We start from the raw sequence: 72,089 nt of genomic DNA on the forward strand, positions 1-72,089 counted from the left end.
CGCTGTGTCTGCAGCGCGCCTCAGGCTTCATGTACCCGGGACCGAGGGGTCATCAGCGTGCGCGGTTCGTGGCACCAGCCACGCCGACTAGTTTCCGCTGGCCTTCACGCGTTCAGATGGACCTGGTGATCCCGGGAGCTGCAAAGTGGTGAGTGAATTACCCAGCCCCCGCCTCCCTCCACTTTAGGTCCCTTGGAGACGGAGTTAAGGCCCTAGCCTGGCCACTGGGTTGGGAGAGGGGGTTAGGACAGCTCTCGGGGCACATGGCAGCATCCGTCTCCCAGGTTGTGGCCAGCGCTCTGCCACGCGCTCAGCGCTGGCCAGGACCAAGCTCCGCCGTGGCCCTGTGGGTGTCGGTAGGTCTTGGGGGGGGCGCAGGAGTGATTCCCAATTGTTGCTTGGGAAGAGAATACAGCGAGCTTAGGAATAGGGGCTCTGGGGATATGGTGCCCTCTGCCAGGCTCGTGACCCGCTCCTGCCCTTGGTCTGTGCTCTCCCAGTGCAGGGGGGGGATGATCATGCACGGCCTCTGGTGGCTCGATAGGCAGACACGCCATCTGGTAGAGTTGTCCGTCTTGTGGTCGCACCGTCACCTGACACGCCGTTTCGCCATCGTGGGCATCGTCGGTTGAGGTTAATGCAACGGGTCTTGAGTGTATTCGATGCTTGTTCTGGGACGTGCGTGAGGTATTCAAATGCCAATGGGCATTGTATGGCATTGCTTGGAGGGCACCCATACACAATCTATAACTTTATGACCCCTCTGTGTAATATGATCGGTATTACATAGGATACCTCGGATACTACAGACAACGGGGGCAAGCAATAACCCAGTACATCATCATGCACAGCGCTGTGGGTTTTGTCACATTGCAAAAAAAACAAAACTATTTTCATCATTATAGCACAAGCATAACGCTATTTGTAATGGGTGCACCTTTTCCTAGTGACGTACAACACGCTTGTATGCCCATTGCAATTATCTCTCAAAGGGTGCATGCAAGCACGGCATAATGTCAGTCACCATGAGCGATGTTACACAAAGTGTCAGAACCCTGGTATGCATGGGCAATATCTGTTATCAAACAAGACATCAATAATTCGAAGTGTGACATACATCATGTAACATGCCAGGAGCACGTCTGGCAAACCAACTGCAATGTCGCTTAATAACGCAGTGATGCTTTTGGTGCGTGCATGGATGGCTCTCCAAAGCAAGTGCGTAGAAATATTGTGCTTTGTGACAATGATGTGGTAGGTCAACGGCTGCATGGCAGAATCTGAGCGCGCAGTGAATTTATTTAATGCATTTTTATAAAGCGCGGACTTTACCCAAAGGTGTCAGAGTGCTGTACAATCCAGAATTGCCATACCACGCGACAATCGCCGCAGATGCATCCATTGGAAATATTCCACAGCCAGAAGTATAGATACAGACATCCATTCTTGCCGGTAGAGCTTTGTGGTGTGTGATGTCCAATGTCACTAAATATGTAAGTGCGACCCTCAGCGTCTGTCAGTGTCTATGCGTCTTGCACGGACAGGTTGACCACACACCTCTTCTGTATCTCGTCTGTCCGTCAAAATAGGGATGGCAGCCATTTTGTGGCCACTCCAGAAAGGTCAACTTAAGCAAGGAGACACAAAACGTAATTAATACATTGAAATAACTATTAAAATGTTATTCCCTCACTAAACCCTCTATGTGTGTGTATTTATCTAGCAAAAGCAACACGCATTGCGGTTTATACTCACAATTTAAAGCACGATTTACAAATCACATCATAAAAGCAACATATAACATGCAAATTCTAAATATCTGACATTAGTATGCGTACGAAATTAGTTTACGTATCAATCAGGCCATGCAAATGCGATTCCCATGTGTATTTTCTAATTAGTAATGGCGATTAATTAAACACACAGCAAACCATTAATACTATTAATATTACTCAGTTATTTATTTTAATTCTAAATGATAAAATGGAGGAGGTATACAATTCTTAGGGAAAACCTCGCTCCAGCAAAGTCACCATGCGAAAGTAAACACGCGGCTGCCCACCACCGCCGTGGTCTCCGGGTTCGTTTTTGGCACCTTCGCATTGCAGCATTTCAACTCCAGAAGCGACACAGTAACAAAGTGATGCTGTTGTCAGTCGTTCGTTTTATAAACTAATGAATGATCTTCCTTCCCTCATAATTAATAGTTGACTTCTATCTGCAGGTCAGAACATTAGCTTTGATTTCTGCTGTCTGAAGTCAGTCGTTGCCTCTTTTATAATATGTTTCTAAAGTAGCTCGTCGTGTGTGTTAGGGGTACATAGTTGGTTGCTAAATCTAATAAAAAGCACTGCATTACTGACCTTATGGACTCAAACACGGACATCGAGGTAGGACGGATACCTGCCTCTACCTTCCTTATTTTTTTAATCAAAGGCATCACACAATATTATGACAAAAGACAAGGAGACATGCGAGCCCGTTTTGTGATGTTGTTTGTTTAATGGTATACCTAGTTTGCTCGGCCTCCTAGATCTTATGAAGGAGGGATTGCAGGAGACGATCGCACACAAAAACTTTGCGTCATGTATCGTTGCCCTAATTTTAGTTAATGTGACCCCAGCTGTTTGGGAGTCCCTGCCCTAGGAGATAATTCACCAGAATGGCTGCCCTTCGACACTCCCAGTGCTGTGTAAGGCTGCCCGGGGGGGGGGGTTGCGCAGCGGCCCGCCCCTTGGAGGGCGGCCGCCTTAGTGCCACAGGAAGGCACAGGGGTGGGAGGTCGAGTCCCTGGGCTAGTCCGGGGGAGACCCCAACAGATAGCTGTTTCCGGCGAGGGCGGGGAGGAGACAGGGGTACATATACTGTCTCCGCCCCCTCCTCGTCCTCTTGTCCGCTCGTTCGCCTTGCCAGCAGTTCGTCGTGGTCCGTCGTGTCGCTCTTCTTTTCTCGGTGAGTCTGCCGGTTACTTCCCTCTCGCCCCGGCCTTGTCCCTGGGCAGTACCAGGAGACGGGGCCCTGTGGTCGGCGTACCACGGGCGAGGGGGGCGCCGTGTTCGGGGATCGAGGTTGTGGCGGGGCACCGGACTTGTATAGCGTGGTGTGGGGAAGGGCGCCGCTTGTATGAACTCGAGGCGACAGCAAGGGGGCAATGCCATGGGTAGGTGCCTACTTGTGGGTGCGTGAGCGGGTCAACACAACTGTTCACGGCGTTTAGGCGCGTACTGTAAGGCCGCTCGTGCTCATCCGCCTTCCCCCCCCCCTCTCTCACCTCTATCTGTAGGGGATGCGGAGGATCGCGGCGCTGGGGGTGGTATTATTACGCACTACACACTGTTGGTGTGCGTCGGTAGGTTGTGGTTGCTTACGATGTTTACCCCCTCACCCCCTCTCGGATTGCTTTGTCCACTCCCGGCCCGTTGGGGGCCTCGGGCGTGCTATTGCGATCGTCCGGGTGACCGCGGGGGGGGGGAGGGAAGGTGCGTCGCTGGGTCGGCCCCCATCAGGCCACAGTTGGTGTTCCCGGGGTTTCTAAAGCGCCGCCTTGGGGCTCTCGTGTATTTGGGGGCTCAGTTTCGATTATCACCGTTGAACTAAGGCCCTAATGTAACGTGTTCGAATTCACTCGTTGCGAGGGAGGGCGGCTGCAGCTGCGGGCGACGTAGAAAAGGGGTCGTCCGATACCTGGCCTGCTCCCAGTACCCGGGCTGTTTCCTGCAGCAATATTTCTTAATCTAATTTAACCCGTCTAAACTAAAGCGGACAGTAAAGTACCTCCCGGAGTCTCTTTTGCCGGTTCCGTTTCAAACTGGGAAAACACATTTGGCTTCCGGAGACGCGGGCTCGGATCTTACTCCGGTGGAGGCCTGGCATCTCCGACGGGAAAAATCTATGGCATTTGGTTTCGATTCAGTTTATTTGCATTTGCGCAGTAGCTTAAGGGTGAAGAATGCTGGCCTTTGAGTCTGCTGTCCTCCCGGTACGATTCCTCCCGGCGGCGGCAGCAACTATGAAGGGGTGCGTGCCTCGGTTTGCAAGTCCATGGGGGCTTCGTTTATTCTCCCGGTGCCTGCTCTCTCAGTGGGCGCCCACACGCCCGTTTCCCCTGGCTTGTCCCCCCCCCTCCCATGCCAACGGGCGAGGCAGCACTAACCGCGATGATTCGGGCTCGCGTCGTGTGGTTTCTTTGTTAATCACCCGGTCGCCCCGGGCGGGAATGTGTAATGCTGAGTCGGGGCTCCAAATTTAATAAAAAAAAAAAAAAAAAGGGAATTTCACGCTCCGTCCCTAGTGCGCGTCTCTGCACCCGGAGCGCACGTTGGCGCGAGTTGGCCTGCGCGTGGCTGCGAGCTGCGCTAGCCCCGTTGCGCACGGTGATCTTCCTGGGGATATGCCTCTCAGCCAGTCCCCCCCCCCCCCGCCCTGCATTTGGCTTGGTGGTTGTCGCGTTCGGGGCGGCGGCCCCGGCCCACCGAGGCGGGTTCACGCAACGCGGGGGCCTACATGCGGCGCGCGCGCCCTCCCCGCAGACCCTACTGTGGCTCACCATCAGCGAGGGAGCGGATGTGGCTAAACGACGAGAGCACCCGAGCTTGAAGCTGGGGAACGAGTTTCGAGTCTGGCAGAAGGCTCAAACATCCTGTGATTCTGGGCAAATCACTTAATTTCCCCATGCGAAAAAATGAATGTGTCTGTCTGTAATGCCACTGGGGCTCAAGTAAAGTACGGTTATCAAGGCTCTCACAGGACAAGGGTTCGAGTCTCGCAAACGCTGTCAAAGTGTCATAAGTTGGCAAAATTTCAAACTCTTCTTTCTCTCACCCCAGGCGTGGCACTCCTGGGACGCTTCACCACTATGGTCGGGAGCAGGGGGAGGTGTCACTTTGCATCCAGCACCTAGGCTAAGCAAAGAGTTACGCCTAAGGTTGAGTGGGTGTTAATGTAACCTGGTCGTTCATTGAGGCTCCTTAGGGTAGGATGACCTAGCGGCAAGGAACAGCCAGGGTGGTTTACGTGTGCTTCAGCGATCATGAAGAAAGTATGCATCGCGGGCCCTGGCTCACACGGAAGTGGGCAAAGATCACACACACTACAGATGCCGAGGCCTGCTCTGATGCCTGGCATTGGGGTCCCAGGTTACTTCTGAAATGGCTAGGCCTTCAGATGCTGAAAGTATGTCCGTTGTTATTTACTCGATTGTTAAACGATTGGTTATTTCCTGGGGTCATCCGCGGGTGGAGAGCGTTAGGCTCTTGTTGTCTTTCCATCGGGTCAGTTTGATGCGGGATGGTGGTTTTTGGGCACAGCCACGTGGTGGGTTTTTCTGTGTCTGACTGGGGAAAGCCTTCCTTTAATCTCCCGGTTTGTCCACACGGTGGTAAGACGGGGGGGGGCCCAACTAGCCCTGTGCTGATTGAGTTGTTACTACGGTTATTAGTATTAAACACATCAGGTACTTGCGGTACTGTCATTTGCTCCCAAACAATAGGTACTCTAGGGCGCATGTCCTCCATTACACACATCGCCAGACAGGACTGCCCCTCCTCCCCCCCCCCCTCCAATTCTTGGAGCAATAGGGGTCCAAATTCTTGTGGGTTGGCAGGCTTGGTCAGAACCCTGGTATGCATGGGCAATATCTGTTATCAAACAAGACATCAATAATTCGAAGTGTGACATACATCATGTAACATGCCAGGAGCACGTCTGGCAAACCAACTGCAATGTCGCTTAATAACGCAGTGATGCTTTTGGTGCGTGCATGGATGGCTCTCCAAAGCAAGTGCGTAGAAATATTGTGCTTTGTGACAATGATGTGGTAGGTCAACGGCTGCATGGCAGAATCTGAGCGCGCAGTGAATTTATTTAATGCATTTTTATAAAGCGCGGACTTTACCCAAAGGTGTCAGAGTGCTGTACAATCCAGAATTGCCATACCACGCGACAATCGCCGCAGATGCATCCATTGGAAATATTCCACAGCCAGAAGTATAGATACAGACATCCATTCTTGCCGGTAGAGCTTTGTGGTGTGTGATGTCCAATGTCACTAAATATGTAAGTGCGACCCTCAGCGTCTGTCAGTGTCTATGCGTCTTGCACGGACAGGTTGACCACACACCTCTTCTGTATCTCGTCTGTCCGTCAAAATAGGGATGGCAGCCATTTTGTGGCCACTCCAGAAAGGTCAACTTAAGCAAGGAGACACAAAACGTAATTAATACATTGAAATAACTATTAAAATGTTATTCCCTCACTAAACCCTCTATGTGTGTGTATTTATCTAGCAAAAGCAACACGCATTGCGGTTTATACTCACAATTTAAAGCACGATTTACAAATCACATCATAAAAGCAACATATAACATGCAAATTCTAAATATCTGACATTAGTATGCGTACGAAATTAGTTTACGTATCAATCAGGCCATGCAAATGCGATTCCCATGTGTATTTTCTAATTAGTAATGGCGATTAATTAAACACACAGCAAACCATTAATACTATTAATATTACTCAGTTATTTATTTTAATTCTAAATGATAAAATGGAGGAGGTATACAATTCTTAGGGAAAACCTCGCTCCAGCAAAGTCACCATGCGAAAGTAAACACGCGGCTGCCCACCACCGCCGTGGTCTCCGGGTTCGTTTTTGGCACCTTCGCATTGCAGCATTTCAACTCCAGAAGCGACACAGTAACAAAGTGATGCTGTTGTCAGTCGTTCGTTTTATAAACTAATGAATGATCTTCCTTCCCTCATAATTAATAGTTGACTTCTATCTGCAGGTCAGAACATTAGCTTTGATTTCTGCTGTCTGAAGTCAGTCGTTGCCTCTTTTATAATATGTTTCTAAAGTAGCTCGTCGTGTGTGTTAGGGGTACATAGTTGGTTGCTAAATCTAATAAAAAGCACTGCATTACTGACCTTATGGACTCAAACACGGACATCGAGGTAGGACGGATACCTGCCTCTACCTTCCTTATTTTTTTAATCAAAGGCATCACACAATATTATGACAAAAGACAAGGAGACATGCGAGCCCGTTTTGTGATGTTGTTTGTTTAATGGTATACCTAGTTTGCTCGGCCTCCTAGATCTTATGAAGGAGGGATTGCAGGAGACGATCGCACACAAAAACTTTGCGTCATGTATCGTTGCCCTAATTTTAGTTAATGTGACCCCAGCTGTTTGGGAGTCCCTGCCCTAGGAGATAATTCACCAGAATGGCTGCCCTTCGACACTCCCAGTGCTGTGTAAGGCTGCCCGGGGGGGGGGTTGCGCAGCGGCCCGCCCCTTGGAGGGCGGCCGCCTTAGTGCCACAGGAAGGCACAGGGGTGGGAGGTCGAGTCCCTGGGCTAGTCCGGGGGAGACCCCAACAGATAGCTGTTTCCGGCGAGGGCGGGGAGGAGACAGGGGTACATATACTGTCTCCGCCCCCTCCTCGTCCTCTTGTCCGCTCGTTCGCCTTGCCAGCAGTTCGTCGTGGTCCGTCGTGTCGCTCTTCTTTTCTCGGTGAGTCTGCCGGTTACTTCCCTCTCGCCCCGGCCTTGTCCCTGGGCAGTACCAGGAGACGGGGCCCTGTGGTCGGCGTACCACGGGCGAGGGGGGCGCCGTGTTCGGGGATCGAGGTTGTGGCGGGGCACCGGACTTGTATAGCGTGGTGTGGGGAAGGGCGCCGCTTGTATGAACTCGAGGCGACAGCAAGGGGGCAATGCCATGGGTAGGTGCCTACTTGTGGGTGCGTGAGCGGGTCAACACAACTGTTCACGGCGTTTAGGCGCGTACTGTAAGGCCGCTCGTGCTCATCCGCCTTCCCCCCCCCTCTCTCACCTCTATCTGTAGGGGATGCGGAGGATCGCGGCGCTGGGGGTGGTATTATTACGCACTACACACTGTTGGTGTGCGTCGGTAGGTTGTGGTTGCTTACGATGTTTACCCCCTCACCCCCTCTCGGATTGCTTTGTCCACTCCCGGCCCGTTGGGGGCCTCGGGCGTGCTATTGCGATCGTCCGGGTGACCGCGGGGGGGGGGAGGGAAGGTGCGTCGCTGGGTCGGCCCCCATCAGGCCACAGTTGGTGTTCCCGGGGTTTCTAAAGCGCCGCCTTGGGGCTCTCGTGTATTTGGGGGCTCAGTTTCGATTATCACCGTTGAACTAAGGCCCTAATGTAACGTGTTCGAATTCACTCGTTGCGAGGGAGGGCGGCTGCAGCTGCGGGCGACGTAGAAAAGGGGTCGTCCGATACCTGGCCTGCTCCCAGTACCCGGGCTGTTTCCTGCAGCAATATTTCTTAATCTAATTTAACCCGTCTAAACTAAAGCGGACAGTAAAGTACCTCCCGGAGTCTCTTTTGCCGGTTCCGTTTCAAACTGGGAAAACACATTTGGCTTCCGGAGACGCGGGCTCGGATCTTACTCCGGTGGAGGCCTGGCATCTCCGACGGGAAAAATCTATGGCATTTGGTTTCGATTCAGTTTATTTGCATTTGCGCAGTAGCTTAAGGGTGAAGAATGCTGGCCTTTGAGTCTGCTGTCCTCCCGGTACGATTCCTCCCGGCGGCGGCAGCAACTATGAAGGGGTGCGTGCCTCGGTTTGCAAGTCCATGGGGGCTTCGTTTATTCTCCCGGTGCCTGCTCTCTCAGTGGGCGCCCACACGCCCGTTTCCCCTGGCTTGTCCCCCCCCCTCCCATGCCAACGGGCGAGGCAGCACTAACCGCGATGATTCGGGCTCGCGTCGTGTGGTTTCTTTGTTAATCACCCGGTCGCCCCGGGCGGGAATGTGTAATGCTGAGTCGGGGCTCCAAATTCAAAAAAAAAAAAAAAAAGGGAATTTCACGCTCCGTCCCTAGTGCGCGTCTCTGCACCCGGAGCGCACGTTGGCGCGAGTTGGCCTGCGCGTGGCTGCGAGCTGCGCTAGCCCCGTTGCGCACGGTGATCTTCCTGGGGATATGCCTCTCAGCCAGTCCCCCCCCCCCCCGCCCTGCATTTGGCTTGGTGGTTGTCGCGTTCGGGGCGGCGGCCCCGGCCCACCGAGGCGGGTTCACGCAACGCGGGGGCCTACATGCGGCGCGCGCGCCCTCCCCGCAGACCCTACTGTGGCTCACCATCAGCGAGGGAGCGGATGTGGCTAAACGACGAGAGCACCCGAGCTTGAAGCTGGGGAACGAGTTTCGAGTCTGGCAGAAGGCTCAAACATCCTGTGATTCTGGGCAAATCACTTAATTTCCCCATGCGAAAAAATGAATGTGTCTGTCTGTAATGCCACTGGGGCTCAAGTAAAGTACGGTTATCAAGGCTCTCACAGGACAAGGGTTCGAGTCTCGCAAACGCTGTCAAAGTGTCATAAGTTGGCAAAATTTCAAACTCTTCTTTCTCTCACCCCAGGCGTGGCACTCCTGGGACGCTTCACCACTATGGTCGGGAGCAGGGGGAGGTGTCACTTTGCATCCAGCACCTAGGCTAAGCAAAGAGTTACGCCTAAGGTTGAGTGGGTGTTAATGTAACCTGGTCGTTCATTGAGGCTCCTTAGGGTAGGATGACCTAGCGGCAAGGAACAGCCAGGGTGGTTTACGTGTGCTTCAGCGATCATGAAGAAAGTATGCATCGCGGGCCCTGGCTCACACGGAAGTGGGCAAAGATCACACACACTACAGATGCCGAGGCCTGCTCTGATGCCTGGCATTGGGGTCCCAGGTTACTTCTGAAATGGCTAGGCCTTCAGATGCTGAAAGTATGTCCGTTGTTATTTACTCGATTGTTAAACGATTGGTTATTTCCTGGGGTCATCCGCGGGTGGAGAGCGTTAGGCTCTTGTTGTCTTTCCATCGGGTCAGTTTGATGCGGGATGGTGGTTTTTGGGCACAGCCACGTGGTGGGTTTTTCTGTGTCTGACTGGGGAAAGCCTTCCTTTAATCTCCCGGTTTGTCCACACGGTGGTAAGACGGGGGGGGCCCAACTAGCCCTGTGCTGATTGAGTTGTTACTACGGTTATTAGTATTAAACACATCAGGTACTTGCGGTACTGTCATTTGCTCCCAAACAATAGGTACTCTAGGGCGCATGTCCTCCATTACACACATCGCCAGACAGGACTGCCCCTCCTCCCCCCCCCCCTCCAATTCTTGGAGCAATAGGGGTCCAAATTCTTGTGGGTTGGCAGGCTTGGACAGAGGTTGGTGGCGAGCCCCCACATCATTCGGTAGGAGGATTTCATAGAGTCTTGGGGCAAGTCACAGGCCGCTTCCTCTCGCTGTGTTTGTCTTCTAGGTGTGGTCGGGTCAAGTGACGGAGGAGAGCAATAATCGCATGGTATATCTGGGCACGAAGGAACGCCAGGCAAGATTGTAGCGTAGGCAGATAGTGGTACTTATCGTGGACTGGATGTTGGTCTCAATGGCATGCCGCCATGCAAGGGGACCATGTACCTAGGTCACGTACATCAGGCAGTGACAGGTGAACTGGGACCATGTGTACTAGAATATACAGGAGTGGTTCCCACCAGGGTTGGTCAGATGGGAAGCTGTCATCTTTATTCTCACTGGATACCCATACTCCATCACTCCTATTGTAAGCCGAGGATGCCTGTTGACGCTATTAGACCTGCTATTAGTTATTACACTCACTTGTGTGCCTTGGCATGGTTTGTCTCGCATCAGGGCCAGTTTGGGGTTACTGGCGAATTGTTTGCTCCAGGGCTGAAGCGGGCGCTTCTAGAACAGGGCAAGATTGATTAGGCCAGGCAGCATGACCAGGTTTTTTCGGCACTGGCAGAATGGTGCAGGCTGCTAAGTAGTCCCAGTGCAGAACATAGATTTGTCAACATTCTGCTAGGAAATGATTAGTAGCAGGAAGGTATTGAACAATGGTGAGCAATTGGTTGTGGGTTCGTGCTCAACAGGAGCAAGGGAATTGCATTCTTTTCCATCAGGCTTCGGGCACCGTCTATAGCACCAGATACTGTAAAGCTGCTATTTTCGCCCGGGTCTGGGCTTCCAATGTCATCCAACTTTGCAGCCAGACACTGAGTAGGCAAAGGCATACTTGCGATGGTGCAACGGGCACTCAGCAGTAGAGTTAGATGTGTGCAATCATACACCGATATAACGTCAGTGTTAAAACGCAGGTTGTGGCTTCTCACAACCAGGCACTCTAGGGCAGCTGGGGCGGGAGTGTGCCAGTGCCAAGAGGGTGCGGGTTGCCTGGGTAGGGCTGCTGGTTTGGAGGGAGCACTAATGCGGATCCCCACAAGAGCACGTTTTGTTTCATAGAAGGCTGAATTGTTACTTTTGTGGCATGGTGCCAGTTGCTTTAGTTATGCGCAGGTTTCTTGGCAGTGTCAGGAACATTCAGAACGCAATGCTGGTGGTTAGCCGGTTGTCATGCTGTTCAGAGGTATTTTAGCTCAGGCATGGCCAAGCATGGGTTATAGGCCGGTGGTCTGCCCTGGGATTCGTGTTAACAGGCAGGTGAAGCAGCAGAACTTGGAAGGGCTTGGGTTTGACCTCTGGATACTAGGGCGGACCCTGGTTGCTCACTTAGTAGCCCGCCCTTGAGTTCGACGAAACAGGTACCTTTGATGCGAGCATCGGTACCGGGTAACTTTTCCCGCCCTCCAGCACTGCCTGGCATCTATGCAGGTTGTGGAAGTGGCCTTCCAACGGGGGCTTATGGTCCATTGATTAAGGGAAACACCGGGGTAACCCTTTTGGGCTACAAATCAGCAGGTGAACAATTGGCTTTCCCAGTATTCAAATAGAGAAGAATTTTACACGTTGTTTTCTGTGGTCACTCTGTCCTGTCTCTCCCTGGTATACTAGCAGAATTTTGGGAGGGCAAGGTTTCACATTTGGTGGTGACTGATGGAATATGATGGGCGTACTCCAACGGAGTGAAAGAGGAAGTAAGGCGGGCTTGCCAACTCTTACCTCCTCCCGCATGGGCACTGCCAGGCAGGAGTGTCTTGTCAAAGGGATTGTTCTTTAGCCATGGAAAGGCAACTTTGGACCATCGCCTATTTTAGGTTTATGGTCATTTCAGTCAAATCCACGGGGGAGTTTAGAAAGGATGGGGGAACCTGTCCTGATGGTGCACGCTGGCCGCCGGTCCGGTTGGGCGTAGACTTTTTTAGCTGGACCTGGGAGAAGCCCGGTATCAGCATGCTGTAGGTAAAAAGGCCTACCGGGAGCCATGCGCAGTTGCGCAGACCAAAGAGGTCTTGGCTTCATCAGGCATGGTCTTATACACGCCGAGTCCACAGGGTTCCTGGAGGGAGATGGGGTGCACCTCTCCAGTTTAGGCATGGACCTTTTCCTACTGGACCTAGGGGAAGCTTGGGCTGCAGCAGGTTGTAAGTAAACAGGTCTACCTTGGTGGGGGGCCCTGGTAGTGACGGTGGCCACTCCCAAGGCTGTGGAGGAGTTACAGGGCGATCCAGGGTCTGCACATACCAAGGGGTACATCATGCAGCAGCACCGCGGGGTGATAAGCCAGGATACCCAGGGATGTTTTAGCGTGTCCCCTGGAAGAACGACGGCGCCCCGTTAACCGAAAGGCAGTTGTGGGTCTGAGCAACCGGGGGCTGCCATGTATGCTCCGCCCACCCATCACGGGGGGGCGTGTGAAGCAAGTGGACTGGTGGTCCACGGATGGGAGGGGTGGACCCTCCCAATATTTGGTATACACCAGTTGGCGTTGCCATGGTGACTCTAGGCTTATCAGACGGGCAGGCGGCATAGGGCTGGCCTGCCCTGGGATCGCCCGTAAGATAACCCACCTTGTTTGCATATTGGTTATGCTAATAAACCTGCAGCAATATTTCGCCACTTACATTACAGTGTTGTGTGTTTTATTTATGTACTTATGTACTTATGTGCTTTGTGATAACTGTTGCCGATATTGGCACTATATCAACACTCCCCCCTTCCTGGCCCCGGGACACTGGTCTGTGTTTGAAGGGGCTGCATGGCTTCCTTAAGAACGGAGTCAGCAATCTTTGGGAGGGTGGATCTGAGGGAGGGGCTGCGAAGCGCGGGGGGAGAGAGGTAGTCCTGCCTGCTTGACCTCTGGGGGCTTCTCTTTGCTGTGGTAGTAAACTGTGTGTAAAAGCGTACTGCCTCAGTGCCCCATGCCGTCCTTTTATCTGGCTTCAAGATGATTCGTGTGTAAAAAGGTAAGTGTTTTTCTCCGTTTGTTCTCCTTCCGTCCAAAACCATGTTACATTAAACAAAGGGCAGAAACGGTAAAGGAAGACCATAACATGGCTATGCATGAAATGTTTATTCTGGTACAAAATGCGAGTATATTAAAATAAAAGTGTGCTAGTGTCGCCTGGACATTCCAAACCCCTGACGTGTAAGCAGCCTTTCCAAACACAGAGCCCACACACCTCTTGAGAAGCTTGCCATGTAAATAAATGCCGAGAGCATTGTCTTAGCTCACATTTCCTGGAACAAAGAGCGCCCTCCAGGTAACCTTTCCGTGCACTTCTTCGACGATCTGTTTTGTTTTAGTTTCGTAATTTTTAAACAACTCTCTGTAGTTTTCATTGGCAATTTTTTTCCGTGTGTGCCCTGGTTATTGTTATATAAAATAGCATTTCATTTAAATAAGTAATGTTGGTGGAGTGCAAGATCGAAAATGTACTGTGCAAATCAAATCCAAACAGCTTTATTCGACAAAAGTCATAAAAGCGATACAAAACAGCACAGGTGCACAATATACAATAGAACAGTCTAAAAATGTTACTATTAAAATATGTACATATTTTTTAAAAAGCAATTAATATACACAGAAATCATTAAGGGTAACATCCAAAAGTGTCTAACGCTACTAGCTAAAGCGCTTAAATCTGATTACCCATGCCCACCCCAGAAATTTGGCCAGGGCCACAACAATGACCGGGTCTGTGCAGGTGCGAAGGAGTTTTAAAGCTTCTACACTCCGTCTTGTGCCCAATAGTTTACAAACGGGTCTCAACCATACACGCCTCGGGCCGCATAAGCAGGGCAGGCAAAAAACATATGTGCAAGGGTTTCTACCTGAGATTCACAGTAAGAACATAGATTGGTACTTATAGGCTTCCATCTATCTAAAAAAAGCATTTTAAAGGCAACACTCCCACCCGCATCTGGAAAAATAATTTCCTATCGAGCACTTTGGTGACAAGATCCCAAAAGTGTTCTAACCTTGGAACTGGTTTAATACTCAAAAATTCATTAATAAGGGTTGAAGCTAATTAGTACATACAGGAATGAGAGCAAAGATTACCACTGTCACACACAGCACTTATCCCAATCATCGCCATCTCAAAGTTTACCTCATAGTTTCAGCACAGACATTTTGTGGGCAGCCAGGGATAGAAGCTACAGTTCCTGGCCTGCCCTTTGGAACCCTTGCCACTCCCCCAGCTACCATTGGCTTCAAGGAGTATAATTATCCTGCCCCAAGATGATATTGATGTACAGGTGGCAATGTGCTTTATATGCAGATAAATGTCACTGATGACAGCACAGCACTAGATGACTCACCACCAGTGTTAGCCCATTTAAAAGCACAGATTCAACATTGCATTTCGCTATCTCATAGTGGGCACACATATTGGAGGGCCGGAGTGCGCGTGGGTGTGCTCGCTGGCAAAGGAGTGACGCCTCAATCTGGTGTGGGCGCTGGTGTTCCCTTCTGTTGCTGCTTTTGCTGCGTCAGCGCCCATAGGTAGAAAGTGAGATCACAGGGGAGCCCATATATCTTTAGGTTCCGAATTGGGCAGCATGAGGTTCTAGTATAAATCTAACTGTTCCCTGCAAAAGGACATGTCACACACCCAGTTGGAAGTCCCAAGTGGGAATGATCAAGCGCTTTAACTTTAATTTACAGACCCTCGTAGCACGTGAGCTAAGCTTTAAACGATGATTTACAGATATTGTCACGGTTAACAGATCAACATTCGTTTTTACCAATGCCTGTTTTTATTTTGTTAACCGAGCACACAGATTTCCAGTTCTGACTTTTGATATACTTTAGAGGTTAACTTTATGTGAGCCTCTTGCAATATTATGGTGATTATTTCTCTGACAGAGTAACCATGTTTTTTGTCTTCTGTAATTATTTTACATCTTTAATATAGCCTTATCGCTTATTGTAGCACCAAAGGGAAGGGCCTTTAACACAAGAGCCGTCCTCTTATGGCTGGTATAGCCAGCTACAATTAAAGAATGAACGAATAACAGCATCTGTAGAGCGCGCAGCTACTCAGGAAGAGTTTCCAGGCGCTAAAATGACCCTGTCAAACCAGCTGCAGCCACTAACAGCAGAAGATCAGGATTAAATTGCAGCTAGAGAAGATGAGAGCGCAATTAATTGCGAAATAGCCGGATCTTAAGCATTTTCCTAAAAACGGCTAAGTCGGTCACAGATCTGAGGGGCAGGGGAAAAAGGTTCCCTGAAACCCAAGTGAACGACCGCCTGATCGAGCGCGGCGAATCCTGGGGATGGATGTTGGAGGACCTCAAAATTCTAGACAGCACATAATGCAAGACTCTCCTTCTGAGGTACTCCGCACCACTTCCATGGAGGGACTTAAAAAATAGCACCAGAGTTTTAAAGCTAATCCTCTTTTTTTACTGGGAACCAGTTCAATGCCTTAAGGTGTGAGGTAATACGAGTCCTGGGCTTAAGCAGGAGAACAGCTCTGACTGCTGCATTCTGGACTACCTGTAAACGGGCGAGCAGATACTCAGGGAGACCCAGGGATAGGACATTGACATAGTCCAGTCTGGAGGTAACCAGTGCCTGGACTACAGTTTTCCTGTGCTCAAATGGCAGAAGGGGAAGAAATTTCCTGAGCATCCGCAGCAGCCCAAAGCAAGTGCCCGCTACCGACTGGACCTGGCATCTCATCGAGAGAGTACCATCAGTCAAGATGCCCAGTTTTTTTAACATGGATTTGCACCGTGAGAGTAGGTGACATATCCGCAGGCCACCAGCGTTTCCACTCATCAACGGGAGGGGAACTAAAGAAGATTACTTCAGATTTCTCTGGATTAAATTTAAGCTGGTTCCTCCTAAACCCTGAAAAAACCTTCGAGAGGCAGGTGTTGATCTGCTCACCCTCAAAACCAGCTCCCTTGTCACAGGTGAAAAGGAGCGGAGTATCATCAGCGTAAGCGATTATTGTTGCGCCACAGGCCTCCGCCAGTGGTCTCATAGGGGACATATATAAGTTGAAGAGGGTAGGGCTCAGTATCGAGCCCTGAGGAACTCCAACTCTCAGACAGGGAATAGATTACGCGAAACGAGGAGTCCAAACTTCCTGGCCTCTATCCTCAAGAAAGGAGGAAAACCATTTCAGAATGGGGCTGCCTAATCCACAGTCCCGTAGTCTTTCTAAGAGTCTGCAGTGCGGAACAGTGTCAAATGCCGCAGACAAGTCTAATAAAATCAGAATGGCTTTGCCCCTCTGATCCAGCTTCTCCTTAATAAGTTCCGAGACTTCCAGCAGAGCGATCTCTGTACTATAGTTGGCTCTGAAACCCGACTGGCTCGGGTGGAGAAGATTCTTTTTTTCGGTGTAGTCTGAAATCACTGTATTGACATACTTCTCCAAAGCTTTGGGGAAAAACGGCAACAGTGAGATGGGTCTGTAGTTTGCCGACACTGTGGGGTCAGCAGAAGGCTTCTTTAGCAGCGGGAGAATTTTGGCACGTTTTCAAATTGCCGGCACAAGGCCGGTGGTTAGAGAGGAGTTAAGTACTTTATTAGCCACAGGATTTAATGTCGTGGCCACCGCAGCCAACAGATTTGCTGGGCAAGAGTCCGCAGGGGACCTTGACTTCAGACTCTTGATGATATCAAGGGATACTTCAGATTGTAGCACAGGAAACGCATAAGAGCCAGACATCCTTTTGAGGAGAGATCCGCAGCCGTGGCTGAACAGTCAGCAGACTCAAAGTCTTCAAGAGAACCCCCCCCCCCACGAGAAGGAATCCTAAATAATCACGATTTTTTTATTAAAAAAAAACTTGCTAGTTGGTTAGTCCATTCAGGAGAGAGAGGTAAAACCCTAGCAATGGATGACAGAGGACTATAGGGCTATTACAACATTGGCTCCTTGAGGGCTGAATGTGTTAATTAATTAAACAAAGGCGTCCCCAAGACCGAGGGAGTTGAAACACCCCTCCTTCCCTCAGCACCAAAACCTTTGCTTCACAGCTGTTGCTAGGAATGTTCAATAGTTAACAGCTGCATGCGGGACCACAGTGGTTAATGGTTGAAGAATCACAGCTATGAAAAGGAGACTGAAGTCAGCCCTGGGTTCTCACTGGGCTCAGCTAAACTGCTTCTCATCGTTCAGGTGAGCCAGGGAGATGCAGGAGCTGAGCGGAACACCTCCCTCTTCCTTCCGAGATGCCAGTGACACTGCGAGCTACGGGAGGAAGAGGGTGGGAAGGCTCCTCTGTGCCCTGCTACAGGCTCTATACTTTTCTTTCCCCTGCCCAATTTATATATTTTGGAGAGGGGGGGGGGGGAAAAGAGAGACAGAGGCTGTGTATTTGGACATTTAATGTTGATAGCAGCAGGCCTAGATCAGTTTTTATATGCTGCTGCCGCTCCGTTGTCTTGAATGGAGATCTCAACACTCCAGTGCTCTAAGCTTTGTCTTGCAAAGGTTTGATTCCACATTTTAGTTCTTGGGTCGCCACCCTGTGGGACTAACAAGACTCTCATCCTGTGCATCATACCTTCAGATAATTAAAAAATAAAAAGTACCAACACATTGATGCCTTGTTGCTTCCCTTACTCAGCATTTGCACACTGCATCAGCTTGAACTTGAAATGCTGTTGCTCAGAGAGCATGGTTTCTATACATCTAAGAGTGTTGTTGACTGATTTATGAAGGGTGGGCAGAATGATGTACAAGGACTTTAACATGCTGTTAGTGAACCAGATTGTTTTGACTCACAAGTTTCATGAGCTGTAAATGGAAAGATGGAGGTCATGAAGAAGTAGACTGGTTTGTTAGGGTCTGTTCTCTGACACTGAGTGCACTCCATATTCACAGATCCCTTTTCCAGCCACAGGGCATGGTTGTTGGTGTGTTCTTGTGGTATAATGTTTGGATTTGAAGGAACATGTGTTTTGTGAGTTTGATCATAGATAGATAGAGAATAAAGTGTTTTTTTAAACCCTATGTGCTTTACAATCATTTCTAGAGAACAAGAGTTCCTTTTGTTTTGTAAGTTCAGGACAGTTATTTGGAAGATGGGATGAAGTGTGATTGTCGTCTGCTGAAAATAAGCTCTGGTTGAAGCATCTCTATACTTCCTTTCAAGGTATTCTGGGTTAAACTGGTGGTGTGGTGTGGCTGCCACCCTGAAGGAACAAAATAAATAACTGTCAGGTAGGGTTTACTATAACCATAAGTTTCCTTTTCCCTTGTTTCTTCTTTCTCTCTTCTCACTCTCGATCGCTGCTTTTTTTTATGTCTCTTCAACTTTCACATTAGATTCCCTTTCTACAATATTCTTATTTTATTCAAACGTCTGATAATAACAAAGGATTTGCTTTTATGCAATTCGCTTTCTCATATTTCCTTATAAAAGTTAGTACTCAAGCACCCAGCTAATTATCTCCAATTTCATAAATTGTGCTATGCTCATGTCTTTCTGTCGCGTACTTTAGGGTTGTTATGAATAGTAAGGTTTCTCCGACAAAGTGCATCACTGCTCAAGGTTTTGTAATGGTGTGCTGCCTCCCTGTGTTCCATCAAATGTCCTTGTTGTAAATGATGACAGTTCTCCAACGTAGATGTTAGTATTTATTGGGCAGCACAGCATCAAAGGACCTTTCGCAGCTCCTGGAACTCTCCCATACCAACATTCTGCACTCCCGATGGTTACAAGAACCACAGTTACAGTACATTCAAAAGATAATAAGAAAAACAATTAAACAATAACATCCTTGCTACATATAAATACATATTTACAATCAAGAAAGCATATAAAAGAAGATCTAACAGTCCTCCTAAGATTGTTGCTTTGCTGCTAATTTGGCTGACCACCTGTGTACCCTGGCACCCTCCTGATGGAGCCACATTCCTCCTGGAACATGTTGGAAGCCTAGTGCTAGTGCAGTTTTCAAGTTAGGAGGTACTGGGAAATGAGTACTTGCATTACGTGTTGCTCAGCAGTTCCTTGACTATCAGCGCATTCATCTCCTCCTCTGCACCACGTGATACTATCCTCCCTTGGTCTGTCCTTTCTGCATCTTTTCTCTCTGCATCGCACTTCCACCTCTTTACATCTTCCCATCCTGCCCTTCTCTGTCCTGCCTGCCACTTCAGGGGCCATGCTGAGTCCCTGTCATGAGACTGGAAGATAGTCTTTTTTTCTTTTTAATCTGTTTGTTTTGTTGGTCCTTTCTTATATGTTTTTGGTTTCCTTTACTGTTGTGATGTTTTGTCCCCCCCTTTTCAGGTGTTGCAGTGTTCGGGTCCTGTCGGAGGAATGTGATAAGTTCTGGGCCACCAAGTAAGTCTTTATCTTCCCCACAATTTGAAATAGTGACTTCCACAGATCTAACTGGACACAGCCTCCGTCTCAGTTAGCATTTAAAACAGTGATTACAACAAGGCCAGTTCCTTTGGTCAATAAAACGTCCCTTCCTAGATCATTGGCAAAAGAAATAGATGAAAAGTCTAAGTGGGCATGGGACTAAATAACATCTGATAATTCATTAAAAGTATTACAACTATCTCACTATTATGCCAGTTGTTGCTACAGAAAGTGTAAGTTGATGGTGTCGGTTGCTTTTGAGAATCTGTGTAACAATATATGTATAACTTGTGTTTCATTCTTAAATACTTACTTTTGTTCTCACAGCCTTGATTTCCAGTGGTTCCAAGCTCCGTATCAACACAGTGTCCCAGAGCTCTTTCAACACTGTCAGAAATGCAATTCAGACTGATTTCCTATCTTGTTTCTGTAAATGCTTTCTTTCTGCAAAGTATAAGGTCATAAATATTTTTTCTTTGTGTTTATTTACAATCTCTAACTTTATTTTACAGGTGACTGAAGCTTGAACAATTTTTTTTTTTAATTCAATGAAACACAATGAAAAGGATTGTTTTAAGGAAAGTTAAAACATCCTTGAGTTCTAATGAAGAAACACATTCCATGTGGCAGGAATGGAGAGGAACTTCGTGTGCAAGTTACTGATGAATGTGAAAGCTGTCAAATCCTTCAAGTAAAATGGCCATAAATGTTTACCAAGTATCAGTTTCCGAGATTGAGTAGCCTCTGAAATATGAATGGAACCGAAGAGTAGACTAAAAGTCTGCACCTACTAATTGTAAGAATAGTTTCACTTAAAGGAAACAGTTCAAGATTGGTAGAACAAACAACATTGGCAACAATTGATACCCACACAGGGAACTTGAGAATACTCAATGTTGTAAATTCTGCCCGATGGTTTATGAGAAATGCTTTGGAGACCCACACCCCTCCCCAACAAATCAATATCCGTACACATGATGTCTCAGTCTCTTGGGTTTATCCAAGTCGTTTTAAAGTGTCCCGGACCTCCAAAGTCGATCATGTGCCTGCCTTAGCCATTGAGTAAAAAAATCATACACTGGCACAGAAAGCTTAAAAGGGACCAGTGCTTTGCTATTGATAATTCATAAAACCACCCTGGCATGCCCTAATCTCCTGTCATTACTTGTATGAACAAATATACTTTAACAGGCAAAGACTAAACTTCAAAGACCTTATCAGTGTTTTTAAAACTCCAAAATCAAATGTGATGAACTGGAGTCACAAAATTAGTCTAATTCAACTTGAGAGAACTTAGATCCATGAGGGGCATCCTGATAAATGCAAGCGGCTCCTCAGTGAAAGTTAATAAGACACATTATATAGGCTGCCTTTAAAGGTAAGAAGATGATCTCCAGATACAAATTATGACTAGTTAAATACAACTTTTAAGAAGAGCATCTGCAGTGTAATTTAGAAGTTAATGCTGAGTGTAACACAAACAAGCACAGACTCTGAAATCAGTTTCAGACTTAAGATGGCATGTATCCAGGAACAAACCCCTATTGGAGAAACACACAACTTAAATAAGAGCAATGAATGTGAGAACCGCTTTAGTTATCAATCCCACCTCACTAAACAAGAGAGAACTCACTCTGGACGGAAACCATATCAGTGCCCTGAATGCCAGGAAACCTTCACTCACAAATCCTCTATCATTCAACATGTGAAAATCCACACCGGGGAAAAACCTTATCAGTGCAATGAATGCCAGACAAGCTTCAGTCAGAGAGCGCATTTAATTCAACATAAGAGAATCCATACTGGGCACAAACCTTATCACTGTTCTGAATGTCAAAAAAGATTCAGCCACAAAACCTGTCTCACTGCACATGAGAGAATACACACTGGGCAAAAGCCTTATCAGTGCTCTGAATGCCATAGAAGCTTTAGTCAGAAAAACAATCTCACTCAACATGAGAGAATACACACTGGGCTAAAACCTTATCAGTGCACTGAATGCCAGAAAAGCTTTAGTCAGAAAGAGCATCTCACTCAACATGAAAGAACACACACTGGGCTAAAACCATATCAGTGTACCGAATGCCAGAAAAGCTTCAGTCGGAAAGGTTCTCTTGCTCAACATAAGCGGACACACACTGGGTACAAACCTTATCAGTGTTCAGAGTGCCAACAAAGCTTTGGTTATAAGTCCAATCTTATTCACCATGAGAGAATCCATACTGGCCAAAAACCTTATCAATGCTCTGAATGCCAAAAAGGCTTTAGTCACAAATCTAGTCTCATTCGACATGAGCGCATACACACTGGTCAAAAACCTTATTGGTGCACTGAGTGCCAGAAAGGCTTTAGTCAGAAACACAATCTCACTCAACATGAGAGAACACACACTGAGCTAAAACCTTATCAGTGCACTGAATGCCAGAAAAGCTTTAGTCAGAAACCCAATCTCACTCAACATGAGAGGACACACACCGGGTACAAACCTTATCAGTGCACTGAATGTCAGAAAAGCTTTAGTCAGAAAGAGCATCTCACTGAACATGAGAGAACACACACTGGGCTAAAACCATATCAGTGTACTAATTGCCAGAAAAGCTTCAGTCGGAAAGGTAATCTTGCTCAACATAAGCAAACACACACTGGGTACAAACCTTATCAGTGTTCAGAATGCCAACAAAGCTTTGGTCGCAAGTTCAGTCTTATTCACCATGAGACAATCCACACTGGCCAAAAACCTTATCAGTGCTCTGAATGCCAAAAAAGCTTTAGTCAACAATCTCGTCTCATTCGACATGAGAGAACACACACTGGTCAAAAACCTTATCAGTGCATTGAATGTCAGAAAAGCTTTAGTCAGAAAATCAATCTCATTCGACATGAGAGAACACACACTGGTCAAAAACCTTATCAGTGCACTGAATGCCAGAAAAGCTTTAGTCAGAAAGACCATCTGATTCAACATGAGAGGATGCACACTGGGTACAAACCTTATCAGTGTTCAGAGTGCTTACAAAGCTTTGGTTGTAAGTTCAGTCTTATTCACCATGAGAGAATCCACACTGGCCAACAACCTTATCTTTGCTCTAAATGCCAGAAAAGCTTTAGTCACAAATCTAGTCTTATTCGACATGAGAGAACACACACTGGTCAAAAACCTTAACAGTGCACTGAACACCAGAAAAGCTTTAGTCAGAAAGACCATCTGATTCAACATAAGAGAACACACACTGGGTACAAACCTGATCACTGCTCAGAGCGCCAACAAAGCTTCGGTTATAAGGCCAATCTCTTTCAACACAAGAGAATCCACACTGGGGAAAAACCTTATCAGTGCTTTGAATGCTGGAAAAGCTTCAGCCAAAAATCTGGTCTTGCTCAACATGAGAGAACTCACACTAGACAAAACCTTGACATTGTTCTAAATTCCAGGGAAGGGAGTGGTAGACAGTTTGCAGACAGCCACGGGATGGAAAATACCACTTAATATTAGGACCGTGATTTTGGGACTCCTCCTCAAGCCAAAGAACAAAACATTTAGCAGGAGATTTCTTCAGTTGGGGTTGGTGTTAGCAAAATGAAGAATAGCAATGAAATGGCTCAGCCCGGACCCCCCAGCGGTTAAGAGCTGGGTTAAAAATACATATGAGTGGGCCACGGCGGCGCTTCACCGAATGAGAAAAGTTAAAAGAGATGAAAAACTTTAGGAAGATGTGAAGGCCTGGTATCTCATGATAGCTGATATGTCTGAAGAGAATGACTCTTTGGGAGAAGAGAAAGACACAGTCCAGTCACGAATAGGGGAGACAATAGTTGTGCCAACACTACAAGACCGTAGGTCCGTGGTTGAGGACTCCATAGAAATGTGAACCACACAGAATGATCTCATCCATTTTTCCCAAAATGACACACAAGAACACAACCTTGGGGGAAGAGAGGGCGGGGGGATAAGCTACCAGTTACATGTTGTAATAATATAACAGTTGACAATTGGTATATATAGAATTATGCTATAATTTGTATCGTAAGCACATTGAGAATCAAAATATGTGAATTATAGCGGTTGTAACACCACACGCAGCAGATCTGATTGTGAATATTACTGTAATGTATTTTACTGCAAATGTACTGATGTAATGAGAAATAAAAACTATTTTTTTTTAAATGCCAGGGAAGCTTCAGCTGGAGATTCAGTTTGATTCAACAACAGATAATCCACAACGAGAAAGAAAATTATCGGTGCTCACAATGTGTCAAAAACCTCTGTTTAAATTTAGGCTCTCTATATGAGAGAGACAATGTGGGGTACTTACTGTCAACCCTGGGAGGAGGTTTCAGCATCAAAAAACCCTCAGATGAAGCAGCCACAAAGACATCAATCCATTAATTGTCCAACAACTTGTCTACCACGAAATGTTCTCAGTGAGGGATGGAAATGTTTGAATTAACCTCATTGCTTAGTAACTATTTGTGGCCTCATTCCATTCAATTTATTTTGCTCTCTGAGTGTTAATAAGTCATGGCTCTGACCCACAAGTTCGAGTCGATCCTGAACTTTGAAGCCACATTCCGTCTGATCAGGAATGCAAGTAATCCTAAATTGTTTCCAGCCTTAATGAGCCTCACCAGGGAGCTGCAGCAGGAGTTCCTTTGTCATAGGACTCTATGGGACCAACATCTGTGCATACCTGTGGCACTTCAGTTTGATCATTGAGAAAAGCTAACGGTGATGGAAGGACTGTAGTTAATCTGAGCAACATCCCAATACATCATTCTCTTCTCTAGTCTTTGTACCACTACAGGCAAGGTCAACCATATGCAACCATTCTTGGCCCCACCCTAGATAGTCCTAAACACTTCTTTCAAGAGGGGACACAGCCTAGTATTACAAATATATACTTTATTGGCATCTTCCCATTTCCTTTTTGCTACAAATGGAACCTGCTTACCATCTGCTGAAGACAGTTTCACAAGCTTTAGAATCACATCACTAACATCGTAGAGAGTCTCACAGATAATCAGACCCCTATTCACAAACTGGGCTTTGTTGTACATTTATAGCACTAAAATAGGAAGACTAAAGTACTACAAAATGCCATTCACAAACCTACTTACGGACGTTCCACCAAGCGTATCACTTTCTGTGCATAGGTCTCCACACCGACTGCGGAGTCTCTGCACACTTGAGTATTCGTCTTAGTAGTGAATACGGGAGGTACAGAGGGGAGTGACTGAAAATGGGGAATACTTTAGTGGTTAGGCCAGAGGCCAGGACCCCTGGCCTAACCACCACAAAAAGGTGAGCTACTCTGCCAATATGCCTCTTGAACTTAGGCCAAAGTCCCCGGTTTTAACATGCCCAGTTCTAGGTCTTGAAAGGGGGGTACAAGAATGCTCCAGTGTGCCTTTACTTGACACATGTAAAGGAGACTAGGACCACTAACTCAAAGGTTAATACATGGCACTGTGGGGAAGATCGTTATCTATATATGTACAATGCTAGGTTAGCACAACCGCGTTAGATGTTAGAAAGCCATCTTGCCGCTTTTGCTGCTTTTGCACACGACACTGTAGTCACATGTTATGACATTGAGAAATGCTTGCTCGACTTTGCTTCACATGAGAACTGTATGTTGTTCACATCCCAAACAGTGAGCTGCGACCTTGGTCTGTACACAGTGTAATGAAACAGTCTGGGTCGCTAGACGGTGAATGTTGTTGAGTTCAGGTTTATCGGCCCACTAGTTTAGCCATAACACGCACGCAGCTGCAAATACCTGAAAGTCGAGTGCTTTTAATATTGCAGTGTTACATGTTTTCATTACATTCGGAAGAAGAGCTTTCCCAGGAGCAGAGCATAGCTGATCTTGTGATGTGAACTCACTGAGCTGATCTTTACAGTATGGGGTTCCCCATTCAAGCCTAGAGACCTTTTACTAGTCTAATAATAATACTATTAGTATACTAGAGAAAGGAAGGTGGCTTAGATCCACTGTCATTTTAGTATGATTACTCCTTTCATTTTCTATGGTATTGTAACTATGCTGATGGTTTTGATTTTAATCGTTTGTCTGCTAATGTTAGCCAAACTGCTGCATCTTAGGACACGAGGTTTATAAAATAAACTCTTTAAACTTTTACTGTGTCTCTGTTTATTCTGCTGTGGACTGGTATGAGAATAATTACGAAAAGGTATTTCTGATTCCCACCATTCCTGAGAAATATACTAAGTCGCTTGTTCTGGGTTGTCTATACATTGGGACCGCCGAGCTAAACCTCGGATAACGAAAAGGACACTGATGCTGGCCAGATAAGGGGTTCTGGGTTCTGAGATGAGTTTTTGGTACACCACATTTCACTGAGGGCCTGGGTTCCTGCGCATAGTTCTGTGCATAAGCAGAATCCCTGCAACATGGCGCACCTAACGTTTGGTCTATTGATTTGAGACGCCTTAGTAGTGCTTGTATTAGTCCACAACACCCTCACTCTGGTTTCCGGATAACGGGAGTGACGGTTTAACCTACCTGAGTTTCGACTAATAGGTTCCTTCAAGCTTGATCATTAAAAAAGTTATTTTTTTCTGAACCCCAGTGCTACAGTTGATATCGTTGATACTCTTTAGTGTGTCCTAATGGCGGTTGACATAGCCGCGCATAGCCGTGCACCTCTGCGCAATCATTTTACGACGTATGGGGTGCCGGATGATGGGATGGCTGTAATTTTTGTGGTCAGCGCAGATGCGTCATACCCGTATGAGTTGTTTTACTCATGGGTGACTTTTCCGGCGGTGGATGACGATAATACGTTTCACACCTACACTGCCACACAGCTGCCTGCGGTCTATACCCCATATAGGACACAGGAAATTCCAATTTCTGCCTGGCAGCATACTATTTGGTTTAATGGCGCCCTTCCCCATGCGGTTGCACCGGCGAGAATGGGCCCGTTGTCTATTGCAGGGGCCACAAGGCCGGTGCTGGCCGGCTTTACGCCTCATCCCCGCTATCTGACGCTGGGGGTGGCTGAGTTGCGTGTACTACACAAAGCCCTGATTACGGTCCATAGGTCTTTGGTGCAGTACGTGTCGCGCAACATGCAGGTGGGGGCACCTGCTGTTGCGGGACAACCTACGGACCACCACGCGGTGGTCATTAGTCCTGTTATGGTCAATTCGGTGGTCGGCAAGCGCCCCCAAAGTAAGGATGAATTTCCTTATTGGCTTGCTGAGAAGTTTGATCAATTGGAAGCGGTTTTTCCAAATACATCTCCTGTGGAAAAACACAGGATCCTCACCATTACTTTGCCTAAAGACCTGGTCCCGGATATGGCCGATTGTGACAACTGGGGTAAGGTCTTTGCCGCGACCTATTCGAAGTGCTATGGCACTCCGTCTATGTCTGTGCTACCATCCGTCATCAAAAAGGTTCAGGAGAATCATGGTGCGGAGGCTGCTATTGAATTGGGAATGAGGCTTGTCGACAGCTTCGATGTGGTATGCTCCATGGTAATGGGCAACCTCAAAGGAGATGCCATGCAGTTCCAAGTTGCAAATATGATGGACCGCGTGGATGACCTCGACGAGCCCAAAGAGTTCGCTAAATTAATTGCGAAGGCATATAGGACCGTGGGTCGTAGTGCCTTGGGTGTAAAACCGACTGTGATCATTCCTGATATAGTACAGCAAACGAAGGTGAGCTCGTCTATGAAAGACGAACGCCCCAACTTTCCTAAACAAAGTTGGAGAGCTAAGAAACAGGGGAAACAGCAACAGAAACAGGGGTCACGTCCTGCCTCACCGGTACAGTCGTCTACCGAACGCACATATGGTCTGCGCGATCGATCTCGTATTAAGTCACCTGATAAATTTCAGGTTTCTGAACAACGCTCTCCTCGTTCTTCACAGGAAACATCGGCTTCACAATCCGGTGGCGGAGACCGTAGGAAAGGAAGGGGTGCTCCGAGTCGTGAGCAGCCCCACCAGTCGGACGGCAAAGGCAAGCAGGACAAATCTGCACGTCAAAGACCCCCGTTTCAGAAGAAGAAAGTTGCTGCACTGACAGCGAGGTATGCCTCAGATGGTACGGACGCAGCTTCAGAAACTGACATGGGCGCTAACGCTGCTAGACAGCGCGGCGGAAGTTACAGTAGTGCGACAAGCACTGCGTCCATATCTGGTGGCGACAGCAACTGATATATTCGTGAATATTGAAACTGCTGACACTCGGGTGTCTCCCCCTGATAGACTGTATAATATAGTCATTCAAATTGAAGGTGACATACAACGTACAATTCAAGGGTTTTTTGGGGATAATCTGACCACTTCCTATGATATTCTATTGGCGGAGGCAGATTGACCCCCGGCTTTTGTTTTAGATGCTCCTAGAGGGGAGGAGGTAATCCTCCCGTCCTTTGCGCACACAGTGCCGAAGGTCCAAGCTAAAATGTACGCCGCGGAATGAGCTCAGGTGCAAGCGTCTGCGTTATATCGAAATCAGGTTGCCTGGGATAAATTGTCTCCCGGCCATGAGATTCCGTTGCGAACTACGCCCCAACCTCAACCCCAATACCCCATGCGTCGCGAAGCTAGACCTCACGTCGCGTCGATCCTTGAACAATTGGAATATCAAGGAGTAATCGAAACATGTGTGTCACCTATGAATAATCCTTTGTTCACTGTGACGAAGCCTGATGGGTCGTACCGCCTAGTTTTGGATTACCGGCACCTAAACTCTCATTGCCGGACATGTGCAGTACAAAACACCCATAGTTCGGCTCTCGTCGATAGTCTCGTGAGAAAAAGGTTTAAAACCACACTTGACATTTCCAATGGCTTTTACAGCCATAACCTGTCCTCTCTTAGTAGTGAGTGGACGGCGTTCACCTCGGGTGGCAAAAACAATTCAAAAGATTACCAATGGGCTATAAGAACAGCCCTGGAGTCTTTGCCGCTCGCGTGGTCTCTCTCTTAGAGATTGTAGACCCTGATGCGTACTCGTATGTGGATGACATTTATCTCACAGATGACGAGTTGTACCTGCATCTCCGTCGCGTTGATCGCATTATTGTTTTGTTTGCAGACTTCGGTTACAAATTCAACTTTGCGAAGTCTCACATTGCGGAATATACAGTGTTGTTCTTGGGGTACGAACTCAACAATGAAGGTCGAGGATTGGCTCCGCACTTTCTAGAGAAGTGCGCATGCCTCCGTGCTCCTACGTTACTGAAGAAATTACAATCTCTGCTGGGTTTTCTGAATTTCGGTCGAACTTACATCCCGGATTATGCCCAGCGTATCAAGCCGCTTTATGCCTTGGTACAACCTACTTTTTCCAAATCTTGTTGGCTGCCAGAGCATTCAGCTATATTGCAGTCATTGCAAGCTGATCTTCTTGCTTCTAAATACTTACTGACGCTTGATAACCACACTAACCTGGTCATAAGAATTGTGCCTGGCGCAGTGGGTTTCACGTACTTAACGTTCAATGAGGGCGACACCGTCCCCATTGCTTACAAATCTCACTTGTACACTTCGGCTGAAAGTTCTGATGGCAGTGCAGATGGCGATTCTGAAAGAACGAGCGCTGTCACAGGGTAAACGCATGTTGGTGGTAACACCGTATCCTGCCCTTGAGGCGGTGACAAAAGCAAGTGTACCGAATTCTAAAGCTTTGCATCCAAGGTGGATACAATGGGCCACTTCCTTGACATCGCCGGATGTCACATATATCTTTGACGCGGCACTTCAGACTCAGGAGTTTTTACAATATGAATTCGTTCATCCGGCTCCTCTGTCCTTGCGCCCGCTCGAGGATTACCATTGTGTCATATACACTGACGGTTCTGCGCAACCGGCAACTGGATCAAAGCACGCCTATTCAGCGGCTTGCGCAATTGTGGTCGGTACTTTCGTAAATGGAGAATTCCAGTCCGATGTCGTGCACACGCAGTCATTGAGTGATTGTACCGTGCAGTTGGCGGAGCTTCGTGCTCTGGTGCTAGCGCTAGAGTTTGCTGATCCCCGAGTCGCTACCCTTATAGTGAGTGACTCCTTTTATTGTGTTCAATCTTACAACGACAATCTACATTTTTGGTCTCAGAATGACTACCATGATTCCAAAGGTAGCACGATTAAGCATAAACTGCTTTGGGTTCGAGTGGCAGATCTTAAAGAACGTCTGCCTCTCGTGAATGTAATTCACACTCTTGGTCACCAACGAGTTGGTGTCCATGCTGTCGGCAACAGCCTAGCTGACGAGGCAGCAAAAACAGCAGTGGCGACATACTTAGTAGCAGCAGTTACAAGATCCAAAAGTAAGATCGATGATGACATCTTGGCAGCTATTGCTGCTACAGAGCAGGGAACGAAGCCACTGAGAGGTTTCCCTGCTCGTTACCATTATCGCTTAGGTCCTGATAAAGTCCCTTTAGTGAGGATTAATGACGTTGGTGACAGATTGATTCCCAACGCGGACTGCAGACCTTCTTTGATATTAGCGGCTCACGAGGGCATGGCGTCCGCGCATGCCTGCGTTGCAGCTACTGTATCCCTGTTACAACAACGTTACTGGTGGTGCGGTTTATATAAACAAGCCAGAGCTTATGTTCTCAATTGTGACATTTGCCAGCAGATTAAACCTTCAACTGCGGCGCGCCCACCACAAACTCAGTTGTACATATCCAATAAACCAATGGGTTGTGTTTATTTAGATCATTGCGGTCCTTTTACCTCTGATACTGCGTACAAATACATCTTGGTTGCAGTGGATTCGTGCACACGTTTTCTGTGCGTGTGGCCACAAAGGAGTGCTGATTCTCGCACTGTCATAAAAGATTTGCGTGTCTTTGTTGGGAGTTTTGCGTGTGGTACCTTTCATTCTGATCAGGGCCCTGCGTTCGCCTCTAAGGCGTACAAAGAAGCCATGAGAAATTTGGGGGTCCAAGTCAAATTTTCATCTCCATATCGGCCTGAGGGTAATAGTGTAGTGGAGCGAATGAACCGTGACTTAAAGCAATCTTTGACAGCCAGAGTTTTGGGTACTGGCCGGAACTGGCTAGCCCACTTGTATGACGTACAACGTGCACTTAATATTCTCCCTAGAAGGTCTCTGGGTGGGCGGACCCCATACATGATGCTCTTTGGTGTACGAATGTTTGTCCCAGATCTTGATGGTCTAGACATGGCGGCGTCAGCTGCACCCTTTGACATAGATGAACACTGTGCTGTATTGCAGAATCTTCAAGAAGTCAGAGACAGTCTAGCGAAATAACACGTACCCTCCTCATCTGATGCTGAACTTCAGGTTCCGGTATTCAGCTGGCTACCTCGAGTTGGTGATCTGGTCCGTGAAAAGGTGGAGAACAAGAAGGAGTTTGGCCCCTCTTATCGTGCACCGGTTCCAGTGCTTGGAGTACAGGGTACTAGAACAGTCATTTTACCTCCACTTCCTGGTCGAAATGATAACAGGTACATCTCGATTGATAATGTCAAACTACAGCGAGTGGCCGATTCTTCTTAGTATGACTCCGGCAGTTCTTGCCCTTCGATGCTGAGAAATTCTGTTGTGACCCGAGCTTCTAACGCAGTGCCTGATGTTGCCGTCGAGATGCATACCGTTACTGGTCCCTTGTTGCCACCAACACCTAGTGGTATGCTGGAAGAGGTTGAGTATGCTTATCCTGCGGATGTTACCTTGCCTGTTTTACAATCCACCACAGTTGCCCACTCACAAGACTCTTTTGATTCTCATTCAATGACTTCCATTGCCCCGTCCAAAGTTTCGATTTTTGTGGCCTGGTTCAAAAGACGTTTTTTAATTCCCCCTTGGACTTACATTTGGCTGGTGCTCATATGTGTTTTTTTGTTTATGTCCATTGGCTTTGTGGTAGTGTTTTTTAGACTTATCAATGGACACTACCTGAAAGAAAGATCAACGATTAGACTAATTAATGGAACTTTGGCCCCCCCACTCCTCATCACACATTATGAAGAGGGACCAGACTTTTGTGAACATTACTGCCTGCCCTGTACGTGATGGGATCGCTTGGGATGCCGTAAAATTTCAAATTCATGGCCCCACTGAAGTAATTAATGTGCCAAATGTATTTCCTGTTTCTATGGGTGATGTCGTTAAGCAGAACATCCACTCAGATCACTGGGATGTTCAGGCCATAGAAGCACTGTTTTCTGATTTGAAATATTATGCTGCATTTGATGCTGAGGATTTGTATTTAGATACTGCTAATTATGATGAGCAATTTTGTTATCAACATTATGGCACGCATTTCCTACACAAAGCAAATACGTTTAGAAATGTTGTAATTATACACAATGGGAACACTGCCCCGCCCCTAGGATGGGCAGCTCTGCCACGTTGGTGGAAAAATTCACCTATTTTTCTGATTTTAGTGTATCAAATCTGGCCTCCTTTTATTTTAAGGTTGCACCTGAGTCTGCTTCTAAAGTTAGACTGACACACACCAAACTGTTGTATTCAAAGTCCTTTATAGACGAGTTGGCAATTGGCGGGTATGATCTGTGGAAAGCTACTGTCGATCTTAAATCGGTTTGGGGCTCCAAAGGATGGCAAGTACAGGGAACAGAAGCTTTGCATCGTGGCTGTCTTATCCCGAATCACATGTTATTTTTAAATTCGTCCATTTTTCAGACCACCTGTTTTGGATTGGCTACTTCTAAAAGATTAAATTCTCCCTCCGTTCCGGGTCTGGGTGCTTATCCCAATTGGGGTAATCATACGGATCTATCCCTTGCTATGTTGCAGACGTATGTTTCCAACACATCCTTCAATATTTCTGAACTGAATCCGGAAGGGTGGTTGGTGTGGCAGAAGAGATCGGATTCCTGTCAACATCGGTTTCTGGATTTAAAGCAGGGGTATACACAGGTTCGTGTAGACCCCCGTTTTAAATCTTCTCACACTGTAACTACCTACTCGGTAGGGAAGTTATGCCAGTCTTGGCTGCGACATTCCACTTTAGCTTCTGTTAAACTTCATTTAGCACGATTAAACGACAAAATAGATTTGAATGATTTTGTTAAGGGTCCTGCAGTAGGCAGGTCCAAAAGATGGGTGTATGCTGTTTACAACAAAGTTCGGAGGTTATCACAAATTGAGGCTGCATCCAGATTACGTGCTATTGATCAAGCCAATATGGAAAAGGTGTTGGCTGTAATAGATAATAGTATTAACACCCTATCTTCCAGAATTTATACCTTGGATAATATTGTATAATTTGTGGTAGACATTGTGCAGGATGATTTGTCTGTATTGTATCATGGTCAAAATCAATTGCGTTCTATTATGCAGTTTGCATGGACGTTGCAAATGTTAAAGGCAGGGAAAGTCCATTGGGATTACATGAACACTACATCTTTGTTCCTTCCTTTTAATTTAACTGCAAAACAACAGTTCATGTCCATGAAAGATGCTACATATTCATTACTACACATTGAAAAGTTAGAACCTTTGCCTTTCTCTGTTGCTGAATTGAATTCTGCTGTGTGGCTTGTACATGGGTTGATCACGTTACCGTTCCCCCTGTTTAAGTTTAGTTCGTGCATGAAACATTATGCTCTAGGCAGATATGAACAACTCGGTACTGCCTTCCTGCACGAAGTTTGGTCACTCCCATTCACGTATAGATGTGTGAGAGACGGCAAGGAGGTTTACTTGAAAGGTGAAGAGTACACTTCCACTCCGGATCACTCTGTTGTGTGTAGGCACATTCAATTGCATGGTGCATGTAGTGTGCACGCCCCTAATTTAGCCTGCGTCCTAAAAGGGATTCCTGTGCCAGTTATAACGCCGTCTTTTACGCTGCTTGCTAACTGTAGTTATTTGCTATTAAATAATAAAGCTTGCTGTGGGATGTTAGTGGGAATTCCCTACATAGTGACTGTATCACAGAGAGTAGTTTGCTGTAATAACGTCCTTTTCCCACCCCCGCATGGCCGGCTCGATGTATCCATCTGGCCTTCCATTCCAACCGTGAAAGCAGAGTTCAACAAGATGAGCAGAATAAGGGCTCTATTGTCTCAAAAAGAAGTTGCGTTGACTTCGTCCCGGGAAACATTTGTCCTTCACGTAGCAAACACCCGCACTGAGGTGCAAGCGCTTTTGAATACTGATCTCCCACTTCATTTTGGGACCCTGATTCAGACTATCTTTAATGCCTCATCAACAAGTGGCACAGCTCATTTTTTTTAAATTGTGGGCTCCAGCCTCGTGACCTCTTTTCAAACTATTTTTGGTGTGATCCCGGCCTTTTTTCATTCTATTTTTTCCAGCGTCTTCGGAGGTCTCCCTTTACTTCTCGCCTTCATAGCTGGAATACTTTTGTTGATCTGCGGCCTGCGCTATGGATGCACAACTTGCGTCACACGACAGCATGTCCCGGCTGCTCCATCTTCGTAACCGGATGCTTGAATACTATGGCACTTTACCACTAGCAAATCTAAACATAGCCTATGGATTGTCCTTCCGGTTTCCCTACTTTACTTGTGTGCAGCCAGTCTTTCATTGCCTAGATTGTCCGTTCCAATGGGCTCTGGATTTGTGTCTGTCGAACTCGGTGTCTCCTGCTCCGGATTATGATCGGCTGATGCGCCCCTTAGTGGCTCATGAGTTGGACTGTTCTGGCTTCGGGATTATGGCCTGTGGAGCAGCACATGGAGTCCTTGGGAATTGGGACATCGGAACGGCTGCGATTGACTTCTTAGCAAGAAGTTATCTTGAAGAACACGCCAGTTGTCCTCGTGTGGTGCTGGAGGCTCCGGTGGTAGAAGAGCATGTATGTTCCTTCCCCGTCCTGAACTGGATGGCAGATAATTTTGCGGAACGCTCCAATGATTTCCTCTTGGAAGCTGTTGCAACTTATTGTGCTTATACATTGATGGATTGACTTTGCATTTTCATTTCGTCCTACATCGATTAATGAGTTTTTTTTAAATCCTTCATATGGGTTTTTTCACTCCTTTAAAATTTTTTCTTCGAACTTTTTCACTTACCTTATATGGACTTATAGTTCATGCCCTTGGTTCTGTTCTATCAAACTTGAACTCTGCGTTCTTGCAAGTGCGCCCCTACTGGTTAGTGGTCCGATCAAGGGGGGGTGTGGTGAAGATCGTTAATGTTATACCCTACTTAATTGTATAACATGTACTTCAGCCCTGCTGCCTCTAGCTGCTCAGCCAGAGCGTGAGATGGTCATGGAATGTTGGTGTGCCTGTGATGCATGGAATGCCTGGGTGTCTGAGTGGATGAGTGTTGGCAGTTGAAGATGGGCTGAGCAGCTAGGCAGGCGGCTCCTGGTGGGGCTGGTACCACACTAGGCTGGTTGGAGTCAAGACTGATGTGACCTGTACTGGAGACTGAATAAAGAAGACTTAATAATACCTCCTGGCTCCAGGTGTCTATCTTCATAGATCACAACATAATTTTGGCGACAAGCGGACTTGGACCCTAGAGACTCTTGGTACAGCACAGAAACAAAGGAACTACAAAGAAATTAAAAGAGAAACCAAGAGATACTACAAGCTTCTACATCTACAAAGAAAGAATTCCCAGGCAAGCCAGCACCAGCCCCACCAGTGTCCTCACCAACGGACAGCCCCACAGAGAAGTGTCATCACCAAAGGACACTACAGCCTAGGAATATTACAGCCACCTAAAGGACTACAGTGAGTTGGAGGAGTAGCTAAGCTACAGCCACATCTGGTGTTCCAGCCACATCATATCTAAAGTATTACAGTGAGTTGGAGGAGTAGCTAAGCTACAGCCACATCTGGTGTTCCAGCCACATCAAACATAAAGGATTGTAGTGGGTTGGAGGAGTAGTTCAAATACAACCGCTTATGGTGTTCCAGCCACAAAGAGGATGAAAAAGACAATTTGGGAGTTTTAGTCATAAAGATGTAAGAACTAGTGTGCTGTCGCTGCTCAGATGGAGAATTTATGGGTGCTTAATTGATAGTTGCAGCGATTTGGAGTGCCTCCAATACCACAGTGACCCGCATCGTTCTACTAGGACCGCAGTGACATCAAGGAAAAGGCATAAATTGTGGTACTTTGTACAGGCTGCGCAGATGGAAGAAATCGTTAAGCACACTGTTGCCACATTTGGAATGGAATGGAATGGATGGAATGGAATGGATGTGGATTTATAGAGCGCGAATTGCTGCCCGAAGGCGTCCAAGCGCTAGAATAACCAGGGACCTGCAGAGGGGCCTAACTGGGATTAGTGGGGCAGATTAAAAAGAAAAGTTTTTAACTGTTTCCGGAATGTGGGCAGATTGCAATTGGCTCTCAGGTGCAGGGGGAGGTTGTTCCATGCCATGGAAGCGTTGTAGGCGAACATTTGTGTATTCTTGCTACATCGTGTGAGGAGAAGAGGTGCACAAATAGTACGTTTGCCCTGGATTGTGATGGTTTGGAGACTGCGGTTTGGGAAAATGAGGGTCAGCCTCTTTGTAAGGACACTAAACGGAAGGTGTCATGTTTCCTATCTGCAGGCACGAAGGCACGAAGACCGGCCGTGTGACTCCCAAGCACAGAGTTAGCAGTGGACTTTTATTCTGTTCTTTTGCTATTATAGGCAGTTGTTGAATCAACGTTTCCCTGCCATCATCTTTATTGGTGCGAGTATGGGGGTAGGCCATTTTCTTGGATTTTACGGTTCTTGGCTGCCCTTTGGTATTTTGGCAGTTTAACTGCAGCCTTCATTTTCAAATGTACACGCACGCGCTTACCTTTGCCAAGCTACTGGTCGCGTGCAGTCCTGCGGCGCAGTTCCCTGTGTTCATCTTCGGTGTGACGTGCACGGCTGCTTCGCCTTCGTCTTCTGGCTCTTGTGGACGTTTTGGGGCACGGACGCACCGTGAGGCACTCGGCAGCAACTTAGACAGCGTCCCGCCATCTTGTGGTGGACGGCCGCTTTTGTCTTTTCCCTTTCCGTAGTTCTTGTTTGCTGCAGGGTTGCCAACCACGCGATTTTCTGACAACCACAGTGATTTCAATAAAGTTTTGTGAAGGTCGACATGAGGGCCGGGGACAACGCGGTGTCTTCACGACTTGAACATCATCTGGAATCGTCGATTTTGGAATTTTCATGTAGAACCTCCGTTTCATGTATGTCGGAGGTATTGTACAGTGTTCCTGCTTGCCACACGTCACAACCATTTTCCTTGCTACGTGTTTTTTGCCACCAGCTATTCTTTATCTTTGCAGCGAAGTTGTCATGAAGGTGACAAAATTCTGTACTTTGGTAGTGACTTCTACTTGTGTATTTGGACAGCGTTTGCAAGTGTGCTGTTTCAGACTAGCTGCCTGTATTTATTCAGAGCCTTATCTGGCAACTCATGACAACCTGTCTGTGTATCGAGTTTGCTTTAACAAATTTGGGGGTTATACCGTGCACATGAACATGCTCCATTAATTTCACCTACAGTATGGTCTATATCTCATGTCAAAGGGTTGGCATTGCTTATCTTTGTAGTCGTTTGTGCAGTCTGGATGTAGGTGTGCAGTGGTTTTTGTGCCATTTTACGCAGGGGAAGTCTTTGTCCGGCAAAATTCAGGTGAGGAGTCACTCACCGGTGGTTGTAAAGTGGCATCTTTGTTGGTTTTCGAAGGGCATGTTTAGATATTGTGCTTATGTGTGGTTTTCAAAAGCTATATAGTTCACATTTCTTGGAGTTTCAGTTAATATGGGTTTTCTTTTACAGCACATTTGATGTCGTGATGCCACAGGTTTACAGTTTGAGGAATGGATTTCCATTAGTCCTGAGGGAGGTCATCACACTGTTTCCCTACACGAGGGAAAGTTGTGGGTAACATCCCTTTGCTCAGTTTTGTTTTGTTACTCCTACATGGGGTATGTGACCTCCACAAGGGGGTCAGGAGCTCTTATCTGTTTCGTTTGGTTACTCCTACATGGGGGTACGTAATCTTCACAAGGAGGTTGGGACATTGGTTCAGTTCCCTTACATGCATGGTACCTAGGTTAATCCTTACATTGGGTTGGGATATGGCTTAGTCCATTAACAGTTGCGCGCAGTACTAATGTACATCCCTACACGGGCGTTTTTATGGGTGACGACCCATATACATGTTTGTTTCCCTTTCTTTTGGGATTGTAGTTGCAGGTTATGCTACCTTTAGCGCTACTCTAGGTTATGCTTTTGGGCATTGGTTTTGTGGGGTCTTTTACCCTTTGCGTTATAGTGCATTACTTCACAGTGTTTGATACAAAATGCTTTTAATGTAGTTCTGGTAATGTTATGCTTGCTACAAAATGCTTTATAATCTCTTTTTAGGGAGGGATGGGAGATATTGCTGTTCAAATGTATGTATCTTATCCGTCCTTTCTTGCTTTAATGGTTCTTTCTACCGCGATGTTTTATTTTTATTTTTGCATCCGTGAGACTTGTACCATTATTCATTTTTCTTGTTGATAGTTTTTCCTGGATGTTATATCACTTGCATATTTTGTCTTCTTGGAAGAAAAAGGGATAATGTTATACCCTACTTAATTGTATAACATGTACTCCAGCCCTGCTGCCTCTAGCTGCTCAGCCAGAGCGTGAGATGGTCATGGAATGTTGGTGTGCCTGTGATGCATGGAATGCCTGGGTGTCTGAGTGGATGAGTGTTGGCAGTTGAAGATGGGCTGAGCAGCTAGGCAGGCTGCTCCTGGTGGGGCTGGTACCACACTAGGCTGGCTGGAGTCAAGAGTGATGTGACCTGTACTGGAGACTGAATAAAGAAGACTTAATAATACCTCCTGGCTCCAGGTGTCTATCTTCATAGATCACAACAGTTATCTATATATGTACAATGCTAGGTTAGCACAACCGTGTTAGATGTTAGAAAGCCATCTTGCCGCTTTTGCACACGACACTGTAGTCACATGTTATTAAATTGAGAAATGCTTGCTCGACTTTGCTTCACATGAGAACTGTCTGTTGTTCACATCCCAAACAGTGAGCTGCGACCTTGGTCTGTACACAGTGTAAAGAAACAGTCTGGGTTGCTAGACGGTTGATGTTGTTGAGTTCAGGTTGATCGGCCCACTTGTTTAGCCATAACACGCACGCAGCTGCAAATACCTGAAAGTCGAGTGCTTTTAATATTGCAGTGTTACATGTTTTCATTACATTCGGAAGAAGAGCTTTCCCAGGAGCAGAGCATAGTTGATCCTGTGATGTGAACTCACTGAGCTGATCTTTACAGTATGGGGTTCCCCATTCAAGCCTAGAGACCTTTTACTAGTCTAATAATAATACTATTAGTATACTAGAGAAAGGAAGGTGGCTGAGATCCACTGTCATTTTAGTATGATTACTCCTTTCATTCTCTATGGTATTGTAACTATGCTGATGGTTTTGATTTTAATCGTTTGTCTGCTAATGTTAGCCAAACTGCTGCATCTTAGGACACGAGGTTTATAAAATAAACTCTTTAAACTTTTACCGTGTCTCTGTTTATTCTGTTGTGGACTAGTATGAGAATAATTACGAAAAGGTATTTCTGATTCCCACCATTCCTGAGAAATATACTAAGTCGCTTGTTCTGGGTTGTCTATACATTGGGACCGCCGAGCTAAACCTCGGATAACGAATGGGACACTGATGCTGGCCGGATAAGGGGTTCTGGGTTCTGAGGTGAGTTTTTGGTACACCACAATTCACTGAGGGCCTGGGTTCCTGTGCACAGTTCTGTGCATAAGCAGAATCCCTGCAACAGCACATAGGGATAATGAATGTAGGTCCCTTCCCTGCAATAAATACGAACTTCTTACCCTTAAAAAAGGAAAAACAGTTTGATGCACTGTTCCTTACATAGACCTGGCTCCAACAATTGTCCACACCCGATATTAATCAGGCACTCCCCTTACCCCCCGGCTAATATATCTGTAAACAAGATCGGCTACCCAAAAATGGTGGAGGTATTACCATTATTTTAAATGAGGCCTTTAAATGTGTGTGCACACCTCTCAACATATCTGACTGTGAGAATTTGGGTTTTACTATTCTCCCACTATCTCCTCAGATATTTTATTTACAGCCCCCCTCCCCTGGGCTCAGCACAGGGTTTGTGGAAGCAATACCAGAGCTAACAGCTGTATTGATCACAGGGAAAAATAATTTCACTTTGCTGGGAGACTTTAATTTACATTTGGAAGAAACTAAAAATCCATGGGTTACAAACCTTCAGGATCTAGGTGGTATGCTTCTGAAGCAAAGGGTGGATGGACCTACTCATGTGGGAGGCCGCCTTTTAGACCCAGTCCTCAGCAATGAGCCCAGCCTTATTGTTAAAAACCCTCACCCAATGTCTTGGACTGACCATGCTCTCATTTCCTTTACTCTAGAAGGGCTCGTCTCTCTGGTTGGTGTTAACTACCAATCAGTGAAGGCCGGACATGGTCAAAGCTGAAGCAAAAACCCTGGCTAGAAATACTTGCTGATTCCAGACCGGCATTAGGAATTGATCCTCAGGCAGATAATAACATGGTGACTGGGTGGATCAATAACTCCCTTGATATTTGGATCCCAACAGCACTCTAAAAAAGGGAAGTAAAGGGAAATCATCACTTTGGTTTGACAAGTCTCTGGTCTGCTTGAAAAAAGTATGTAAAAAACTAGAAAAAAAGTGGAGACAAATACAACCATAATACCAAACTCGCTTACCGAGCAGCCACCCGGCGCTACCACTCAAAGATAAAAAGAGTGCAAGCCTTGTATTATGAAGCACTACTAGGTAAGGTGGCTAACGCTCCTAAGGAGCAATTCCATATTGCTAAATATTTAAACGCTCCTGAAAGTGGTAACTCACTGCCTAACCCCTCAGAAGGACGCTGTGATGAGCTAGCAGAATTTTTCCAAAACAAGGTGGCTGATATATACTTTGATTTACAAAAAGCATTGAGAGCTCTTTATACAGGGCTAGAATTTCTGCCCCTGTTAGAAGAGACAGAATGTCATCATAACTTTCTCCTAATCATGGATGAAGCTTTTCTCGATCTATTTGGGAAAGTGAAATCGGGCTCCCCACTAGACCCAGCCCCTCCCCACATTCCGTCAATGGGTAGCCATGACATTTTCCCTATGATTCAGGTACTACAAAAATTGTCAATCTCCACCATAATAGTCCAGCAAGAATGGAAACATACGGTAGTCAAGCCTTTGTTAAGAAAAAACAAATCTTGACCCCGAGTGTCCAGGGGACTTCTGGCCGATATCGATGCGCCCAGTGTTCGGGAAAGTTTTAGCGAAACATATCAAACAGCATCTGTCTAAACATTTTGAAGACAATGGCTTTTGAACGACTCATGGGACGGATTTTGTATAAAGCACAGTACGGAGTTAGCGCTACATGTGGTAGCTGAGGAGGTAAAATGAATTCTAGACATAGGAGGAGCGGCAGCCATTATCCTCCTCAATCTGAGTGCAGCATTTGATACAGTCAACCACAAGACTTTGGCACTCAGGTTGAGGGAAACTGGTGTAAGGAGTTCCGCTTTAGAATGGCTGCTGTCTTTTCTAAAAGCATTCCAGGTTTTTTAACCTCCCTTCTACTCTGAGACGGTCCCTTTGACATGTGTGGTTCTGCAGGGCTCAGCGCTCAGCCCCACTCTTTTTTATATTTATGTGAGACCTCTGGCCTTCATTGTCAAAGAATTTGGAGTTTCAATTGTGTCCTATGCTGACGACACACAGCTTGGCATTTCCCTCTCCTAAAGTGAGGGTTCTCAGTCTCAATTAGGCCCTTGCATTGAGAAAGTGGCGTACTGGATGGCAAGGTGCTTATCGAAATTAAATTAAACAGGGACAAAATGGAACTAATGGCTTTGGGGAATAATCCTTCCCCAGTATCATCATTGGCTTGGCCTGATAGTCTAGGGGCTCAGCCAGTTCCGTCCTCCCCTATAAAAAGCTTGGGGATATGGTCGGAGACCCAAGCCAAAAAACTGACCAGTTCATGTTTTGTCATGTTGAGGAAAATTCCGGCGCTACTACCAATGTCATGCAGAAGAGTGGTAGTACAGGCCTTGATTTCCTCATGCCTGGACTACGGAAACTCTCTATATTTGGGTTCTCCTAAATCATTCCAAAAAAGACTCCAGGTGAGCTGTATGATTGAGGCACGACTGGCTAAACCATGCGTGCCTCTACCACGCAGCCTAAACCAGGAATGCGTCTTAACCATGCATTCCTTTACCACTCATGCCTTTATCACATATAACACTACCTCGATCCCTTCCCACCCACTTGCACTGTCCCTACAACTACACTAACCCCTTCCACTGCCCTTAGACCTAAAACCCAAACCCATATTTTGAACTACCCGACCCCTAAAAATTACCACAACCTCCCCTAAGCCCTATAAACTACCCCAACTACCCATTCCCCTCCCCCTGCGCCTAAAACCCTGTCCCTTAACAAACACTATCCTGACCCCCTCCCACCCCCAGTGTTGTCCCCAAAACTACCCCAATCCCTTTCACTGCCCTTAGGCTTAATACCCTAACCTCTAATTAAAAAACGACCCAACCCTCCCCAGCCCTGAAAACTACCCCTGAGCCCCCAGCCCTGAAAACTATCCTGACTCCCCCAGCACTGAAAACTAGCCCTGACCCACCCAGCCCTGAAAACTAACTCTGACCCCCCCCAGCCCTGAAAACTAGCCCGAACCCCCAGCTCAGAAAACTAACCCTGACTCGCCGGCCCTGAAACTAACTCGACCCCCCAGCACAGAAAACTACCTCGACCCCCAGTCCAGAAAACTACCCCTGACCCCCAGCCCAGAAAACTGCCCCGACCCCCCAGCCCAGAAAACTACCCTGATGCCCCGGCCCAAAAACAACCCCCGATCCCAGAAAACTACCCCGACCCACCAGCCCAGAAAACTACCCAGATCCCAGAAAACTACAGCACAGCCCCACTTACCTCACCGAGGATCTCTTCCTGGCGATGTCTTCCTGCTTCTGCACCCAGCAGTTAGATCACACACTGCCTTAACCACGCATATGCGTGGTTAAGGCATATGCGTGCTTAAGGCAAGCCATGCGTGGTTAAGACCGTGGTGTTTTGACTGTTTCCCCTCCAGATGCTGCAAAATGCCACGGCCTGAATAATTTATAAAATACCTAAACATTCCTCTGCTAAGAAAGCCTTGAGTGCTTTTTACATTGGCTTACCGTGGAGCAGAGAATCACATTCCAGGAATTGTGTCTTACACACAGGGCTATAAATGCCAAGGGCCCTCTTATGATTAGAACTTTATTGAACTGCTATGTTCCGAACAGGACGTTAAGATCCTCTTACACTCTTTTTGTGACAGTTCCACGGATTCATAAGGTCAAATGGGATGGAAAAGCGTTCTTTTACCTTTCCCCCAAACTTTGGAACTCAATGGCAATCAGTCTGAGAACGGAGTTGGAAGAGGTCAGATTCAGAAAGCGTCTTAAAACTTGGCTATTCCCCCAGTAATTTCTGGTCAGTTTTAGTCCCATAGGTGCATGCTTGGACTCTCACAGCACTGGAAAGCCTTAGGGTAGCTATGCGCGGTATAAATCAAGGTAAAATAAGATAAAGGGGAGCGTTTGAGGGAGGAGGAAGGAGGGGTTTCGGATGGGACAAGCACTCAGAAAAGTGTAAGCCCATTGTTACTCACAAACTGAACTTCTAAAGTAAAGTTACTAAAGCCAAAAATGACCCAAAAAGAGGTGGAAATGTACTCCAGTCCAAAACTGGAGTATGTCCATCACCACACATAGCCATCCAATTGTACTGCTGCACCCTCCCGGAGAAACAAATGGAGGCAGGCACTTTGAATAAAACCCCATAGGAAATAATTCTAAATTAAATTATTTAAACTAGTTGAAAATCTTAAAAGATGTTCTTTAATAATAAAATTATCTAAAAATAAAATATTTGTTTTAAAATATTGTAATTTTTTTTTCTAATTTGGATACTAATGTAACTTTCATTTTTATTCAACTATAATTAAGTTTGCTTTAATTCTGTACATCACATTTACTAACTAAGTAGTACAGATATTACTTTAGGTGGGGATTCTTTCTATTTAAACTTAAGAAAATAAAATCAATTTAATATAGTCAAAATAATTACATTTTAAATTTAAAATGAGTTATTGAGGCTAAAACATGTACATATTTGTAGTAGTATTTTTCACATTTAATACATTTTTGTGTATCTCCCTATACTTTACCGTAGAGAGATCTCCACCACCAGGAAATGTATAAGATTTTTTTTTTAAAGTTAATAAATATAAAAACTATATACATTTTTGTTAAATATTAATGTACATCCAATTTTATATATTGTTTTACATGCAAGCAAACTTAAAAATGTTACAGCATAATTAATTTGATTTTAATACATTTTTTAATAGATCATATGAAATAGAAATCATTTTTTTAAGATTGAAAAAATACTTAAAGTAAAATGTTTGTATTTACTTACTGTGTATAGGCACTCAAACTTACAAAAAGTTATGTATAGAATTTATTGAAATTGTAATTTTTAAGAACAAATTAGTCACATTTATTTTTAAATTAGGTTATTAACATACTTTACCATAACATAATTACTGAAAATATATATATTGTTCTAATATTCTATTGAATTTATATGTATTTTAAAAAATGCGAAATAAATTCTTATAATTTAAGAATATTTTCTTTTAAGCCCATGCCCCCATTATATTCTATGGGAGGATGCTGCAATTTCAGTGGTTGGCCATGTGTGTTGCTGGACTTACTACTGCTCCTTTTTGGTGGTAGTAACTTACACTCGTAAATTTGGCTCCACTCCGTTTCAGGTAGGAGAGTCCTGCAAATCTACACTTTTGAATAGATTTACATTTGTTAATGGCGAATAGCCAAAAGTAGCAAGGTTGCTCAAAAGTGTGTGAGTAATGTTACATGTGTCGATTACTCCTGGATGTAATTTACCATTGTGACTAGCCTCCAAGGTGTCCAACTCGACTGGAGTGGTAAATCTGAACTGGATGCGGGTACCTGGACTGCTATTGGAGCAAATCGGAACATCCAGCTCGGACACCAGAGCACTTGTTCTAGGCATTTGTTTGACTGAGGAGTCGCAACGTATAACTTGAAGCATTATTTCTGTACGTGCTACATCACTGGGCCTCATGAGTGATACTTCTCACAACCATTTGATATTACAGTGCTAGGATAATTAAATTCCTCCATGTCCTTAACCCAGTTTGCCCTTATCTTTCTTTCACTTGATTTTGTCGTGTTTACCATTGCATGGGTGCCGAAATTACTTTGCTGTTAACTGGTTCTGAGATACTCTTATCCTTATTGTGCATTTTAATACTATAAACAATTTTTACCCGCTCTGTATGGATACAATGTAAGCATGTGAGCCTAAAATATGATATTTCTGCACCTTGATTCGCCTTTACCGGTATTCTACCTTTCCACTTGGATAACTGAGATATGGGTTCTAATCACTGATCAACCTTTAAACCTGCTGCAATACACCTTGACGTTTACAAGCTTCAATCAATCAATCAGGGATTTGTAGAGCGCACCACTCACCCATGAGGGTCTCAAGGCGCTGGGGGGGGGAGAGGTTCAGGCAGCTCTGAGGTCATCCGAAGAGACAGGTCTTGAGGTCCTTTCTGAAGGCTTGCAGAATCGGGCTTCATCTGATGCTGAGGAGGAGTTTGTTTCAGGTCTTGGCCGTGATGTAGGAGAAGTTTCATGTTCGAACCATCAGCATGAGCTCCAGTACACTGCTTGTTCTCACCCTATGTTCTGTGCTATGTTTCGGATCATCAACCTTTAGCCATCTCCATTACTTGAAAACTCTGAAGACCTTGCAGCTGTTTTAACTGCCTGATGTTTGACGCATTTTGATGGCCGTAGATTCAGGTTCATCCTTATGAACCAACCCTACTTTGTGGATATTTTGCACTTCAAGCCAATCCTGTGCAGCTTGTCACCTTCTGAAACTGATTCAGCCCAAAACCTTGATTCAAATTCTTGTGTTAATCACTACCAGAGACTAGACTTACCAGTGCCCCCTTCAAGCATGGCTAGCAAGATCAGCTTCTATTTTGTATGCAGCTTCAACATTGATTCAGTGGATCTGCTTTCTTAAAAAATGTTGTTGTGAGTACATGACTAACCATATCCTTTATTTCCTTTTGGACAGTAATTATAAAATATTCTTGTTTAATTAAACATGGTTTGAAATTTGTTTTTCTTCATCTTCGAGCATGGCTTTACTGCTTTACTGCTCAAGCCATGTTACCAAAAGTGAGCTAAGGACACTTTAGTGGAAGACTCATTTACCTTTGCTGGCGGAAGTATGTGAAAAGCAAAGCAGGCTGATTCCAGAAAACAGACAACCTAGCTGAAAAGGCTACTGTCTTAGATGGAATCTGCACCAATTGTAGATGCAAACATTAAAAACCATTAGGGGACTGTTGGTAGCTTTGACCCCAGAATCTGAGACTGCAGCCCTCTCTCAAACAGCTGAAAGAGGTAAAGATGCTACCCTGCAGACATTCAGGTCTCAGCAACTAAGACTGCCCGCTCATGTCATACAATACTCACATTGTTACTTGAATCACTTAACCCTGTGCTGTGTATAAGCATTTTGCTTAAACATGTTGTTTTGTGCTTTGTGAACAGGCTGTCACCCCCCTTTGTATGTCAATGAGCTTCTGGAACCAGACACCCCCGGCTCCCATCTTTTCCAGTGCGGATGATAATATGTGCACTGTAACCCAATCACAAATAGGGCTATATTGAGAAATAATAGACTTCCAAGTCAAACATTTGTGGTTATGTAATTCTTTTTTAGTTTTCAATTTTCGTTAATTTGCAGCAATTCTCAAGGTTGCGTTGTTCTCAGTATATCACTTTATATTACTCTTTGTGCTTTAACAGTTAAACGTGTGAGGTTTGACGTAGGATTTGATGTTAGTGATCCTAGACCATGTCACAATCCCTTTTACTCCATTTGTCAGCATGTTTATTGTCATCTTGCTGGTCTAGGATGGGTCATCTCAAGGTAGAAGGTACTCTTACAGGAATACAAAATCAGACATATATACATATATACAAATTGTCAGAGCTGCAAATTGTGAGAGAAATGTGCTAAAACTGCACCTCTTTAAAGAATGTCACATCATGATGCATTAACAGTCCTCTTTCACTCTAATCACACATTTAAGGGGCGGCTTCTCCCGCTGGAGCATCACCCCGCTTATAATCCCCCAAAACCCCATAAAAAATAAAATGATAATGTATTATCATTTTGTTTTTCATTCCCCGTCCTGAGCCAAGCATCCGGATGGGGCGGGTCACTGCTATGTGACAGAAGCAGAAAGGAGGCTGGGCTATCTATGCACTTATGTTTAAAGTGCGCAAGTCTTTTTGGGCGTCCGTCTTGACGGCCAGCCACACATGCGCACTTTAAACATCTATAACCCAGCTGTCTTAGGACAGCTGGGTTAGAGTCAGTGCAGACCTCCAGGGCGGTGTCGAGTGCCAAGTGAGGCCGCTTCCTCCAATCAGCACGCTGCTCTTACTGCTCGATAGCAGCGCCCTGATTGGTCAAGGAAGTTCCAGTCTCCAGCTTCCATTTCCTGTGGCTGTGCAGAGCGGAAGACTTCGCGTTTGCCCAGTAACTTTTTCTTATTATTATTTATTTATTTTCTTTGCGCGCACGCTCACCCCCCTGCTCCCCATGGATGCCAACCGCTACTGATGTAAGTGACCTCTCACTCTTCTCCATGTTTAAGCTCAGCTGCAAATGGCACAACAAGATCTGGGGAGAGGAGTTGGCCTAACGGCTAAGGCGGTCGACCTCGAATCTGGGAAACAGGGTTCAAGTCTCGGCAATGACGCTGAACATCCTGTCATTCTGGGCAAATCACTTAACCTCCCCGTGCCTAACAAAAATGAATATGTGTCCTCATGTAACGCAACTGGTGCTATGTAAAGCGCTCTGATACCCGATTCGAGTCAAGTTTGAGCTATATAAAACTGTAAAAAAAAAAAAGGAAAGAAAAAAGATCACCACTGCATCATTACACAGAACACAAAAACACATCCACGTGAGCCACATTAACATCCATTACTCTTCCAACCAAACACAACCAACAGAGGAGCTTGCTGCCCACCCACTGAAATACGCTAATCAGGGGTATAATACGCTATAGACATGTAACTACAATATAATATTGGTGAGCACTGACCAGCAGTTCAGAAAAATCTAATTATTCTTCTGATGAATACCAGCTTGTTGCAAAATGATGGTCTTTCAAACATTGATGATTATTCATAAACCATTTGGTTGAGCCTGATCGTCCATCCTGTAAATCTTTTGAGTTGCAATCCACAATGCTCTCTCTCTCTCTCTCTCTATATATATATATATATATTCCAGTTATGAATAAACGCTGTTGATACTTCAACCTAACCTCTGGTGTAATCAATTCATGGACATTCATTTAACTTGCCCTTCTTCAAAGAGAACCACCATGTATTTTTGATTTTTTTTGTGGTATAAAGCTGTGCTTTGTTTATTAATCTTTTAGAGTTGACACATCATGTCCAATAGGTGGTTGCTAGATGACATATAACCTGATTGCTGACAACAGTTTCTCCTGCTAGGAACGCTGACCCTTGACACTGTCTTAGATACACATCTTTGCTGGACAGGTCACTGGCTATGAAAGGTACAAGGAACAAAATCTGGAAAGCACTATACCTAAAAACTAACCTTAAGTTAAAAACTGGGAAACCGAACGTCTCGGTAATAACGTCAATGAAATACCATTCAATCTACGTGTTGCGTTCTTCCAGGATGGTAAAAACTGTGACCATCTTATATTTGTTGTTATTTGACTGGGTCTCTGGTACTAACTTGCTGATTAAGCCAGCGGCATTTCTCTGATGGGATCACTCCAATTTTTGTGTCTATTTGAGCTTTAGAGAAGCACCCAGATTGGTTGGAGTGTGCTGGTGCTAACTCCAGCCAGAAACTTCCCTTTACCAATCCAGATGCTTCTCTCATGCAGCTTGAAAGAAGCACCAGGATTGGCTGGAGCGTGCTGGTGCAAACTCCAGCCAGAAACTTCCCTTTACCAATCCAGATGCTACTCTCATGCAGCTTAAAAGAAGCACCAGGATTGGCTGGAGCGTGCTGGTGCTAACTCCAGCCAGAAACTTCCCTTCACCAATCCAGATGCTTCTCTCATGCAGCTTGAAAGAAGCACCAGGATTGGTTGGAGTGTGCTGTTGCGAAGCTCCTTAAAGAGGCTGTGTTTGCTCTCCACCCAGCTGTCTAAGACAGCTGGGTGGACAGGTTTAAAGTATGCATGTCAGGCTGGCCGTCGCAAGAGAGCCGGCCAAATACACTAATTATGAAATCCTGACCTGCCCTCCTACAGCAATAATAAATATGCAATTAAAAGTCAGCTTGCTTGAGAGACAAACACTCACACCCAGGGAAGGCATGGCTTGGCAGTTCGGGCTGGACTGTTCCCATGAGGCACAGGGTCAGACTGATTTGCATATGGCCATGTCTGAACTGGGGTGGCAGAGTGGGCTAAAGAACGGTGATGGATTAAACCCAAATCAGTTGACTGGGGGTGAGTGCTTGCAATGTTCAACACTCCGCCCATCATTTCCTTTGGTTTTTGCTTTGTTCGCCATAAGTTGGCAGGGTATGCTCAGACGTGAGTCCCTTGCTCACTTTGCCACTGGATTCAAGCAAGCCTGGCTGAAGACGGCTGAAATGCCAGAAACCGGTCCTAGGAAGCTTGTTTCCGGTCCAGGGAAGACATGGCTTGGCAGTTCGGGCTGGACTGTTTCCATGAGGCACAGGGTCAGACTGATTTGCATATGGCCATGTCTGAACTGGGGTGGCAGAGTGGGCTAAAGAACGGTGATGGATTAAACCCAAATCAGTTGACTGGGGATGAGTGCTTGCAATGTTCAACACTCCGCCCATCATTTCCTTTGGTTTTTGCTTTGTTCGCCATAAGTTGGCAGGGTATTGTCAGACGTGAGTCCCTTGCTCACTTTGCCACTGGATTCAAGCAAGCCTGGCTGAAGACGGCTGAAATGCCAGAAACCGGTCCTAGGAAGCTTGTTTCCGGTCCAGAGAAGACTTGGCTTGGCAGTTCGGGCTGGACTGTTTCCATGAGGCACAGGGTCAGACTGATTTGCATATGGCCATGTCTGAACTGGGGTGGCAGAGTGGGCTAAAGAACGGTGATGGATTAAACCCAGATCAGTTGACTGGGGGTGAGTGCTTGCAATGTTCAACACTCCATCCATCATTTCCTTTGGTTTTTGCTTTGTTCGCCATAAGTTGGCAGGGTATGCTCAGACGTGAGTCCCTTGCTAAGCAAGCCTGGCTGAAGACGGCTGAAATGCCAGAAACCGGTCCTAGGAAGCTTGTTTCCGGTCCAGGGAACAAACACAACAAGTGAAGTCTGCGGGTCTGAACCAATCTCTCAAAAGAAAAGAAGCGACATGTCAGCACATTCAAATGAACAAAGAAAGAAGTCCTCATAAAGAGGGCCAAGTCCCATCACCCACCGAAGTGGCATGCTTCATCATCTGGGACCTCCCATAACTACACCTGGTGTAGTTATAGAGCTACGACTCCTTCGATTACTATAACAAGGAGGAGCTCAGGGATGTTTTAGTTCCTATGATTGGGAGGACGGATTATCTCAGCATGAGGAAGACTGTCCTAAGTGTGGTGAATCTAGATGCAGTGTGTGAAATAAGAATGTGATTTAAAATTGATCATCATTGGAAAATAAATTTTATTCTGTATCCAATGACACCAAACTAAAAACAGCAGAAATTGTGGGGGGAGCGCGTCCACAAACGTTATAGGGCCGCGCCCACGTGGGTCAACATGTTTCAGCCAACCTGTGTCTACCCAATGACTGTGGCTTTCATCAGGACCAATAGGTAACACTACTGCAAAAAAAGTGAGTCAGTGGTAAGTGAGATAAAAAGGAACGATACAACCTATCAGAGTACCTACTTATCCGTGGATATGTGGCACCGTAGTGATGTAACTTAATCACCTGGAGAAAAAACAGAATAGTAATATGTAAATGTGCTGAACAAGTCTACTATATTTTCTTAAACAATATACAAATGTCTCGTACGTAAACATTTGTCAAGCGTGCAGACTGCATAGTCCTCTTACCCGCAAGAAGTCAGGGATGCACCTACACTCCTGGTTACAACTCAGGGCGTGAGGCAACGCTCTAGAAGACAAGAAAAAGGGGGAAAAAAGAACTAGCTAATGCCAAAGTCAACAGAAGATTGTATATTCAACTGTGTGTGCAAAAAGCTGTATAACCATAAAAACTAAAAAACCTATAAACAGACATAGGTATGTTAACTGACTATGAATTGTATAAAACCATGCTACTGATATACTGGAAATCAACTTAACCAGGATCTTGAGTGAGCATGCCCATGACTAGAAGGATATTGAAATCACCAAAAACAGGCGAATGGCAACCATATAGCCGAATACAGCCAGAAATGAATCGAAGACTAGTCTCTAAAGTAGGATTCAGTAAAAGAGACTAAGTCACTGTATACAGAAGAACAGAGAGCAGGCTTACCTGTCCGTCGTTACCCCGGACTTTCTACCTAGTTGTACCGAGCGTAACCGGAGCATTGTAAACCTGCCCTTCATAACGATCATCTGTAAGAGGTTCCGGGAATTGGACCAATCAGCGTTTCGTGGCGCAATGACGCAACACGCTGTGAAAACGTGCGTAGGTAACGCAACGAATGCTGGGGATTGTAGTCTCTCCAAATTATGTAGCGCGCTTATGGCCGTGAATGAGCGATGTTGTGGGCAGAAGTATATCTTAAGAGTGGGAGCACAGTCCCATCTGTCCCCAATATAAAACTCAACACTCTTATATCCCATGAAGAAAGAAGAAACAAGGAAGGTACGTATGTGTCAGGGATAGATGCGTCATTAATCGCGGTAATTTAGTAACATGACGCTCTAAAAGTCAAAAGTGCAGGAAAATCTGAAAATGTTATAAATAGAGTTGCGGTGGACTGAAAGTGCATCCTCTTGTATGTAACTGAACGAGAGTTCCCATTTTGCCTAGAAAAGTCCAAATCAGTCTTGAGCTGTCATACATGGGAGTGTCCCTCTACCTAGAGAGGTGTAATGCGTTAAAAGTTATGGCTTACTGAGAAGGTTGGGATAGATCATACCACTCTCCCATGTTACTCATAGTTGACTATAATACCACTGGAATAGAGTTGCGGTGGACTAAAAGTGCATCCTCTTGTGTGTAACTGAACGAGAGTTCCCATTTTGCCTAGAAAAGTCCAAATCAGTCTTGAGCTGTCATACATGGGAGTGTCCCTCTACCTAAAGAGGTGTAATGCGTTAAAAGTTATGGCTTACTGAGAAGGTTGGGATAGATCATACCACTCTCCCATGTTACTCATAGTTGACTATAATACCACTGGAATGATGTATCATGAGACTTTACCGAAAAAGAAAACGACCCATCGTCAGCCACAAGGGCTTGGACACTGCAGTGTCACAACGAGGTCCAAGGTATAGACTCGTTAAGCCCTATCGTGTCGCTTTTGAGTGTAAAAACCCAGCGTTGCTCCTTTCTGAATAGAAAATTGGACACATCTGTTATATGGGACGGAATAAAGGGTTGTTCTATGATCGTCCACCTAATGTCATCAGGGCTATGTTTGGATTCCACAAAGTGTCTAGTCAAGCGAGTTGCCTGCCTTTGACATCTGATGGTACTTTTGTGTTCCATTATCCTGAGTTTGATCTTTCTCGTGGTCATGCCCACGTATCTTAAATCGCAGGGGCAAGTGATCAAGTAGATTACCCTCTCGCTATTGCAGTTAGTGTGTTTGATCTGCCTCCAGGGTTTGTTTGTCCCTATGTCTACTTCTGTAGTATGTCTGGTGTTAGGGCATACTGCACAGTTGCCACACGCATAATGCCCTTGGACAGGTGGCAAATTCCACAAGGTGTTGGTCTTGGAGATCACTCTGTTCTGTGGGCGCGTGTGTACTAGTGTGTCTCGCAAATTCGCACTTCTCTTGAACGAAAAAAGCGGAGGGCTAAGATGTACCTGTCCCACATTCAAAATGCGCCAGTTTTTTCGTATGATTTTCTGGAGTTGATTAGAGTGAGTGCTGAAAGTCTGGACACATGTCAGTCTGTCCAGAGAGGCCTTGGGTACCGATGGTTCTAATAAGGCATCACGATTGTTGTTGCTAGCCCGCTTATAGGATTGTTTGATCAGTTTCGAAGGGTACTTCCTTGCACTTAGATTTCTCAAGAGAACATCAGCATGTTCTTTGAATTTGTCAGTGTCAGTACAATTACGTCTCAAGCGGAGAAATTGCCCAAATGGTAAGCCGGACCTGAGTGATTTGGGATGGAAACTTTCATATGACAGGAGAGAGTTCCTTGCCATAGGTTTAGTGTATAGCTCACTCCCGAGTCCGTTGGCAGTGGGAAAGATGAGAAGGTCTAGAAATGGTAAACTCAGCTTGCTCGCTTCCATGGTGAAGTTGAGGAAGGGATTCCGTTCATTGAGCCAAAGGTGAAAGGTCTCTAGAGTTGCCAAGTCACCTCGCCATATGACGAAAATATCGTCAATATAGCGTTTCCATATGACAATATAGTCACGGAAGGGGTTGTCAGTACACAAGACACATTGTTGTTCGAACAAGTGTACGTACAGATTGGCCAGGCTGGGGGCAAAAACACTGCCCATAGATGTACCTGATGTTTGTAGGTACAGCTGGTGTTCAAACTGAAAAAAAATTTCAGTCATAGCCAGCCTGGCACATTCCATAATAAATGCCACTGGCAAACTCAGCCCAATACTGTTTGCTTCCAGGAGCCCTCTGATGGCTTCAAGGGTTTCAGTCTGGGGGATGCAAGTGTATAGAGATTCTACATCAAAACTGACAAGAAAATCTGTGTCAGTATTGAAGTCTAGACCTGGAAGCAGTTGTAAAACTTCTTTGGTATCCTGTAGGTATGTCGGCATGGTTTTGACCAAGGGTCTCAAGAAAACATCAACGAATGTTGAGAGGGGTTCCAGTAACGAGCCCAGGCCGGAGATGATCGGTCTGCCAGGGGGAGGGCGTTGAGTCTTATGGATTTTGGGCAGAACGTAGAAATAGGGGGTGACCGGATGTTCCGTCACCAAAAATTCTGCTTCTCGTGCTGAAATCCAGCCCTCTAGTTTAGCCTCATGCACGAGTTCCAAAATTTCTTTCTTGATGCGCGGTGTAGGGTCCTGAGTAAGGATTTTGTAAAATCTCTCGTTACTGAGCTGTCTTAAACATTCTGTCTTGTAATCAAGGGCATCGAGAATCACGATCGCCCCTCCCTTATCAGCAGGTTTGATGATAATTGTGGAGTTTCTGGACAGAGAGGTCAGAGCCTGCTTCTCTAGGTTAGGTAGATTGTTATATTGAGAAGTTGGTTTAGTCAACATCAAGGAGGTTTCTTTGGTGACGGCAGTTTCAAAAGCAAGAACATGAGGGGGCAAGGAATGTGCTGGTGGATTGAATGTGGATTTATTCCTAAGGCCACTGTCAGTACCACCGTCTGTCAATGTGGTATCCTCATTTGTCTTGTCTTGAAAGAAAAATTGCAGTCTAATTTTCCGAAAAAACTTAGCTAACTCACAATGGAGAGTAAACGGATCACCCATATTGGTTGGAACAAAGCCTAAGCCTTTGTTGAGGACCTTCTCTTCCATAGCGGTTAGAGTATAGGAGCTCAGATTGACCACTAGCTGCTGCTGGGTCCCGCCCCTGCTGGGCCCTTCGCCGAACTGCGAAGGTGCCGTGGTGAGGTTGGTGGAGGTGGGCTCCAATGGACCCTTGTTTGGTTTGGCGTTTGTTGGCCTCTCCTTCGTCCTCTTGAACGTCCCCGGCCCTGGCCTAAAAAAGGCTGATTGTAAAAGAACTGTGGGGGGGGTTGAAAGGCATCATATTCGGGGGAAAGGGGGGATTTGGATATTGCCACGGTGGAGGTTGCCACCATTGTGGTTGCTGATTCCCTCGCCAATTCCGTCTTGAATTTCTACCCCTACCTCTGTTTTGTGCTGGCTCTTGAGTGGTGGAGTCAGAGTCACTAGACCAATCTTCTGATCCAGAGGAAGAGTAGTTGGAACCGAATCGTCTACCCTTCCTATTGAACTCAGGTGGTACATAGTTTTCTTGTGTGTAGGGATAGACTTTTTCAAAGGAAAACTTAGCTAAATCCTTCTTGAATTTATCTATCTTAGAAGAGAGAATACCATCTCGAAAATCTTTGTTAGATTTGTTGTTATCATCGAGGTTCTTCTTGTAGATGGAATGGGACAAGGTTGTCTTAATTTGTCCTTCTAGTATCTGGATCTCAATCATGATAGCGTCGGCGATGCGTTTGGCAGTGCTAATGATCAAGATTAGCCAGTCGCGAGTGCATCGCCACGCTATCATGGCCCAATCTTTGAGAAAGATTTTATCCTGTAAAAACAGACGGGGTGTGTTGGTAACGATTAAGCCAGTAGGTGCGCAATTGCCGCGCAAATACTCAGTCATAATCGCACCGTGAATACTGGTGCGAGTGTGCGATTTCTTCAAAATTAGAAGTTTCGCCCAGTCATCACCAGTTGCTCCTGCCGGATTGTCTGCATTTTCAAAGATACTTGGAGTGGTGGTCAATATGAGGCGGGCCACTTCATCGTCAAAGGCCAAGCCTGTGAGTTCTGTCATGTTGCTGAAAGAAAGTCAGATGCACACACCTAGTCTATAAAGAGGCTGGGACACAACCTAAAGAAGGAGAACACAAGAAACACGGCAGCACTGCTGGGTGTATAGCGTATGAAGACCCGCAGCCGTAGCTGCACACAATATCAATACAAAACACTGGTCACAGGGTCTAAGGGAATTTTAGAGACCTGCGCAGACAAATCCCCAAATCAATTGAACAAACACAACAAGTGAAGTCTGCGGGTCTGAACCAATCTCTCAAAAGAAAAGAAGCGACATGTCAGCACATTCAAATGAACAAAGAAAGAAGTCCTCATAAAGAGGGCCAAGTCCCATCACCCACCGAAGTGGCATGCTTCATCATCTGGGACCTCCCATAACTACACCTGGTGTAGTTATAGAGCTACGACTCCTTCGATTACTATAACAAGGAGGAGCTCAGGGATGTTTTAGTTCCTATGATTGGGAGGACGGATTATCTCAGCATGAGGAAGACTGTCCTAAGTGTGGTGAATCTAGATGCAGTGTGTGAAATAAGAATGTGATTTAAAATTGATCATCATTGGAAAATAAATTTTATTCTGTATCCAATGACACCAAACTAAAAACAGCAGAAATTGTGGGGGGAGCGCGTCCACAAACGTTATAGGGCCGCGCCCACGTGGGTCAACATGTTTCAGCCAACCTGTGTCTACCCAATGACTGTGGCTTTCATCAGGACCAATAGGTAACACTACTGCAAAAAAAGTGAGTCAGTGGTAAGTGAGATAAAAAGGAACGATACAACCTATCAGAGTACCTACTTATCCATGGATATGTGGCACCGTAGTGATGTAACTTAATCACCTGGAGAAAAAACAGAATAGTAATATGTAAATGTGCTGAACAAGTCTACTATATTTTCTTAAACAATATACAAATGTCTCGTACGTAAACATTTGTCAAGCGTGCAGACTGCATAGTCCTCTTACCCGCAAGAAGTCAGGGATGCACCTACACTCCTGGTTACAACTCAGGGCGTGAGGCAACGCTCTAGAAGACAAGAAAAAGGGGGAAAAAAGAACTAGCTAATGCCAAAGTCAACAGAAGATTGTATATTCAACTGTGTGTGCAAAAAGCTGTATAACCATAAAAACTAAAAAACCTATAAACAGACATAGGTATGTTAACTGACTATGAATTGTATAAAACCATGCTACTGATATACTGGAAATCAACTTAACCAGGATCTTGAGTGAGCATGCCCATGACTAGAAGGATATTGAAATCACCAAAAACAGGCGAATGGCAACCATATAGCCGAATACAGCCAGAAATGACTCGAAGACTAGTCTCTAAAGTAGGATTCAGTAAAAGAGACTAAGTCACTGTATACAGAAGAACAGAGAGCAGGCTTACCTGTCCGTCGTTACCCCGGACTTTCTACCTAGTTGTACCGAGCGTAACCGGAGCATTGTAAACCTGCCCTTCATAACGATCATCTGTAAGAGGTTCCGGGAATTGGACCAATCAGCGTTTCGTGGCGCAATGACGCAACACGCTGTGAAAACGTGCGTAGGTAACGCAACGAATGCTGGGGATTGTAGTCTCTCCAAATTATGTAGCGCGCTTATGGCCGTGAATGAGCGATGTTGTGGGCAGAAGTATATCTTAAGAGTGGGAGCACAGTCCCATCTGTCCCCAATATAAAACTCAACACTCTTATATCCCATGAAGAAAGAAGAAACAAGGAAGGTACGTATGTGTCAGGGATAGATGCGTCATTAATCGCGGTAATTTAGTAACATGACGCTCTAAAAGTCAAAAGTGCAGGAAAATCTGAAAATGTTATAAATAGAGTTGCGGTGGACTGAAAGTGCATCCTCTTGTATGTAACTGAACGAGAGTTCCCATTTTGCCTAGAAAAGTCCAAATCAGTCTTGAGCTGTCATACATGGGAGTGTCCCTCTACCTAGAGAGGTGTAATGCGTTAAAAGTTATGGCTTACTGAGAAGGTTGGGATAGATCATACCACTCTCCCATGTTACTCATAGTTGACTATAATACCACTGGAATAGAGTTGCGGTGGACTAAAAGTGCATCCTCTTGTGTGTAACTGAACGAGAGTTCCCATTTTGCCTAGAAAAGTCCAAATCAGTCTTGAGCTGTCATACATGGGAGTGTCCCTCTACCTAAAGAGGTGTAATGCGTTAAAAGTTATGGCTTACTGAGAAGGTTGGGATAGATCATACCACTTTCCCATGTTACTCATAGTTGACTATAATACCACTGGAATGATGTATCATGAGACTTTACCGAAAAAGAAAACGACCCATCGTCAGCCACAAGGGCTTGGACACTGCAGTGTCACAACGAGGTCCAAGGTATAGACTCGTTAAGCCCTATCGTGTCGCTTTTGAGTGTAAAAACCCAGCGTTGCTCCTTTCTGAATAGAAAAGTGGACACATCTGTTATATGGGACGGAATAAAGGGTTGTTCTATGATCGTCCACCTAATGTCATCAGGGCTATGTTTGGATTCCACAAAGTGTCTAGTCAAGCGAGTTGCCTGCCTTTGACATCTGATGGTACTTTTGTGTTCCATTATCCTGAGTTTGATCTTTCTCGTGGTCATGCCCATGTATCTTAAATCGCAGGGGCAAGTGATCAAGTAGATTACCCTCTCGCTATTGCAGTTAGTGTGTTTGATCTGCCTCCAGGGTTTGTTTGTCCCTATGTCTACTTCTGTAGTATGTCTGGTGTTAGGGCATACTGCACAGTTGCCACACGCATAATGCCCTTGGACAGGTGGCAAATTCCACAAGGTGTTGGTCTTGGAGATCACTCTGTTCTGTGGGCGCGTGTGTACTAGTGTGTCTCGCAAATTCGCACTTCTCTTGAACGAAAAAAGCGGAGGGCTAAGATGTACCTGTCCCACATTCAAAATGCGCCAGTTTATTCGTATGATTTTCTGGAGTTGATTAGAGTGAGTGCTGAAAGTCTGGACACATGTCAGTCTGTCCAGAGAGGCCTTGGGTACCGATGGTTCTAATAAGGCATCACGATTGTTGTTGCTAGCCCGCTTATAGGATTGTTTGATCAGTTTCGAAGGGTACTTCCTTGCACTTAGATTTCTCGAGAGAACATCAGCATGTTCTTTGAATTTGTCAGTGTCAGTACAATTACGTCTCAAGCGGAGAAATTGCCCAAATGGTAAGCCGGACCTGAGTGATTTGGGATGGAAACTTTCATATGACAGGAGAGAGTTCCTTGCCATAGGTTTAGTGTATAGCTCACTCCCGAGTCCGTTGGCAGTGGGAAAGATGAGAAGGTCTAGAAATGGTAAACTCAGCTTGCTCGCTTACATGGTGAAGTTGAGGAAGGGATTCCGTTCATTGAGCCAAAGGTGAAAGGTCTCTAGAGTTGCCAAGTCACCTCGCCATATGACGAAAATATCGTCAATATAGCGTTTCCATATGACAATATAGTCACGGAAGGGGTTGTCAGTACACAAGACACATTGTTGTTCGAACAAGTGTACGTACAGATTGGCCAGGCTGGGGGCAAAAACACTGCCCATAGATGTACCTGATGTTTGTAGGTACAGCTGGTGTTCAAACTGAAAAAAAATTTCAGTCATAGCCAGCCTGGCACATTCCATAATAAATGCCACTGGCGAACTCAGCCCAATACTGTTTGCTTCCAGGAGCCCTCTGATGGCTTCAAGGGTTTCAGTCTGGGGGATGCAAGTGTATAGAGATTCTACGTCAAAACTGACAAGAAAATCTGTGTCAGTATTGAAGTCTAGACCTGGAAGCAGTTGTAAAACTTCTTTGGTATCCTGTAGGTATGTCGGCATGGTTTTGACCAAGGGTCTCAAGAAAACATCAACGAATGTTGAGAGGGGTTCCAGTAACGAGCCCAGGCCGGAGATGATCGGTCTGCCAGGGGGAGGGCGTTGAGTCTTATGGATTTTGGGCAGAACGTAGAAATAGGGGGTGACCGGATGTTCCGTCACCAAAAATTCTGCTTCTCGTGCTGAAATCCAGCCCTCTAGTTTAGCCTCATGCACGAGTTCCAAAATTTCTTTCTTGATGCGCGGTGTAGGGTCCTGAGTAAGGATTTTGTAAAATCTCTCGTTACTGAGCTGTCTTAAACATTCTGTCTTGTAATCAAGGGCATCGAGAATCACGATCGCCCCTCCCTTATCAGCAGGTTTGATAAGGGAAGGGAAGACATGGCTTGGCAGTTCGGGCTGGACTGTTTCCATGAGGCACAGGGTCAGACTGATTTGCATATGGCCATGTCTGAACTGGGGTGGCAGAGTGGGCTAAAGAACGGTGATGGGTTAAACCCAGATCAGTTGATTGGGGGTGAGTGCTTGCAATGTTCAACACTCCGTCCATCATTTCCTTTGGTTTTTGCTGGGTATAAGATGCTGCATCAATTACTTGTGTACTTGTACAATATCTAATACATATTAGTTATTTCAACCAGTAGTGGTCCAACAAACGCCCACCTCCCGAAACCAGCCACCAATTTGGTTTCAAATATAAAACAGATATACAGAAAGAAGTGAGAGGCAATGCTGTAATGACCAAAGAGTTAATCTCCTTTATTCATCAGAGACGATGACGGAATAAATGATTTCTGTAGCCGGAAATGTTCTTAGTCTTTTTTTATTATAGACTTGCTTTTTCTCACGTCTAGATTGGGCGATTGAGCGCATTCACTTATTGATGTGGTAGTAGGACCCGCTGAATTGGAAAGAGGAACGTGGACCAGAATATGTATCTACAGTAACTTTGATAGTGTCTAGAATGAGTATTGGGAAACTCCGAGCCGAAGACTCTGCGAAACATTATAGTTGGTGGGTACTTAACATAATGAGTAGTATCCTTATACAGTTGACATTTGTATCTCAGTGACCTCATATAGAAATACAGTATTAGTATTTTTAATACATTGTATGAAGTCAGTTCTTTTTCTTCTTTCACCAAGATAACGTGCACATCGGCATCTAATTATATGAGACTTTATACATCCCAGATACATGGTGTATTTTGAAACCCTGTCTCCCTCAACTTTAACATCATGCTTGAGGGAGTTAGGAGTAGCGGGCCCGGCCCTGAGCCTTCTGTCCTCTTTTTTAGAGCTAAGAGAGCAGGGGGTCAAGCTTGGAGAGTTCCTCTCCCCTGCCAAATCCTTGCAATGTGGGGTTCCACAGGGGTCGGCCTTGAGTCCGACCCTGTTCAACATCTATGTGGCCCCTCTTGCTAGGCTTGTGAAATCTCAAGGGATGGAGGTTGTGTCATACGCAGATGACACCCAAATTATGGTGTCCCTAGCTCATTCGGCCTGTACCTCCGCGCTCAACTTTAGGAACTGCATGCAAGCAGTTGCAGAATGGATGATTCAAAATTCCCTAAAGTTGAACGGCGATAAAACAGAGGTTCTGATTTTTGGTAATAATCAGGACATTTGGTCCAATGAGTGGTGGCCCCCATCTTTGGGAACCTGTCCTATTCCATCCCACTCGGCCAGGAACATTGGCGTTATATTTGACACCTCACTGAATATGACTCTCCAGGTAAATAGAACGGTGGCCACCTGCTGGGGGGTTATTAAGATTCTGAGGAGAATTGTTCACTATCTCTCCCCCCAGGCCCGTAAGCAGACGGTAGTTGCCCTAGTGGGCTCAAGATTGGACTACTGTAATGCATTGTATGCAGATATCAACAAGGGTCTCATTTCTCGCCTCCAGGCGGTACAGAATGCTGCAGCAAGATTTGTTATCGCTGCACCTAATTCGTCCTCGGCTACTCTAGCCAGAAAAAGTCTACACTGGCTTCCAATCCAGCAGAGGATTTCGTTTAAACTTCTGAGCCTAGTGTTTGGAGCCCTATCTGCTGGATCTTTTAATGTCTTAGGCTCTTTGTTAACCTGCTATACTCCTAGCAGGTGCCTTCGCTCCTCTGAGAGGAATCTTCTGGTAGTCCCCCGTGTTAAGAAAGTAAGATGGGGCAGTAGAGCTTTTTCCAATGTGGTCCCCCGTTTATGGAATGCCCTTCCTTCAGAGATTAAGGCCCAACCGTCACTAGCCCATTTTAAAAAAGCGCTCAAAACATGGTGTTTTATTAAGGCCTACCAGTAAGCGAGTTTATTTTACTTATCTAGCTTTTTGGTTAGGCGCCTTGATGCCCATTGGGCTGAGTAGCGCTTTATAAATTTACTTTCATTCATTCATTCATTCTCCTCCTTTCTTTACATTTCCTGATATTTTGCTGTTATGATATCAAAACATGTATACTGTTTGTGATTTCACAACAGACCTTGGTCACTCCTTTTTCTTTTAATTGTAAATAGTGTTTTTTATGTGTATGTATTTTGATGGTGTAGAATAAAAGTGTTAGATAAAGTATTTTTATATTGAATTTATGTATATTGTTTCACAGCCCTGAAGAAGCCTGAAAGGGTGAAACGCGTTGGCTGTTTTGCTGCTATACATACGAAACTGAAATAAAAAAAGACTAAGAACATTTCCGGCTACAGAAATCATTTATTCTGTCATCGTCTGTGATGAATGAAAGAGATTAACTCTTTGGTCATTATAGCATTGCCTCTCCCTTCTTTCTGTATATCTCTTGTTACATGGTCTGCTTTATCTGGGCTGTGAGTACTATTTGGTTTAATGATTTGCTCCTATACCACCCACTATGTCGTACCACGCTGCCCGTTTTTTTGCAACTTGAAAAACAGATGCCTTTTTTTTTGTCAAAGCCCCCCATGCCGTGCTTTCACTTTAATGTCCACCACGCCCCTTTCTTTAGACACACCGGGGCAGATTTATGAGCCCCTTGCGCCACTTTTGCGTCACTTTTAACATGGGCAAAGTGACGCAAAAGTGGCGCAAGGGGCTCATAAATCTGCCCCACCTTGTCTATTGAAAGGGGCGCGGCCTCCATGAATGTGAAAGCGCCGCATGGGTGCTAGTAATTTGCAATGCAATAGGTCTCGCATTTGCAAGAGTTTAAGCTATTGCATTGTCAATAGCTAAAACTCTCGTAAATGCGAGACCTACTGCACTGCAAATGCTTGTTCTCTATGGTACCTCACCAGCCGAACTAGAGTTTTACACCAGAACTGCTGCTCAAACAACAACACAGTAAACATGAACAGAGAAAAAGGTCATGAATAGTGTCCAGTTATATCTTTTGATGGGGGAATCCTAACTGTGTTATGTAAGCTTGGCAACCTGTACAAGGGGTGCGACCTATAACACACAAAAAGACTTGAGCGATTTCGCAAAATCTGCACGTTGTGGATTGTTTCCCGTCAATTTTTGTGGCAGACATGTGCATTCTGGTAGCTAAACTACACTTTGAGGCCAGAAATCACTGCAAGGTCAATTTAAGAAATGGCATTGTGGGCCGGCACATTTAGGTTTTCTGAAGAAAACTGCTGGAAACAAATGCAGGCTTTTGTGAGCTTAATGCATAATGTCATGTATCCACATACAAGTATACTTTAAGTATTATGTGGCTTTGAGGCATGTACCCAAAAACCAGAAAAACAGATATTAGTGCTCCAAGTACAACATTCTAAAAACTACATTCCGTTGAGCAGAAAATGACTGGCTATAAGGGTTTTGGGGCCAAATGTGTTGTGTAAAGTTGTGTAAGTGTTTGAAGTTCATAACAGCCATCGAGTAGATCAATCAACCACATAATAGTCAATCAGCACGCCAACAGCTTACTATCTGCACAGACATTTCAAACGTGGCTACAGCTTCACTGCGCTAGTGGTAAGCCTCAACGACGTGAAAGGGTACCGAACAGGGTTTGCGTTGAACGGGAAAAGAATTCCTAAAGTAAAAATTAAAGGTGTGTCCCCCACTTCCTGAAAAACAGGTTTACGTGGGTACTACTTACCAGAGAGAATGTGGCCACCTTTTATTTGCAGGAACACGTGGCCATCATATAATAAGAGATCAGAACGCTCAAGGATACATGGGGGCAGATTTATGTTGCCTGGCGCATCCCTGCAAATCAGCAAGGATGCGCCAGGAATGATGCGTCACGCAAGTTTACCCTTGCGCCACACATGATGCACCGCATTTACAATGCGGCGCATCATGGCGCAGGAATAAACAGATGCGTGACGCATCCGATGGCGTAAGGTTGGCGCAGTGCTTCAGTTGCGTCGCAGCACTGTTCCAACCTACCCTATCCCTAACATGGTGCGTCAAGCCTTACACCTGCTTCAAGCAGGCGCAGGGTTTTGGCGCTTCAGCGTTGGGAAAGTGACTCAGTCAAATCTTATAGATTTGACTGAGTCACTTTTCAGGGGCGTTCCTGCGACGGAACGCCCCCCCCTCTGTCGACACGCCCACGTGAAACCTGACGCAGGTTTTACGTGGCGCAGGGCTTTACATCGTGACACATCTCCATAGATGCGTCACGATGTAAATATGGCGCAACGTGGCGTAGGGTTTACACCGCCGCTGCGTCACAAAAGTGACGCAACGGCAGCGTAAAAGTGGCGCATCTCCGATATAGATCTGCCCCATCATTTCTATCGAAGATATATTCTATTTTTTTTTTTACAAAAAAAGCTCTGCATGTCACCGTTCGGAGGTGACCCGAACACAGCAAAAGAAACGTGTTCTTTTTTATTTTTCTCCCATACAGGGAGAGTGTTGAAACCATGCATTGCCACTACCAGCCCCAAATTAGATTGTTGCAAGGCAGGGGAAATGCTTTGAAACCTTGTAGCAAGAGGCAGCAGGGAAGCTATCAATGCTGGAAAATAAAAACAATACACAGCGCAGTCGTGTTTACAGTGGAAAGGTCAGGGGTCAGACCGTGATTGAGCTGAACACACAGCAAGCCATTCTCCCTCACGCGCCTCACTCTCTCCCGTAAAATATTCAAGACTATACCGTTTTGTTTTTATTAAGTAACCCACAAATAACCCAACTACAGAATGATGCATTCATACTCAGGCGGATATCGCGAGCAAAGTTTAGTAAGGCGTTGTCCATTTAAATGCAGTGATACAGGCAGACCCGGTATGCGTAATATATACCCTGTGAAACTACACAGTCGTGTAAGTGCAAGCACAGAGTCGCACCTGTCTATTTTCGCCCAAAAATAACAGTTCACTGTGTTGCCCACACACCCGTCATAAAAAAATACAGTGTCACAATTACATTCAGGAGAAAAACATGAACTATGTCTCAGTCAGAGCTGTAACAAACCATGGGGCATATCAACAACAACCGGCGATAATTATCGCTGAGCGCACTTAGCGCTCGGATAATTATCGCCGGCTTGCGCCGATTTTTATCGCTGAGATAGCGTGCTATTAGCAATGCTTATCTCATCAGCGCTAACTGGCTAACGTAAGATTATCGCTGGAAATCCGTTAGCTAGTTGATAGGGACTCACAAACTTAGCCATGATATCCACCTTCCATAGGATATCATGGCTAAGTCTGTCCTGAAGCAGGCGTATGGAAAGTAGCGATAACAGGGGTTATGCTACTTTTCCTGACGCTATGCTTCATAGCGTGGGGCTTGATGATAGGAGAAATGTCGCTTAGCGACATTTCTCCTGTCATGCCAGGTCAGGAACGCCCACTTTGCATCTCGATAGAGATGCAAAGCTGGGCGTTAGGAATCCTGACGCTAAAGCAAGGTTTCACGCGTTAGCGGCGATCATTTTTTATCGCCTGCTTGTTGATATGCCCCCATGTGCGTTTGAATGTTTCCTGGTTGCCAACCGTGGAGGTATGCATCAGTGCCACCTTTTAAAGGAGCCGCCACTCGCCCACATACTGATTCACAAATACTCGACCCAAAATGACCACCAGAAACAGCTCATCAATTTAAAGACGGTAGGAAAGGTCGAACGTCAGACACACTCCCCAAATTCCATACAGAACTAGACAGAGTCGTCTCCATCACTGTATACCAACGTTCCACTGGCTAGCTCGGACTATTTGCACAGCTTTCTTTTGGTTTGTGAAATGCACTAGCGTAGCACAAGCTATCTGATAATACGAATTGAACACTGAATGCAGAAATAAAAGAATCTCAGGGAATGTGCACTAATAGGCAGATGCCAATGAGCATCTAAAAAAAGTGCTACGCAAACCAATAGAGCGCTCAGGAAGTGCACATTTTTCGTCAACAGGGACTCAAACTCAGCATTTAGCTGCTACCTACGTGCTACACCTTGGGTGATTCATGTGCAGTGGAGTGCACTGCAACACTGCTACAAATGAGAAGTTAGGACGCCTACTGTTATCAGTAAACTAAACAAGCGGCCGCGAAAGTGAAAGTAATCGCGGTAAAGCGCGGCGCGCGCGCCCGCGCACATGCACTGTAGCTCTGGGCTGGACTTGTAGCACTTTTTGGAGCCCTCTCAACCTGAGTGACGGCCAGAAACGTGGACCAATAGACCCCACCAGATGAATGTGTCCATCAGAGGATTTGCTCACTTTGTGCCCATTACAAATGCTGACTTTTCACTCTACTCTATCACAATAAACAGTAAAAAAAAAAAATGGTAGACAATGTCTGGTGCTTCTGAGTGCTGATTGGTCCCTGTAAAGTATTAGCACCACAGGAAGCATCATTAACTTCCCGAGAATAATAACAGAACTGGGTGGGATGGGCTATCCTCTGTTTACAGAAGGTTCAAAGCAAAAGCCTATATTCGCCCTGAATATTGACCCGGCGAAGGACAGAAGGGATAGAAAAAGCAGAGAGAAAGGCACCAGCTCCTGTGTAGTGAGCTGAGAACTATCATCTCCAATGAGTTAGTGTGGGGTGCATAAAGTTCTCTGCAGCTGCTTTAACTGCTCACAATGACATTTCCTGACTTTTTAATGCCAGCAGAAGTGAGCTTTAAATATAAGTGAAATTGGTTTGGAGCTGGGAGGGCTCAAGCCGGTTCTTTGAGCATGACCCCAGATCCGTTCCCTCGGGCACGCTGTATCAAGCGGTACATAACCTTTAATATTTCAAAGCTTTTACAATGCACTTATTCGCACAACATAGAAATAAACAATTAAGAAGCTAACGTGTATTGGAAACTGTGATCATGTTTATCGATCTACCACTAAAAATCTAAAATTAACATGTTGCCCAGGGCTACCCAACGTTTGGTTAAGTGATGAGGCCTGGATTAGAATCCAGATTTTCTTGCAATTCTGCCACTAGACAACATGCCGGCCGGTGCAGGCCTTTTGAAGGCTAATAAAGATTTTGGGGCTCATTTATGAGCCCCTGCGTAACTTTTGCGCTGCCGGTGCGTCACTTTTTGTGACGCACCAGTGGCAGAAAACATGCGCCATGTTGCGCCATATTTACAAAGTGACGCATCTAGGTAGATGCGTCACTTTGTAAACCCCTGCGTCACATTATAGCTGCGCCAGGTATAATGTATGCAAGGGGGGCGTTTTGACGCAACAAAGGGTCGTAGAAGTGACGCAGTGAAATCTACGAGATTTCACTGCGCCACTTCTAGTGTGCAAATGCGTCACTTTCTTGCGCCTGCCTCACAGCAGGCGTAAGACTGACGCAGGCCCTTTCACATGGGGCTTGCCCCATGTGAAAGGACACATTGCTGGAGTTGCGTCACTTTTGTGACACACTCCAGCGATGCGTCACTTTTGCGCCTACAGATACGTCAGAAATACTGACGTATCTGTGACTCCTTGCGACATGATGCGTCATACTGTAAATATGACGCATCACTGGAGTCGCAGGGAGGGCGCAGTGAAAAGTGGCGCATCACTGTTTTCACGCAGTGATGCGTCACTTTTCATAAATGAGGCCCTTTGTTTCTAGAGTGTTAGCCCAGCGAGCTATCTGGGAGCTGAACTCAGGCATTAGGCACCAACTCAAATGTACTCATTGTTTTCACTGGGGTGTACAGAAAGGCACAGACTGCCCTTGTCTCAAATGTGGGCCCACAGGTATTTGTATTAGAAGATGGCATGTTAAGTGATAGGTTAGCTTGTTGACTGCATGCTGTAACATATTGTTTCGGGCACATAAGCACACACAGTGCCAAAAGAGAAAATGTAGGGGCATATATACAAGGAGTTAACGCCACCATAGCGACAATTTTTTGACGTTGTGGCGGCTTTTTTTAATGCTATATTTATACCAGTACCAGGTGTTGATCAGGTGTTGACTAGCACATCTGCCTGGGACAACACCTGGTGGCCCCCCACCATCGGGAACCCACCCACACCTACAGACCACGCTCGGAACCTCGGCATCAATATTGACTCCTCCCTCTCCATGAACCGCCAGATCAACGCCGTTGCATCCACCAGTTTCAACTGTCTGCGCATCCTCCGTAACACCTTCAAATGGACTCCCCGCCGACTGCAGAAGGACCGTCACCCACGCATTCATAACCAGCAGACTGGACTACGGCAACACCCTCTACGCCGGAATCAACAAGTTCCACAGAAACTCCAAACCATCCAGAATACCGCAGCCAGACTCATCCTCGGGATACCCTGTCAGAAGCACATGACCCAACACCTATATGACCTCCACTGGCTTCCCCTCAGGGCAATGAATTCCTCTCCGCTAGCAGAAACTGCAGGGATTAAATCAACTTTATCTTTACATGCTCAAAAGCATATAACCAATTCCATACAATGAATTTTGAAAAACATCAGGCAATGAGAGACGTGATGATTTTGGGTCACCCCTTACCTCGGGGGAGGGCAAGCTGATGCCTTGAACACAAAGAGCATATCACGTTGAACGATTCGGTGGTGGTCCCATCCTCCTATTACCACCCCAAGCAAAGTTATGGGCAAAAATACAATGCCAACCAAAGGCCCAGCAAAGCATTATGGAGCGAGATTCTAGAGTTTAGTGAATATTATAGTATTAGCTCTCCACTGAGCCCCAGAGCCTGCCCCTTGAGGAATGTCTTCATATTGGATACTATAATATTCACTGCACTCTAGAATATCGTCCCATAATGCTTTGCAGGGCCTTTGGTTGGAATTGTATTTTTGCCCATATCTGTTCTTGGGGTGGTCCTGGGAGATGGGACCACCACCAAATCATTTCAACATGATGTGCTCTTTGTGTTCAAGGCATCGGCTTGGTCCTCTCCCTAGGTTAGGGGGGACCCCAAAATCATCACGTCTCTCACTACTTGCTATTTTTCATTTTCATGAAATGACTCTGTGCTTTTTAGCATGTGAATTTAACATTATTTATTGTTTAATTAAATGCACTGCTTGCTATATTTTATTTTTGTGAAATGGCTATATGTATTTAAACATGTAAAGATCATTAGTTTTTTTTTTACTATAGGTATGTGAGATTTCTGTGTAAAACATTTATTAATACAGGACACGTTCACGCACAAACTCTGGAATATTCTACTGCACCCATATTCTATTGATAAAACAATTTTACCTCTACATGCTACAAAGTATGTAACCAATTCCCAAAAGTGAGCACTGAAAAACGTTAGTCAATAAGAGAGATGATGATTTTGGGGTCACCCCCAACCTAGGGGGAGGACCAAGCAGGTGCCTTGAACACAAAGAGCATATCATGCTCAACAATTGTGGTGGTCCCACCCTCCTACGACCACCCCAAGCAAAGTTATGGGCAAAAATACAATGCCAACCAATGGCCCAGCAAAGCATTATGGACGAGATTCTAGAGTTTAGTGAATATTATAGTATTAGCTCTCAGCTGAACCCGAGAGTCTGCCCCTTGAGGAATGTTTTGATATTGGATACTATAATATTTACTGCACTCTAGAATGTCGTCCCATAATGCTTTGCAGGGCCTTTGGTTGGGTTTGTATTTTTGCCCATAACTGTGCTTGTGGTGGTCCTAGGATGATGGGACCACCACCGAATCATTTCAGCATGATCTGCTCTTTTTTTTATTTTAATTTTATTATTTTTATTGAATTCGATAACCATCATACATACAGTACCGATTAACAGATGGTATTGTTACTGATACATTCGTACAATATACAGGGGTCAGCCAAGCATATTCATTAATTAATCACATCGCTGTCTGCAGTTCTGCGCATTTCTAACTCCACCATTGGGGATATACACATGTCTCCACGATAGACATTCCATTTGGACCATTTCCTGTCCCATTTTTTGGGGCACCTCCGGTTTATAAATACTCCCTTCTCTGCGATCATGCACTTGTCTAATTCCTTCGCCCATGTAGAAGTGGACGGCGGAGTTGCCCCCCCACCCTCTCGCCAGTTCCCGCTTCACCAGTGTGTATCCTAACGTCACCAGTTGTTGTTCGATGTCAGTAAGGTCAGTTGCTGCCCAGACAATTAACAGTCCCAGCTGTGGTGTGAGTGCTACCTCTTTTCCCAGTGCGGTCTGTAAGTGATTTGTGGCTTTTTCCCATATATGATGTGTATCAGGACAAACCCAGATAGTGCAATAAAAGGTGGCTGGTTGTTGGCAGCCTCTTAGACAGACATCATCCTGTCTTGCGCCTATTTTGGCCAAGGTAATCCCTGTCATATATGACTTGTGCAGAATCCTAAGGTGTATCAATCGAAAGTGGAGTGTGATGGCTGCTTCCCTAGGGGACATAAGGGCCGATTGACAATCCTCATCCTCAATCGGTACCAGGTAAACCTTGCCACTGCTCTCTAAGTTTACTGAAGGTATCGGGCAGGTTATTACAAACTTTTTTATATGTTAAAGATATGGCTTTCGAGTGTAGTGGTCCATCTAGCAAGCGATCTTCTAGTGGCGATAAGTCTGGTATGTCCTTGAAGCTTGGAAAGGCCGTCTGTAGGGCGTGTCGTATTTGCACGTATCTAAATAGTTCCCCCTGGGCCATTTGGTATTGTCCCCTGAGTTCGTCAAATTGAAGGATCGAGCCCTTTTTAAACAAATCTCCTACCACTGAAATATCAATCCTGCCCCATTTGTCGAACCCTGGTTGGTAACACAGCATGCCTAGTTTCTGTGCGTACCACAGTGGCGTTGCCTTGGTAAGGGTGTTAGCCCAGCCTAGTCTAGAATTCACTTGTTGTCAAGCCCCATAGTGCGTGCGGTGGGTCCAAAATATCTACCTTTCCTGGTGCGTGAATATAGGACACCTAAATAACCCGAACGGTCAGTTTGGTATCTGTCCAGAGCATAGACCGCATCAGTGGGGGGGGTGATATATCCAATGGTTTACCGCTACCATTTGTGAGGCCCAATAGTAGAGCTTAAGGTCCGGCAATACTATGCCCTCATCATACCAACTTTTTCTTAGATTTTTCATTGCCACCCTAGGGGCTTTACCATCCCACAGCAGCGCACGGACCTCGCCCTCCACTCCAGTGAAATATGCATCCGGGACCCGGTTTGGGCAATTCTGAAGAATATATAAAAAGCGCGGGAGGGCCAGCATCTTGAAGAGGGCGTCCCGGCCCACTAGGGATAGAGGCTGGGACCGCCAGTGCTTCACATCTGTTCGTAGCCTAGCTAGCGGGGGCGCTAAGTTATAATCGTGAAAAAGAACCGGATATGACGAGACAAATATTCCCAAATACCGGAACCCTTCTCTAGCCACATCGATCATACAATTCACTGGAAGACGAGGGATCTGTCCCCGAAGCACGAACAATACCGACTTGCTCCAATTGATTGCATACCAGGAATATTTCCAAAAATTCGTGAATATGTTTAGAACCGTGTGTATGGATTTATAGAGGGAGGCAAGATATAATAGTATGTCGTCTGCATACAGGGATATTCGGTCTTCCTGACCCTCTGCCCATTTCAGCCCCCGTACCATTACGTCACAACGTACCCACGCTGCCAGGGGCTCTAATATAAGGGAGAATATCAGTGGAGATAGAGGACATCCCTGTCTGGTGCCCCTCCGTAGCGTGAACGCACGGGATGTGTAATTGTTAACTCTCACTTGCCCCTGTATATCGGTGTATAACAGTTTAACCCATCCCAGAGATTTGGGACCAAGTCCCACCCTCCCTAGAACCTCAAATAAGTATGGCCATTCTATTGAGTCGAATGCCATAGAGGCATCCAATGACACCACTACTGCATCTTCTTCCAGTAATTCTCTGCGCACTAGCACATTGTGAAGATGACGGATGTTAAGTGCTGTATTTCTCCAAGGCATAAATCCCGATTGATCAGGGTGTACTAGGGAGGAAATAACTGCAACGAGTCGTATGGCCAGGACTTTCGCTAGGATTTTAGCCTCTACATTGATCAACGAGATAGGCCTATATGAGCCACAACTGTCCTCAGGCTTCCCCGGCTGATGGATAACTGCTATGGTAGCTAGACACTGGTCTGCAGGCAGTTGTCCCTTTTCGTAGCTTTCATTGTACATAGCTCGTAAATGCAGTGCTACTTGAGAGACCGTGACTTTTAAAAGCTCAATAGGAGTGCCATTCGGCCCCATCGCTTTTGCCGAGTTAATTTGACCGATGGCACTTTGGATCTCCTCATCCGTCAGGTCTTTATCGAGGGTGTCTCTGTCTGATTCAGAGAGGGTCGGCAAGTCACTGTCTGAGAGGAGTTGACGTGAGTCTTCTGCCATGTTCTTCCGACAGGTCCAGGAACTGACAGCATTCCGTAGGCAGCTCAAGACCTGGCTCTTTCCTAGAGCCTAACCCCTTTTTTTCTCCTCCCTCCCCTCACTGTGTCGTC

At 45.7% G+C, this 72,089-nt stretch overlaps 1 protein-coding gene across 1 annotated transcript; it reads left to right on the forward strand.

Moving 5' to 3' along the window:
- The first annotated feature begins 21,061 nt into the window (after positions 1-21,061).
- On the forward strand, positions 21,062-22,872 carry LOC146835344 (uncharacterized). The gene is made up of 2 exons (XM_085602925.1): positions 21,062-21,250; positions 21,338-22,872. Exons 1-2 carry the CDS (start codon positions 21,062-21,064, stop codon positions 22,706-22,708), a joined length of 1,560 nt encoding a protein of 519 aa, XP_085459051.1. The 3' UTR covers positions 22,709-22,872.
- The last annotated feature ends 49,217 nt before the right edge of the window (positions 22,873-72,089 follow it).

The sequence above is a fragment of the Triturus cristatus genome, chromosome 4_2 (assembly GCF_964204655.1).
Source record: "Triturus cristatus chromosome 4_2, aTriCri1.1, whole genome shotgun sequence".
NCBI classification, from domain to species: Eukaryota; Metazoa; Chordata; class Amphibia; order Caudata; family Salamandridae; genus Triturus; species Triturus cristatus.

What these genes read in the sequence shown, in the direction of transcription:
- LOC146835344 (XM_085602925.1), top strand. Translation starts at nt 21,062, where the DNA reads ATGGCATGTATCCAGGAACAAACCCCTATTGGAGAAACACACAACTTA. An exon ending in AATCCTCTATCATTCAACAT is followed by an intron (nt 21,251 to 21,337) that starts GTGAAAATCCAC and finishes ATTCAACATAAG; the next exon opens with AGAATCCATACTGGGCACAA.